The sequence below is a fragment of the Pan paniscus genome, chromosome 11 (genome assembly GCF_029289425.2).
Source record: "Pan paniscus chromosome 11, NHGRI_mPanPan1-v2.0_pri, whole genome shotgun sequence".
Lineage (NCBI taxonomy): Eukaryota > Metazoa > Chordata > Mammalia > Primates > Hominidae > Pan > Pan paniscus.
Genome location: NC_073260.2, coordinates 1073979 through 1142874, shown reverse-complemented (window position 1 = coordinate 1142874; position 68896 = coordinate 1073979). Strand labels below are relative to the sequence as shown.

At 52.1% G+C, this 68896-nt stretch overlaps 1 protein-coding gene and 4 long non-coding RNA genes across 10 annotated transcripts; all 5 read left to right on the top strand.

The window, feature by feature from the left end:
• The first annotated feature begins 16720 nt into the window (after positions 1 to 16720).
• Positions 16721 to 19149, top strand: LOC117978662 (forkhead box protein D4-like 3). Its single transcript, XM_055117375.2, has one exon. The coding sequence runs from the start codon at positions 17199 to 17201 to the stop codon at positions 18450 to 18452; it is 1254 nt and encodes a 417-aa protein (XP_054973350.1). The 5' UTR covers positions 16721 to 17198; the 3' UTR covers positions 18453 to 19149.
• An 18270-nt stretch (positions 19150 to 37419) lies between these two features.
• Positions 37420 to 44503, top strand: LOC129398717 (uncharacterized). 2 transcript variants are annotated; one of them, XR_010109078.1, is made up of 4 exons: positions 37420 to 38042; positions 41833 to 41980; positions 42846 to 43069; positions 44071 to 44503. It is a non-coding gene; the product is annotated as an uncharacterized LOC129398717 (long non-coding RNA). The 2 variants fall into 2 exon arrangements; XR_008626609.2 differs by lacking the exon at positions 37420 to 38042 and having other exon boundaries at positions 40929 to 41980.
• Positions 44504 to 45344: 841 nt separating this feature from the next.
• On the top strand, positions 45345 to 48606 carry LOC129398716 (uncharacterized). Its single transcript, XR_008626608.2, has 3 exons — positions 45345 to 46001; positions 46947 to 47170; positions 48172 to 48606. It is a non-coding gene; the product is annotated as an uncharacterized LOC129398716 (long non-coding RNA).
• Positions 48607 to 49398: 792 nt separating this feature from the next.
• LOC129398699 (uncharacterized) lies at positions 49399 to 60199 on the top strand. Of its 2 annotated transcripts, XR_010109077.1 has the most exons (5): positions 49399 to 50104; positions 53901 to 54048; positions 57758 to 57905; positions 58686 to 58909; positions 59911 to 60199. It is a non-coding gene; the product is annotated as an uncharacterized LOC129398699 (long non-coding RNA). The 2 variants fall into 2 exon arrangements; XR_008626576.3 differs by lacking the exons at positions 57758 to 57905; positions 58686 to 58909; positions 59911 to 60199 and adding exons at positions 54829 to 55052; positions 56054 to 56371 and having other exon boundaries at positions 49412 to 50104.
• A 458-nt stretch (positions 60200 to 60657) lies between these two features.
• LOC117974410 (uncharacterized) lies at positions 60658 to 64174 on the top strand. Of its 4 annotated transcripts, none has more exons than XR_004664448.3 (4): positions 60658 to 61258; positions 62317 to 62427; positions 62627 to 62695; positions 63864 to 64174. It is a non-coding gene; the product is annotated as an uncharacterized LOC117974410 (long non-coding RNA). The 4 variants fall into 4 exon arrangements; XR_004664449.3 differs by lacking the exon at positions 60658 to 61258 and adding an exon at positions 61265 to 61473; XR_010109076.1 differs by lacking the exon at positions 60658 to 61258 and adding an exon at positions 61265 to 61661.
• The last annotated feature ends 4722 nt before the right edge of the window (positions 64175 to 68896 follow it).

Below are 68896 nucleotides of genomic sequence, written 5' to 3'. Positions count from 1 at the left end.
CGCCCTCTCCCACTGCTGCTGAACAGAAACCACAAATCTAGTGGTTTAAAATAGCACAGATTTCTTCTCTTGCAGAGCTGGAAGTCAGAAGTCCGAAATGAGTTTCACTGAGCCAAAGCCAGGGAGTCAGCGGGGCTGGTCCCTCTGGAGGCTGCAGAACACCTGCTCTGCACCTCCTCCGACCTCTGCAGCTACTCGGCACCCAGGACAGCTGTGCGGCCTCTGCTGTGTCTGAGCTGCTGTTGTTCCATGGCCCTCTCTGTGAGCTTGCTGCCTCCCTCTCATAAGGGCCCTCTCATAAGTCATCTGGATGACCCAGAACAACCTCCCAATCTCTAGACACTTATCCCGACTCCATCCATAGAGCCCCTCTTGCATGTAAGGTAACGTGCCCACGGGTTCGTGGGATTAGGATGTGCACACCTTTGGGGGCCTGATGTAGCTGACCATGCCCACATCTGGTGGGAACCCACCTTCAGGGTTTCTTCTCCTTGGACACAGGCTACAGCCCAAGCCAAATGTCCCAGAGCCTGGAGCAGGGCCCCCCTCCCCCACTTTCCCCAAAGAGGCTGGCGTGGGAACAAAGCCCCTGTGTGGTCAGGAGCTGGGAGGGCAAGACAACAGGACAACAGGACAAGAGGACAACAGAACAACAGGGCAACAGGGCTACAGGGCTACAGCCATCCCAGCTGGAGAAGATTCTCAGGGCTGAGGTGGAGGAGGTCGGGCCTCAGCCGGGCTCAGAGTGGACCTGCTGGCCCTCCTGTCACAGGAGGGAGGGGAGGTGGGACGGGAAGAGAGGGCCTTGAGATCAAGCCGTGCCCTGCTGAAGCCTGGCGGAGGGGCTGTGCCTCTGGGCAGCTGGTGTGAGCTGTCGTCTCGTGCAGCTGGTCTAGGATGGGGCAGAGGCTCGGCCTTGACCTCTCCCACCCCTGGTGCCATTTGCCCCTCCACTCCAGGTGAGCACAGCTGGAGCAGCAGCTACCTCGAGGACTGGTGGCCTTTGAGGTTTTCCCGATGGACTTTTCAGGCTTCTACCAGCGGGGCCCCGTGACTGCACTGCCTCCTGGGAGCTGCTACTGGGAGAGGCAGCGGTACAATCCCCCCTGCCTAGAGTCGACAAGGGGCTTCCCCCACTGAGCTGAGACAAGGCCTTCTGTCTGCATCATGAAGCTGCGATCGCAGCTTCCTACAGCTATGAAACTCCCAGCTCAACCCACCCAGACTCAGTTCTGTTCCCTGAGACCTTCGGTCACAATGGCACACCTCGCCTGGGGTGGAACCTCCTGCTGTTTACAGCGATGAGCCCAGGGTGAGCAGAGACAAAGCACCAAGACACGCTCGTCAGAGAAGGGCTGGGCAGGACAGACACAGGCGGACAGGGTGGCCAGAGAGGCCGTGAGAAACGGACAAAACAGAGGGGGTGCATTTATCATCCCTTCCTCAGCACCTGACGCCAGGCAGGCCCTGTGCCTCCCCAGTCCAACTCTTCCAGGCATGGCAGATGCTTGATAATTCCTGCGACTGACCCAAAGGCTTCACAGGTCAGATTCCAGCCAGGCCGAGCCTGTGAAAAGACTTTCTTCAGAAAGTCCAGACCATGGTGATCATGGCCATTACGGCTGGAAATGTTGGAAGACCTGCAGGGCACTGGGCTTGTACCTTGGCCTCTTGGACATGCCCCCTCCTCCCTCGTCTCTCCCCAGGGAGAGTCAGTGATGGTTCACCTGGTGCCAGGCTGTTCCCCATCCAGCAGGAGCCATTAGGGAGGAGCAGGTGGGCTGGGCCCCACAGACTGAGAGAGTCAGGTCCCCAGCCCTGGAGAAGAGGGCACTTTAATGAGTGTATTTGGCCAATGGCCAGTCACTGAGGCTGTGGTCCTCCCCTGTCTCCGAGAAGCCCCAACATGGAAGGCTCAGGATAGAATATCCCCACAACCCTGCTCACCACCCTTCCCATGAGGCTCTGTCATGGGAGGCTGGATGCAGTGTGTCTTTAAAATGGTCTGCCCATCTCAGTCTCAAACTTTGGAAAGGGTTAACATAGCATTCCATGACCAGGATGCTGGGACTTTGAAGTTTCCCCTGCTAAACAGGACAGAGCCTCAAAAGAGCTCTTCCTCAAGCTGATTTAACCAGTCATTGGGTGGCACAGGCCATCAGCACTGAAGGCCGGCAGCAGAGAGATAAAGGGATGCAGCATCATTTATGCAAAAGCAGAATAAGATATTACCCCTTGCAGATGGCTTCTGGCATTTACCTTGTTGGATCTCATGTTAGCAACGACCGCCAACACTTCTGAACGGCAACACTTAACGAGAGTCTTTTCATTCTCCATGAAAAGAGTTGTCACAGAAAAATTTAAAGGGAAAGTGGCTTTAAACTGCCCATATCAAGTAGGAGTCTCTGGGGCTTGGCTGAGCCGGCGTTCCTCCTTTTAACTCTTCCATGTCGTTAGAGAGCCAGAGTTTGAAAGCCCTGGGACAGAAGAGGAGGAAGAAAGGGAAGACGAGGAGGACAAGGGGGAGGGAGAGGACAAGGAGGAGGCAGAGGAGGAGAATTAGGAAGAGGAGGAGGGGGATGAGGAGGAGGAAGAAGAAGACAAGGAGGAGGAGAGGGAGGAGGTGAAGGAGGAGGGGTCGGGGAGAAGGAGGAGGAGTCGGGGAGAAGGAGGAGGAGTCGGGGAGAAGGAGGAGAATGAGGAGGACAAGGAAGAGAATGAGGAGGGGGAGAAGGAGGAGGAGGAGGACTAGGAGGAAGAGGAGAATGACAAGAAGGAGGACAAGGAGGACAATGGATGAGGAGGAGGGAGAGGAGTAGGAGGGGTGGGAGAAGGAGAAGGGGGACAAGGGGGAGAAGAAGGAGTGGGGGAGATGGAGGGGCCAGAGGAGGAGGCAGCCGTGGTGGCTTGGGTGAGGCGTTGGATCCAGGGTGTCCTTGGCTGTTGCCTCCCTCTAGACCTCAGTCTCCTGTCCTGTGAAATGGGCAGGCACTGAGGACCCTGTAGCATCCCCAGCCCATGAGTGCTCACCCCCTTGATGAGCAGCATCACTAGCATGTAGAAATACGTTGGATTTAAGATATTTCCAAGCCATGGTCCTAAGTGGTGGCCACATTCCAGGCTCTCCCCAGAGGCGATGAGGAGCCAGTTGCTTGGCATAAGCCTCACTGTCGTGTTGTCAGCCTTTCCGCCTGCACCCTGGCGGGCGTGCAGGGCGTCCCGCTGAGATTTTCAGTTGCACTTCCTGATCACTACGAGGCTGAGCAGCTTTTCTCAAACTCATCAGCTATTTGTGTATCTTCCAAAGTGTTTGCTCAAGTTTTTGCCCATTTTTTAGCATTGGGCAGTAGTCTGTTGATTGCTGGGTTTCCAGAGTTGCTTACACATTCTTCATGGAGGTCTTTCATCAGGTGTCCCTGTTGTGTGTATTTTCACCCAATGACTTCCATTTTCTTGAGGTCCAATTTATCAATCTCCCTCCTTCCCCTGTGGCTGGTTTTTTTAAATGAAGTTTTTTTTTATTTTAGAGCCATTTTGAGTTTACAGAATTGTTATAAAGATAGTGCCAGGTTCCCATATACTTCACACAGTTTCCTTATTATTAATGCCTTACATTATAATGGTACATTTGTCAGAATTAGCGAACAAACGTTGCTACATAATCATTGACTAAAGCCCACAGTTCATTTGGTTTGTTCTCGGGTGGCCGTTTTGTGGGCCGGGATCCCATCCAGGATCCCGTGTGACATTTGCTTGTCACATCTCCCTAGGGTCCTCTGGGCCGTGACAGTTTCTCAGACCTTCCTTGTTTTCTGTGATCTTGAAAGTTCTGAGAAGCTGGGCTCAGGCATTTAGGGGAGTGTCTGTCTGCCGGGATTCGTGTGAAGTCTTTTTTTCATGATCAGATTCCGGCTGTGGGCTCCTTGGAGGAAGAGCAGAGGTGAGGCGCTTCTCATCCCACCACATCAGGGGTCCTGCCTCGGCCCGGCTCGCTGCTGATGTTGACCTCGGCTACCTGGCAGAGTGTGCTGGCCAGGTTTCTCCAGCATGAAGTCACTCTCATTTCCCTCGTAAGTTATACTCTAGTTTATCAATCTTCTAGTTTATGGCTTGTGTCTTCTCTATGAAACCCTTGCCTAACCTCTCAGTTTCGAAGGTATGAGAAGGAGGAGTCAAGATTCTTTTTTCTTTTCATGTGGATATCCAGTTTTGTTTTATTTATTTATATATTTTATATTTTAGAGACAGGATCTCACTCTATTGCCCAAGCTGCGATCACAGCTTACTGCAGCCTAAAACCCCTGGGCTCAAGGGATCCTCGTGCCTCAGTGTGCACCTCCGTGCCTGGCCTACATCTCTGTGTAGAGACACAGAGTCTTATGACGTTGCCCACACTGGTCTCAAACTTCTGGGCCCAAGCAACCCTCCCACCTTGGCATCCCAAAGTCCTGGGACTACAGGCATGAGCCCCACTACGCCTGGCCTGATATCCAGTTATTTCAGTACCATGTTTCCCCCTGTGGTTTTGGTTTGCTTGTTGAAAATCATGGGATGGTGCCTGTCAGCCTATTTCTGGACTCTCTGCTCTATGCCAGTGAGCTATTTCTTTATGGCCTTACTGGTGCAAGATTTGACAACTCTTCTGATGGTGCTGTTCCTTTCCAGATGGCTGTGGCTGCCCTTAGACCTTCACTTCTCTATGAAATTCTAAATCATCCTGTTAATTTAGAGGAAAAGTCCACAGGGACTCCAACTGAGATTTCATTGAATGATTAGATCAATTTGTGAAGAATTAGACATGGTATATTTAGAGATATATCTCTCAGATAATTTTTGGTGTAGAGTTTTTCACATATATTGTGAAATTTATCCCTAAGTATTTGATTTTACTATTATAGATAGTATTTTTTACTTCATTTTAAATTAGTCATCAGCAGTATATAGAAATACAACCTATCTTTATATGTTGACCTGGTGTCCTGTGATGTTTTAAATTAGTCATCAGTACTATATAGAAATACAACTGATCTTTACATATTGACTTGGTGTCCTGTGATGTTGCAGAATTCACTTATTGGTTCAAGTTGATTTTTTGTGGATCCCTTAGGATTTGCTACCTCATTTCACCTGTAAATGAGGATAGTTTTACTTATTTCTTTCCAATATTTATACTTTTCTTTTCCTCATCTCTTTGCACTGGCTGGAACCTCCCAGCCCAATGCTCACTAGAAGAGATGAAAACAAAAACAGAAACCCTTCCCTTTCTCCCCGTTTTAGGGGGAGTTATTGAGTATTTCATCATTTGTTATGATGTTGGCTATAGAAAAAAAAAGTCTGTTTTAACAGTGCTAGCCACTGGGAGAGTAAGCACCTGCCCTTATCTGAAGGCAGGGACTTCTGAAGGCCTCTGTGCTGAGTTCCGAATGACTTCCAGGTCACAATTAGCTCCTGGATGTTTACAGATAGAGTTGCAGAGACGTTCCTGGGTCCCATGACCCTCGTTGCACCCCAGGCATGCAGAGGAGAAAGCAGCATCCTCAGGCCCAGCCCAGGTGAGTGTCCTGCCTCTCTCACTGTCAGGGACACCAGGAACTTGCAGCAATGGTCCTAACCTCTCCCTGCTCCTTCTCCACTTTATGGTCCTTACGACTAGGTGATCCCCTGCTCCAGGATCTCAACCATAAAGGGTAGAGAAGCATCTGCGTGAGGCAAAGGTGGACCTGAAAGCCAGGCCAGTGTTCGTCCCCACTCGGCCTTGTTGCTCCATCTCCTCCAGGCTAGGACCTGCATGTGTCAGGGAAGCAGCTGGCTGAGCTCATGGGGGCAGAGAACCACCAATGAGGTGGGGGAAGAAGGGCCATGCTTCATTTAGAGGGGCACACAGTGCAGAGGAGGCCAAGCCTAGCCAGGCAAGATGTGCATCCTGAGTGAGGCGGGTGAGACCACCTGCATTCAATGTGCCCTCTGTGTCTCCCCACTTCTCAACTCTTGTCACACACTGGATAAGCAGAGACAGGAGAGAATCACTCCATGTCATTGAATAAACCAGCTTAGAGCTCTGTCTGATAAAACCACAGTGAACAGAGAGGAAAAGAGCCTTCACGTTTTCATGTGTGGCCGGCCTGGGTGCAGCCTTCTGAGGGATCCCTGGAAGCCTCAAAGCTGTTTCATCTCGGGCCAGGTTTGGGGTCCTCTGATATTTGTTGATTCTCTACCATATGGGAGACCTAAAGGCTCAGAACATGAAAAATGTTGGGAGCTTTAAACTACTATCTTCTCTTTTCCTTTGGTATAATGCACGAGAGCAAAATGTACAAACGGATCGCCGTATATTCAAGGTACAGACCAAGGAATGAAACCCAGGGAGCAAAAGGCACGGCAGACAGCAGCAGGGCCAGGGCTGTGTCCAGTCCTCTGAAGACTGTGGGGTCTGCATAAAGGAGGCCCTGTCTCTTCCCCTTGGGCTGCTCGAACCGCACAAGCTGATGTCAGGAGTGACTAAATCTACCCTAATTAATAGACCATTTGACTCAAGTCCGAGCTAGGAAGCAAACACACAAAAGGGGTTCCTATAAAAACACCAGCAGAGGCGTGGAGCCGTTTTGGCGTGCCGTGGAGAGAGCTGACTCCTGGGTGCTGATCTCTTGAGGCCACATGAGGGCTCCATCCCTGGCTTGGCCACCCACACCTCCCGTGGGCCGGCACCTTCTTATCTGGATGAAAACAATTCCCACCTCACGGGAAAGTTTTAGGCAACATTGTTTATTGCCTGCAAATCTCCCTGTGTGGTCTTGCTGAGGGATCAGCAAAAGCAAGTTGCTTCTGCTCTCTGTTGACTTTGGCCAGAGCATCTTTTGATCGAGATTTGACCGAATCACCACCGTCTGACAGTTATGAAGGATTTGATTTATTCTGGACACTGGCCTTCTCCAAGCTGGCGGCTAATAAGGTCCTATAAATGTTGTTAGCTGTTGACTGTGGACCACATAATTTCTCAGAAATTCTGCACCTCTTTGGAGCACTAGCTGGGCGCTGCCTAGAGGAACTTTCTGATGGTGGAAATGTCAACAGATGTTTAGATGTTCAGGGGCACCCCATCCACCAGGCAAGCTCAAAGCAAATGTCCTTCTGGAGTGAGTGCATGAGTCCAGGAAGGCCAGGCGTGTCATTGTGTAGGGCCATGAGTCCACGAGGAAATAAGGTGCCAGTCCCCCTGCTCCTCACAGGGATGGACCGGGACTCACTTCCGACCAGTTAATTCATGGACTAGAGACTTGTGACCCACCTGAGGACGAAGTCCTCGCAGGACACTGGGTAGAATGGTAAAGACAAGCAGTGGCATGACCTCTAATGCCAGAGTAGGAACGTGTGCCCCATGCCCACCCGGGTCGCTAGGCCTTTACTGCAGCCGAGGCACTGCCTCTGTCTGGTCTTGGGTGCTGAGAGGCCGGGACCTGCTGCGGCCTGTTGGATGCAGCTCATGCTCCCTCCCGAGTCCGTGGCAGACAGCAGTAGGGGCTCAGGGCAGCAGAAGGTCCAGGGAGAGGAGGGGGTCCTCCCTGTCCAGGTGAAAGCCTTTGACCATCCCAAGAACCAGGGTGCCCAGTCGCCCTTCAGCACTGGGCCTTCCAGTGGGCCAAGGGAGACACTATCAGAACCTCATCATAGGCTGTTTAAGGCTTAAGTGAGGTTGACAGGTGAAATGCTGAGAACAGTGGCCCCTTGCAAGCGTTTTATAGAGGTAGTGTATTCTCTGTGTGGATGCAGGTGGGGAGAATTGGAAGGAAGGACACACGAGAGCCAGCCTGCGACACCTAAGGACAGAAACACCTCCCTCAGCCCAGCCGGCTGCTGACTCCATGCGAAGAGGGACACCGACCCTTACAATCTCACAGTGTCCTGCCCCTGCCCCTGCCCCTGTGAGGTGGGAATCATTATGCTTATTTCACAGACGCAGAAACTCAGAGGGCTTAAGGGTGATTGAAGGTTGCTCCAGGCCTGGACTCGAATCTGTGTCTTTGCCTCCTAGGGCGATGCTCCTTCCATCAAAACCAGAGTGTCCCAGCTCTAGATTCCCCACCCAATCCCCATGGCCCCCACTCACCACCTCCTGTGGCTGCCTCAGCACCTCCGTCGTGAATCCGTGCATCCCTTCAGACGACTGCCTTCCGATGCGGCCCCTGACCTGCACCCCCTCCCATCACTGAATAGGACTCCTTTTCTCCTGGGTTTCCTGTAGGAAGTTTCAAAATGCTCTCCAGGTTTTCTGTGGGTGGATTCTCTCTCTGGATCTTTCTGAGTCCTGTGTTTCACCACAGCTCCCCCCACACAGTTGAGCAGCTGTACCGTGGGGAGGCTTGGTCCTCTTGCCCCATTTGTGTGATGTCTATTGTAGTCATGCCAGGGTCCTGACGTCAGAGCTCCACCCTGACATGTGCTCATGCCGGTTTACAAACCCTCCCAGGACCAGGCCCCCATCCCTCTTCCAGGACAGGCTCTGGAGCTCCAGCTATTAACAGAAACATTCCAGCCAGCATCCCCAGTGACCCTCAGCCTCCCACGCCGCTGTGTCTTCATGACCACAGCCTGGCCACCACACAGCTCCCCCTTGAGGACTGTGACCACTTCCAGCCATTGTCTCTTTGGGCCATGCGGGATATATTCCCATTTCCCCATTCAGCTGGGAGATTTTACCAAGGGATTTTTCTCTCCTGGCTCCAATGCCAGCAAGACCATGAACAGCTGTGTCATTTTCACTTTCAAGCCTTAGCTTTTGTACATAAAAGAATACAGTTAATAATGATTTCCTCCTCCTGAGTTGCTATCGAATGAAATGAGGTTATGCACACACACGGCAAGGACCTGCGTCTGGCAGGAACAACATCTCGTTCATCATCACGAGTGCTTCCCCTTGTGTCTTCCCTCCTGTGTGTGAGATGGGGGCTCCCAGGCCTCCCCAACAAAATACACTTTTCCAGCTTTTAGAGGCCAGCATTCCTAACTCCTTGCAATAAATCCCTATCACAGTACAAATGTAAACACATCATGGTATAACTCAAATCAACTGCCCCTGATTTTGCCATGTTTCAACCTTTTGTTGCCATCGGCCTCCTAAACAATGGCTTTAATGGAAACACAGGTATGTAAGCTTGGAAGCTGCTCAAACATCTCAGTCATTCAGAAATAAAACACTTGTTGAGCAGCTAGTCTGTGCCAGTTGTATTAGAGTTCTCCATAGAAACAGAACCAATAGGATGTACACAGAGAGAGGGATGAGCAGGGATTTTTCATGTGACTTGGCTCATGTGATTATGGAGGATGAGAAGTCCTGCTGCCATCTACAAGCTGGAGAACCAGGGAAGTTGCTTGTGTACGTCCCGGAGTCCAAAGGCCTGAGAACCCCGAGTTCTGATGTTTGGGGGCAGGAGAAAATGGATGTCTCAGATCCAGAATACGGAAAGAATTCACCCATCCTCTGCCTTTTTGTTCTATCTGGGCCCTCAGCACTTTGGGGAGCGTGGATTTTCCCACTCACTCCCCTGATTCAAATGCTGATCTCTTCTGGAAACGCCCTCTCAGGCGCACTTAGAAAGCATGTTTTATCAGCTATCTGGGTTTTCCTCAGCCTAGTCAAGTTGACACCTAAAATTAACCAACCACTAGGCAATGCACTACCTAGGAATACAGAGCCAAGGAGGGTGGGATCTTCCCAGGCCTCAAGGTCTCTCATCTGCTGAGCAGACAGGCATGAGGCAGACTCTCACAAGTAATGAGGTTGGTGGCAAGGGCTACAAAAGAGAAAGACCTCTGCCGAATGCAAAGTTGCACTAAGTGCAAAGGTAAAGCCAAATCTGAACTGCAGAATTGTGGGCTGTGATGTTCACCCACACCCAAGTGGCTATGTTGCCACATCGGCTGCAAACACATGTGAATTTGGGCTGGGTATCAGGAAATGAAGTCATTCTGGGAATGGAAATGTAAGTTTCTTTAGGGAACTGTGAAAATCTGCATTGGAAAACAGATACTGCGAGAGAACAGGTTCTGCAGACCAGCAAACAGTCCAGACACTGGATTTCTTCCCTGCTCGCTGTCTGGCCGCAGCAGGGGACAGACAGGCAGAGCAGGAGTGTGTCAGAAGGTGTTTTCTAGGGGAAAGAAGGAATAAAAGAAGACCCAGAGGAGATGCAGTGACATTGGGAGGTTCAATAATTTCCCTGCAGTTGAGGGCCCCTGGACCACTGTTTCCCCAGCAGAGACAAGGTGGTGGCTGGCATGGAGGGAGCTTCCTTAGAAGAACCCAGAACCCATGTATTTCCCTGAGAAGCATCATGAAACCTCTCAGATCTCTAATCCCTGCACTGCCCTGGAGCATCAAGGCCCAGCGCTGCTGTTGAATATTGTGAATGTGGTTTTTCCTGACTCACCATAGAGTCAATAATTTCCAGTTTAAACGAGTTTGTTAAATATCCTTCCAGATTATGCCATTATCCAAGAAAGTCTTAGCTGGCTAAACTGGAGCAAGCAATTCTTTTAGGAATTTGGAGAGCAAGTTTATTGTCAGAATCTTGCAGCTGTGACAGACAAATGTCCACAGAGAGAAGAGATGCCTTTGAGAGGTAGTGAGCCTGATAACTGAGCACCAGGAGGGCTGCAGAGCCGGACAGCTCAGCCTCGGGATCCAGCCCAGCCTCTCCTTCCCCACAGTGAGCTCCTGCCAGACCGCAATACCCTCCAGCATTCCTGACATGAATCTGACCTGCGGGGAGGATCCGGGAGAGACCCAGCGCGGTGGAGCATCTCGGATGCCATGAGTTTCCCGGTAAGCAGCACCCAGGGGCAGCACCAGGGGGAGCAGCTTCTCAAGCTTCCAAGGGAGCATGTGGATCGATGAACAGCAGCCTCCTCTGACTTCTTCCTGGTGATCTGGGGAAGGAAGAGGCAGCGTCGGCGCTTGGCCGCATTGATATATGACACCTTGTCCCTCCTTTTCATCGCCCCCTTTTCTCCAAATCAGGATCGTAAGGCCCATTAACTAACTTCTACAGATTGCCACAAGCTCAAAACATAGTAATTGAGGGAAAGAACAGCATTGCTGATGTTATTCCTTCAATCATAACACAAAAATTCTGAGTGTGTGCCAGGAAATGTCCTACCCAATGGAGATTAAAATTTTAGAGGGAGGAGACACGCAATAAACACCTAAATAATTAAAACATGCAGTGTGCAAGGCAATGATAAGGGCTTTGAAGAAAAGTAAAGCAGAAAAGGGGTAGACAATGTGAAAGCAGGAAGCAAGTTCAAAGGTATGGCCAGGGCTTCCCAAGAGGTTGTCACCTGCACAGAGACTGAGACAGGCGAGGGCCAGGCGAGCTGGGCCTGGGAGAAGTGGGAGCACACCCGGATCATTCCAGGAGCAGGGAGGCCAGTGAGAACCATGAGCTGTGGAAGATGGAGTTGAGAGGCAATGGGGCAGGGCCGGCGGGGCCTTGCAGGCCACTTGGAGGCGTGGACAAGTTCCTGGATGTTTGGAGCAGAAAGCTGGCATTCCCCGACCTGTTTTAACAGGAACATTTTGGCCAATGTATTGGCCACAGATCCACGCTGTAGGCCTGATGAACAGAAGTCTGACTCATGTCACCACAATAGAGAGTCACAGCATCTCAATTCTCAGACTTAAACCAGTTTACAGACCCAGAGCCCCTGGAGGAAGGGCCCACCACACTGCCACCTGGTGAAACCATAGAGGCTTCACCTTCCTCCCAGCCTTCCCTGAAGACGCTGTGGCCGCTGTCTCCACTGTGGAAGGGAACTGATCAGACTCTCCAAGCGTTACTGGACACTAGCTCTGAAATGACACCAACTCCTGGAAACCCCAAATGTCACTGTGGTTCACAGTCAGGGTGGGGACTTTTGGGTCAGCAGAGTTTTGGCTCAGGTTTGATGCATAGTGGGGCCCACTGCGCCCACCCTGTGGTTATTTCCCCAGTTCCCAAATTCATGACTTGAACTGACATATTCAACAATGGGCAAAATCCTCACATTGGCTCTCCGGGCCACAGAGCAAGAGCTGTTATTGTCAGAAAGGCCAAACAGAGGCCGCTGGAACTGCGTCTTCCTATGAAAATAGCAAACTAAATGCAATACCATATCCCTGGAGGACTGCAGAGATGAGGGCCACCATCACAGACTTGAGGAGGCAGGGGTGGGATTCCTACCCCATCTCTGTACAGCTCACCTACTCGGCCCACACAGAAGGGAGACAGCTCTTGGAGAAGGACTGAGGATTATCATAAACTTAACCGGGGTCACTCTAGTTGCAGCTGCTGGTCCAGATTCAGTTTTGTTCCTGTTTTAAATCAACCAGTCCTCTGGCTCCTGGTCTGTAATGTGTATTGGTCACCCCAGGGGTGGATGAGCCTTGGCTGTTGGTTCTAATTCAGAAATTCCCAAGGAAGGTTCGTGGTTGGCCCAGTGTGGGGCAGACCCTCCCAAGAACCAATTGTCCTTGGAGAGGGTAGCAGAGCACTTTCCCCGGTTGAGGCCAGTGTGGGGCTCGGAGGATGTTTCAAAGGAGCACTTTGAAAGTCTTGGAAGAGGTGTGTGAAATCAAGAGCAGGGCTTCAGCCCACCGGCCCTCCACTGCTCAGTGCAGCTCATGCCCCATGACCTCCCAGGAAACGAGAAATGCCCATCCCAGGAGATCCCGTGCTCCACCGTAGTCAGAGCAGAGGAAGGCGCCTTCTGTGGCCAGGCCAGTTCACAACCAGCAGATTCCCCGAGTGCACAGGCAGGAGAGGGGCTGGCCGCTGCCTTCGCTCTCTTCTGAGCAGCACTGCCGTCTGAAGAGTCCAGCCCCCACACAGCTGAGGTGAGGGATGGTGCTTATGCGGAATGTCAAGTGAGATGCATTTGTTTTCAGCTTGGAAGACGCTGTTTACTGTTAATTTGACCAAGTGTTAGAGCGCATCTTGGAGAGAAGATAAGACATGGTCAGAGATGTAAAATGATACTCATTGTGCCTGTAGAGGCCGGGCTCAGGGCCCTGGTGCTTCTCCCAGCTCTGGGTGACCGTCTGCAATGGAGGGAGTGTGTGGGCTGGTTTGCCAATGGAGAGATTTGCCTCACGTCACCAGGAGCCTGGCCGAGCACCATGGTGACCGTGGCCGGGTGGAAGGAGATGGACGCCCACTTGTGCAATTTGCTTCCCTTCTTTCTCCAGGGGCCATTTCAGAATAAAATGTAATGGCCCTTTCTTGTTCAGTGTGGTCTCAAATGGAAGTTTCTTGCTTTGGATGCAGTTTCCATGGGAGGAGAGAGTGAAGGGTGCCACCCATGGTTCTTGTGTGGGAACAGGCTCTGTCTGGGCCTGGATCCCTGAGTCTCCCCAGGCCCCTGGATGGCCCCTAGCCTCCCTCAAACAGAGGGCATGAATGATGCTGCTTCCCCAGCAATTTGTCTGTTTTCTGAAAGTTGCTGGTGATTCTGCACAGTGCTTGGAAGTCCTCTCTGTGCTCAGAAGCACTTATGACTCAATGCAGCAGTGACCTGTCTCAGGGCACCAGCACAGCAGGGAGAGAAACTGAGGTGGTCAGGGTGGGGGGACCTCACCAGCGAGTCAGCAGGGTTGGTTCAGGCCAGAGTGTGGGGAAAGGCTCAAGGAATTAGAATTCTCACCTGATTGTGCCCCCAGCTGTGGACAGTGCCCTCAGCTTCCTTTTCTCTATGATGACACAGTTGGGAAAGCTGCTCTCCAGGGTCCCCTGGCAGCTCTGATGGCCGGGAACACCCACAGACTGGCCCCAATCAGAGACAGTCAGCAAGGTCACGCCGGCAGGGCTCAAAGAACCTCAGAGCTGAAGGGTAACACTGCACACTGTAACAGCTGCTTCCCCAGATGGTGACTAACGGCAGCTTCCAAGATCATTGCCTCACTGGTCTCAGCCCCGTAATAGGGAAATCCTCCTGCAAGCATGTGACTGTCCCCACCTGAGGAATGGGGGATGTTTATTAACCCCCATCATATAAGGAAGTGTTCATATTACAGACAGAAATGCCACATCTTGGCTAAAGGACGTGTCCGTTGAATCCCTTAAGTCTCCTGTGTTGCCGTCACTTACTGGGAGGTGTTCAGGTGGGACCTTGGGTTATGGCCCCTTGCTCTTTTGTTGCCACTCTTGATTTTTAAAAGCATCGTCTTGTTCAGTTAGTACACCTGAAATCTGCTTTTATACAAACGAATTAAAGCTCAGCCTTAGCCGTGGTCCAGTGGGGCCTGGGGAGCGCCTCTGCACGAGATGCATGGGGCAGACCCCACAGCACCTGGCAGGCCAGCACCCGGGGCCCAGCGGCCTAGTTTGGCCACAGCAGGGAACATGCTGCCTCCACCCCTTACCCGGCTGGACCACAGAGACCTAGATGGTAACTAAGCAGAGACTCATGTCCTTGCTGTCTTTCATGGCGTGATTAAAGGGCCCTGCCCCACCGGGCGCTGAGAGCTCTGAGAGGAATGTCTGCTCCTGGCTTCTCTGGAAGGTGGGGCCCAAGTGAGGCTGAGCTGTGTGCACCCTGCAGGACAAGCAAGCTCAGAGTGGTGGGGACAAAGCAAGGACAGAGCCTCACGACAACGGAGCAGGTTACAGAGCTGGCTGTGACTTCAGACGAGTCACGTGAGGCTGGCATGGCTCTGCTCCCTTGGGCCTGCAGTCTCCCAAGAAGCAGCAGGAAGAATCCACCCTTCAGAACAGCCTGCAAGGGAGAGCACCCTCCCTGCCTGCTCCTCTGTCCAGAAAGCTGCCTCCCCACCCTTCAGCAGTTCCAGGAGGGGCGACTCCTCCAGGCCTGAACTGAAGGGACTGGGAGTATGGAGCACTGAGCAAGAAGAAGGGAGGGGGGCTGAGAGGAGGGGGCAGTGCACATGTCTGTGCTCTCAGAAATGGTGGAAAGTGACAGCCCTGGCCCCTAGATGTCCAGAATTTAAGAAAGATTCTTGGAATTCACACACACAAGCACAGAAACGCACACCCAACACCCCTTAGCCCCTGCTGGTCATGAGACTTATTATTGGATACCTGGGAGTCTGCATGTGTCAGATCCCAGGGGTGACAAACCCGCTGGGCCCCCTTCCCATCACTCACTGTCCCCAGGACAGAGGCATCACCAGGCCTTTGTCCCTCTGCTGGGGCAGCTGGGTTGGTGGGGAATAGAGGGGCAAGGGAGAGACCTGGGGCTTCTTTTCTCCAGCGTCACTATGGGGGGATGAACATACTATGCATTTCTCCTCCTGTGATAATCAGGCCCCCAGGCCTGCCCCTGCACTGCAGCTCCCACCTGGTGCCTGGCTGCCTCAAGCCAGCAAGATGCCTCAGCCTCTGGAGGTGAAGAGGAAAGCTAGCTGTGCCCCCTCGTGGAGAGCTGCTGGTTTATTCCTTAGTGATGGGTCCTGAGCATTGGCCTGATTATTTTATAACAGACTGATATCTTTCTGGAGCCCCTGAAAACACAATTTGCTGCCATGAAGCATGCTGTTTCCTTGCTAAAACAGTAAGTTGTTTTCCCCAGCAATTCTAACAGGCAGAAAACCCCATGTCAGCACATCAGCATCCCTTCCCTTCCCCAGGAAGGTAAGAGAGGGCTGCAGGAGGAGGAAGGAAATGCTGGAAAGTGGCTCTTCCCCGGGTAGCAGTGGTCAGTCAGTCTGCATCCTCCTGGGAGCCTGGTTCCTGCAGTTCCCACGGCCGCGCTGGGTAAAGCTGGCAGGGAAGACAGACCTCTACCGGGGCAGGGCCCTGCAACTTCTTTCTCCTGTGTTAAACTGTTCTCAATGACAGAGGCTGCCATGATGGTGACACTGAAGAGCACTGGCAAACGCACTAGCTGAGTAACAGACACTGTAACCAGCTGGCTGCAGCATTCGGAGTGGGCAGGTGCTGCCTGACTGCATGGGCAGAGGGCCACCTGTCTTCTCTACACCTTCCTGGCATTTCAGAGCCCTGGCCGGAGCCTGCCTTCCTGGCCATGGTTGTGAGCAGGGAGGCCTGGGTGTACACGTGTCCATGTGTGGATCAGCAGAGGGGTAGAATGGGGCCTGTGTTTTTTTACCCCATCCCACCCGATGGCCTACACCGGAAAGTCATGTAGGAATGAGGAAGGTGACGAGGGTTCTTGCAGCTGACACCAGGCTGCCCAGCTTAGGTTGGGCCTGACCTCAGGACTGAGCCCAGCCCCCAGGGTAGCCCCAGTGCTCACCGTCATACCCCATGATGCCCTACTGTGTTCACAGGGGAATGAGGCAGCTCCCCACACACAGAGGGCTCCCAGGACAGGTCCTGCCAAGGGTGTGACTGATGACCTGCTCCCCGAGTCCAAAGTCCTGGCTGAGGTCCAGGCAGCTGTGTCAGGGAGGGTCGCATGGCACAGGCCAGAAAGCCCCTGCCCATGGGGCTAGCATTTACCATCCACGAACGCGCTCCCTTTCAGGGTGCCTGATAGTGGTGAGGGTCAGATCGGGGATGATGGAAGTCATGGCCAGGGCAGGAGGTAAAGAGGATGCATGGCCTCCTGGCCTCGGAGAGTTTGCAAAGTGCCCCTCGGATCTGACACGGGCTGGAGAGCAGAGCACGCGGTCACTGCACTTGGTGGCTCCTACCTGTGGGGGCTCCTCGCCGCTGGACCAGAGACAGCTTTCTGGGGGGCCTTCTGCTGCTCACTGATATCATAGAATGTTGAGTATCATACTTTCCTACCTCGCTTTTATTTGCGCGGGTTTAAATGCGCCTTAACAGAACCCGTGCAAAGGCTTGCCAACTGTCTGGCTGCACCGGATGAGTAGAGCATCTTCCTTGGTGGCAGGTGGGTGCGAGGAGGAGGGGGCTGGGCTTTTCTCCGGACGGGTGTTTGCCCAGAAGACCATCATCCCTGGACTACGTTAGGAGGAAGTGGCACCGCTCCGAGGTACGGGAAGAAGGGTTATAAAGGGGGGAGTCCACCACACATGGTCTTGAAGAAGCTTTTATAAAAGGCAAAGGCATCTTTGCCGGACGTTGTTGCAAAGGAGTAGAAACAAGCAGACGAAAACATCCCAAAGGGTAACCACTAGCGTTCCTGCTTCTTGCAACATTCATCCCAGGCTTCCAGCTCAGCCCGCCCCAGGCCAGGTGATCGGCCGCCACATCCCCTGCGACTGAAGCACCTGCTCCGCCATGAACTTGCCAAGAGCTGAGCGCCTTCGCTCCACACCGCAGCGCAGCCTCCGGGACTCCGATGGGGAAGACGGTAAAATCGATGTCCTGGGAGAGGAGGAAGATGAAGACGAGGTGGAAGACGAGGAGGAGGAGGCGAGCCAGCAGTTTCTAGAGCAGTCGCTCCAGCCGGGGCTGCAGGTGGCCCGGTGGGGCGGGGTTGCGCTTCCCCGAGAGCACATCGAGGGCGGCGGCGGCCCGAGCGACCCCTCAGAGTTTGGCACCAAGTTCAGGGCACCCCCAAGGTCTGCGGCGGCCTCTGAAGATGCCCGGCAGCCGGCAAAGCCTCCCTACTCGTACATCGCGCTCATCACCATGGCCATCCTGCAAAACCCGCACAAGCGCCTCACGCTCAGCGGCATCTGCGCCTTCATTAGCGGCCGCTTCCCCTACTACCGCCGCAAGTTCCCCGCCTGGCAGAACAGCATCCGCCACAACCTCTCGCTGAACGACTGCTTCGTTAAGATCCCCCGCGAGCCGGGCCACCCAGGCAAGGGCAACTACTGGAGCCTGGACCCCGCCTCCCAGGACATGTTCGACAATGGCAGCTTTCTCCGGCGTAGGAAGCGTTTCAAGCGCCACCAACTGACCCCGGGAGCCCACCTGCCCCACCCCTTCCCTCTATCTGCTGCACACGCCGCCCTGCACAACCCCCGCCCAGGCCCTCTGCTTGGGGCCCCTGCCCCGCCGCAGCCAGTCCTGGGGGCCTACCCCAACACCGCCCCCGGGAGACGCCCTTACGCTCTGCTGCACCCGCATCCTCTTCGCTACCTACTGCTCTCGGCCCCCGTCTATGCCGGGGCACCGAAGAAAGCAGAAGGCGCGGACCTGGCGACCCCGGCACCCTTCCCGTGCTGCAGCCCTCACTTGGTCCTCAGCCTTGGGAGGAGGGCAAGGGTCTGGCGTCGCCACCGGGAGGCGGATGCATCTCTTTCAGCATTGAGAGTATTATGCAAGGGGTCAGGGGAGCGGGTACAGGGGCTGCGCAGAGTTTGTCCCCGACCGTGTGGAGCTACTGCCACCTGCTCCAGCGACCATCAAGCCTGTTGCATCCCCAAACCGCTGCCCCTTTGCTGCAAGTGTCCGCCGCCGCCGCTGCTCGGACAATTTTGCAGCAATAGCAGCAGCATCAGGAGGAGGACTGCGCCAACGGCTGCGCTCCCACCAAGGGCGCGGTGCTGGGCGGGCACCTGTCGGCCGCGTCGGCGCTGCTGAGGTATCAGGCAGTGGCAGAGGGCTCTAGGCTGACATCGCTGGCTGCCCCTTTGGGCGGAGAGGGGACCTCACCAGTTTTTTTAGTATCGCCCACGCCCAGTTCCCTGGCCAACTCCGCAGGGCCCTCCTAGAGCCAGGTGGGAGTGGGGAGCGACCCGCAGCTGCTCACTCCACCTTGCGCGGCCCATACTGGGCGTGTGCATCTGAATCCCGCTGGAGAGCAAACACGAACTTCTGTTCGCTGCAAAATGGTTAGAAAGAAACAGCTGGATTACGTTCCTCTAAAAACCACCTGAACGTAACCTTCGCAGGGCGTCAAGTCATCTTTTCTTGCCTTCGGTTGTGGCTTCTATGGCTTTCCCGATTTGCACATTTCCTGGGGTACTATGAACGTGAGTGGGGTATTTTGTTCTGGCATTAAAAGAAAAACAAGCAAGCAAACAAAAACACAGCCTCCGATGCCAAACATGTTCCCCCTTCTTCACTTCCTTGGAACTGGAAGTATTATTCCTAAGTCTAGTGCAAAATGCTTCTACTCTCTGTGTCTTCCTGATAGGGATGTTTAATGTAAGTAGGATATTAATTTCAGAACATTGATTTCTTATCTGTGTGTCTGACGTGCCATCTTTAATGTTAAAATTAAGGTGTTAAAATTAAGCCTAGTTATATAGACGAAATAAAATGCTAAGTCACTACACTACATCGTTTATTTTCTATTATGTCTCATTCTTCCCTTTCTAAATGGAACTTTTTAAAACCTACATTATTTCCCCTCAAACAATTTATTTTCACAATTCATATTTATTATAGATAGCAGAAGTAATCAATTTTAATATGGCCTTTAAAAATTCCAAATATTTGAGGTTGAAAATGTCCTGGCTTTTAAAATAGGAAATTTACTATTTATGAGACTTCTAAAAGAAAAGAATAGGAGGGCATGTAAATATATTCTCCATTTATTTTTCATCACCCCCCAACAAGCTGGAAAACCATTTGAGATCAATTTGGAATGTAGTGGCCAACATGTACTCAGGGAAAATAAAAGGCTATATATATATATATATATATATGTATATATATATATGTATATATATATTTTAAGCACTAGAATTTTCAAAACTTATTTCTTAAAAAAAAAAAAACTCTGAAAAGACTTTGCAACTAGAAAGGTTTAAGTGTTACTCGGCGTCAGGGGACGGAGTGGGGGGAAACCAGACAAGAACGCCCATCATGAATTGCTCCCCACAAAGAAAACAAATTTCTAGGAACTTGGCCGTTTTCCCCTGTCCTGAGTGGGGTTCCCGATTCCGTGCCGCTTTGAGGGAAGCTGCTCTGTGAATGTGAGAAAGTTTTTCCCCCAGCCCCCATCTACTCCCCACCCCCAGCTATGAATTTCTTATTTCAGGAGGGAGGACAAACATGGAGACACACATTTTTACAGTAGTCTAATTGGCCGATTTTTCTCCGGCTTCTCTTCTCCATCCCGTCTCTTGGAATTTCTTGGCATGCCCTACCTGAGATCCCCTACGGGAGATTTCCTCTTGGCTCCTGCGGTTCTGAGGACGTTCTGAAAAGTTCCCAAGCCCCACCTTTGGTAGCTGCCCAGACCCCAGCTTCCAATTCTTCCCTCTTCTTTGCATGGGTAGCCGTCAGCCCCATAGCACCACCAGCGTCCAAAATAGACCACTTTTAGCAAATCCGGCAGCGCTGGGGCAGTCTAAGAGTTTGGAAACAAACTGAGAATAGAGGGGTCCTATTTCATGCCAGGTTCTCGCTGGTTTACGTTCCAACTCCCCTCTGTCCGTTGTGCGAAAACGTCTCCAGGCCGACCTTCCTTCATTTATTGTCAACAAACGTCCTGGGAGAGCGGCTACAGCCGGCCGCTGAACCCAGAAGGGACTTTCTCTAGGCTTTCTTGGCACCCTCCCAATTATCTTCCTTCTCTTGCCCGAGGGCAGACCAACACAGCTACGAACAGGGGTGACTGAGGGTCAGACCCCTTCCCGGAACCGCCTCCAAGCTCCTAATTTTTGCCTAATGTTAAACCATATCCAAAGATGAATATTTAAACCATCAATTCAGTGGCGGAGTAAATTAAACGTTATTCTCCGATCAAACAGGAGCTTCGGGTCCACCTGTTTGGAAGCACCCAGGCGGCTTGGAGAGGTCCGGCCTTCGGGTGCGACCCGCAGGGGTTGCCTTGCCCGGCTCGCGGAACGGACGTTTACCTGTCGCAGCTACGAACCCACCAACGACACCAAGCACTTGCCGGGCAGACCAGGCGTCGTGGAGGCGCCCCAGCCCCCCCACCGCCCCGCAACGACGCGTCCCAGAGGTGCGTAGTGCTTGGCGCGGTGACCAGACCTGGCCGCCTTCCTGACTGCACAGAGCGAGAGGCCACACTCTGGATCCCAGGCCGGGTCCCTGCGGTTCTGGGAGGGAGGTCCCGGACGCCTCCCAGATCTCGGGCTTCCGTAACCCTGAGGCTGGGTTTTAAAATCACGGCTCTTCCAAGTTACACGAAGAGTCCATGGTCAAGGGTCAGGGGTGGTCTTCGACCCTCGGGATCGTCTTCTTGAGAAATGGCTGAGAGCTAAGCCTAGAGCTGCCCAGGGAAGGAAGCCAAAGAGCTGGAGCCGAGCGCGAAGGGCTGGGAGGCGCGGGGAGGCCCCTTACCCCCGACCCCCCACCACACACACTGTCCTGCCCGCTAATAACGCTGATAATAGTAACAGTATCGGCCAACTCTTTCCCCCCTGCTCCTGGTCTGCCAGGCACCGGATCCTCCTTCAGCACTCCCAGCACTCCCTGAAGAAGACACTATGGAATTCTCCGTTTTCCAGACTAGAAATAAGGAACTCGGGGAAATGAAGAAACTCGCCCGACGACCCTCAGGCAGCAGCACCTGGCCAGGTTTGCTTTCTGAACCACTAACTCCACTCGCGCGCGCCACCTTTCCTGCCTGGGCCTCTTGCGGGTCACAGGGGTGGAAGCCTGACCTGGGCCAGGGCCCGGATTTCTTCCTCCTGGCCTCTGTGCCACCGCCCCCGGTGCCAGGAAGCGCTTTTCTCTCCCCGAGACCCAGACGCGCCGAAAGACTCGCGCGGTCAGTTCCCCGCCCCACGCCCTGGGCTGTGCGTTTTCTTGTCGCGCGGTCAGTTCCCCGCCCCACGCCCTGGGCTGTGCGTGTTCTTGTCGCGCGGTCAGTTCCCCGCCCCGCGCCCTGGGCTGTGCGTGTTCTTGTCGCGCGGTCAGTTCCCCGCCCCGCGCCCTGGGCTGTGCGTTTTCTTGTCGCGCGGTCCGTTCCCCGCCCCACGCCCTGGGCTGTGCGTTTTCTTGTCGCGCGGTCCGTTCCCCGCCCCACGCCCTGGGCTGTGCGTTTTCTTGTCGCGCGGTCCGTTCCCCGCCCCACGCCCTGGGCTGTGCGTTTTCTTGTCGCGCGGTCCGTTCCCCTCCCCACGCCCTGGGCTGTGCGTTTTCTTGCCAGCCTCTGCCGCGTGCGGGCAACGGCGCCGCCAGACTCCCCCAGACCGCGCTCCGGCCCACGCCTGACCAGAGCACCTGCTCCACATGTGGGCGTTCTGCGCGTCCTTCCTCCCTGGTGTGATTTTCGTTCTTTTTCCTCTCGTGGTCCCCAAGAACCCAGGCACCCCTCGACGTCGGTGCCGGCGGTACCGGGAATCCCTCCCCCGGACTCCCTGCGGGCCCGAAGCCACCTTCTAATCCCAGCCGCCTTCCCCGGGCGGCGGAGGTGGGCGGCTCCGGGCTCCGCGCCGCCCCGCGAAGCCGGAATCTCTCTTCGGAGTCTCGCTGCAGCTCTCCACTTCGTCGCCCCGCACTGGATCCTGGTAGCGTGAACCTTGCCCGGGACGCGGGCTGCGCTGGCCTGGGGGAAAGGTCCAAGAGACGAGGGGGCCGGGACGCGGGGCTGTCGCAACGACTGGCCCTCTGCGAACCCTCGGGCCGGCAGGCTCGGGACTATCGGGGTGGGAGTGGAGGCGGTGGCCGCTGGAGAGTAGAGAGAACGTCCAGGAACCGGTGGACTAGGGGTCCCCGGCGGCCGGCCGAGGGTCGCAAGCAGAGGGGACTGTCGGTTGCCAGCAAGTCCCGAGCAGGTGCCTTCTGGCAGGGCAGTCACATCCTACAGTGCCGATTCTGTGTACATTGAGTATCCAGAATGAATAAAGTCTGTTTATACATTGGAAGGTAGCTTATGATTCCAAAATCTCATCTCCAGGCTGCCTAGATCACACGGCCCCGTTTCATTCATTTTTACTTAATAACGGTCGTTAGACAATTGAGAGAAACAGCAGAAACCACGAGAAAAATAATGGAATCCAACGGCGGTAAGGACTGACAAGGCTGGCGGGGAGATTTAGCAAATGGTGGCTTCTGAGAGTTTGCACCAGTGCTTCACCACGTTTTATTGGAAGTGTGGAGAGTCATGATTCTCATTCCTCCCCAGCCTTCCGGAAAAACGCTCAGAAATTTCTTTCCACATTGACATCTGATTACAGTCTAAATAGTAACCTTATTCTGATTGTTAATGTAACCTTCTCATAATCTCTACAAAAATACTTTAGTTTTTCTAGCTGTGTTTTCATGTAATCACTGAAATTATTTTTAATTGGTTTTAAGCATTCATTGATTCCATATACACCACCTGCAAAAAAGTTACATAGGTGATCGCTAACAATACTAGAATTCGCCCCATCCAAAGGAAACATTAGAGTAGAAAAAGAAAAAGGATTTGAGAATCCAGTATGAAATTCAGTTAATCATTACTTCCCTGTTACTCAACTACCTTAACATTGTCAGGTTTACCTGAACATAAACTTCATTTTCTTAATTGTTCTTAGAACGAAGGGATATGTTTATTGAAATCAGTAATTAAGAATATTTTGGGACAATTATGATTTACTTAGCCAGTGAAGCAGTTTCTATTCCCAAATCCAGGCAAAGAGAACAATAAGATTAAACGTAGCCTAAGAGATTTCCTTTTTGTCAAATAATGTGATTTTGCTATGTATAGAGGAGATGTCTATATGTAAGGGCATATTTATGACCAGTAGTTCCTAAAATTAAGGGGACTATTATTGTGTTACTCAAGGTATCAGTTGTATAGGATGCATTATGTCATATTTCAAACAATGTTTATAAAGAGTTTAGTATAATTAACCTGTATGTACTTCTCCTCTGGGCCAACCTTGTGTCTTCTTTATCTGCTGACAGTCCTCTCCCCACTGAATTATTTTGAATCAAATCCCAGATAGTCTATCATTGTATTGTATTTTTGAATATTTCTCTAAAAGATAATAATTCCATCAATGAGACTGAGTGCAGTGGCTCCTCCCTGTAATCCCAGCTCTTTGGGAGGCAGAGGTTGGAGGATCACTTTAGGCCAGGAGTTCAAGACCACCCTGAGCAACATAGCAAGACCCCATTTATAAAAAAGAAGATTCCCATCAATGTAACCACAATACCATTATCACACCTAAATAATCCATTAATAGCATCGGTTTATCCAGGCAATATTTAAATATCTTCAATTGTGTAAAAACTTTTTGTTTAGTTGGTTGGTTTGAATTAGAATGCTAATAAGGGTTACGTATTGTGTTTGGTTGATATGGGCTATTATATCTCTTTTAGATTTCCTCAATCCTCTTTTTTTGTTTCCCTTGCATTTTTTATGGGAGAAACTGAACTGTTTGTTCTGAAGAAGTTGACATTCTGGACTTTGTAGCTGCAGGTAATAGTTTTTTGGCAAGATATTCCCAGGGATAAGGTCGTTTATTCAGACTTTTGAATATTGGCAAATAATAATATTGTTTGTAGAGGGAGAAGGATTAGTCAAGATATTTTGAAGAATCAACTATTGGAAAAACAAATTTTTATCAGAGTAAGCATGGATCTGGTAAAGATCATATGAAATTTTCCTAAATGCAAATACAATCTAAAATTGTAATGTCTTACAATTAAAAAATAGATTATTTTCCATATATTTATAGAAATATAAATGATCAATCAACTATTTCATTGACAATTTTAAATCTAGTTTTATCTTGAGGGGAATAAAGTTTTTTATATCTTTAGTATTTTAGTTGAAGATCCAAAGACATTTTTGTTAAAACTTTAGGTTTTATATTGTTTTGTGTTTTAAAACATAAAATCTAAAATGTGGTAATATCCATGAGGTGCAGATAGAATAATAGCACAAATTCTATGTTCATGAAAATTCATTTTAGGATAACTTAATTAAAAGGACTCAGGATTTGAATGATATTAGATTAGACAGAAAAAAGTTCACTTGAGTGTAAGACATAAGTAATAAAAACCAAAGGTAGCTAACTTTTTTAGGCTTCTTCTTTCTTTAAAGAGTATGTATATGAAATAAAATTTCCATGTCCATGTCCAATTTTCCATGGTACATAGGGCTTCTATAATTTCATCTATTTCATCCTGCAGTTATTTTCACGGGTTTCTGTGTCCACCACTATCTGGAATCTCTGAGATGGTGAAAACGAAATCTTATTCTTCTTTATATTTCAAACAATTCCTAGCACATTATCAAAAATACCTGATAAAATTTATTGTGTCTGTAATACTGGTAAGCATGTAAAAGGGTGGTAAATATATAGGCTTTAAGTTTAGATAGATCTAAATATTATTAAAATTACCAAATTATTGTTTTTAAAAAGTATTAGTTTCCTAGGACAAATAGAGATTTTTAGATAAGGCTGGATTTGTAATACTTTAAGCAACAGGTCACAGTGCTTAAGTATTTAATGCCGATTTGGCAAGCAGCTGATGTTTTACATAATGCTGTCGGGTATTTTATATTTGCGTGTATTTTCTGGTGCACTGGATCCAGCACTTCATGTCACGTCATATATCTGTTTATAATGTATACAAATGTATTTTCATATATATTTGATGTTTGATGGCTTTGAAACTTTAATCTTGAAATAGATTTTAAATTTTTATTAAAACTATTTAAATAATTACCGTAAGGAAAGAGCTCTTATTAGTTGAAAGAAAATGTAGATTCATGTTTCCTTGGAGACTAGTCTAGTTTCCAAGGATAGACGGCAGTGGGGAGTTGGGTATCTAGATGGAATTTCTGTTGGTTTGGATTCCAGCTCTGCTGCTTACCAGCTTTGTGACCTCAGGCAAACAACTTAACCTCTCCAAGCCTCAATTTCCCCATCTATATAATGGTGATATTTATAAGTTTCACCTTATAGGGCCATGGTGGGGATCCCATGAAATAGTGAATGTGAAGTGCTTAGCACAGTGCCTGGCACATACTCAATGCTCTATGCATGTCAGCTAGTACTTAATGATGCTAATAAACATGTTATGTCCCAAAGCACGGGCGGGATCTTGCCTGACGTCCTTCTCTCTGCGTCCTGGTCAGTCTCCACATGGTGGGCATCCTTTATTTCTGGTCACACACGGGTAGTACACAGAGCATGCTGTTTCTTTCCTGCCAGAAGGTTCCTGCTGCAGCTCTCCTGCTAGTTTAGCTTAGCCTTCTGGTTTGAGGGATGAGTCACATGTACCATCACTTCCCAGGACTAACAGGACCTTTCAGGAAAGCTATCCCTGCTTACACAGAGAATTGCCCTTGCCTAACACTGAAGCCTGGCAGAGTAACATGAAATAACCACAGCAATTCTAAAATTAGAATTAGCATGCCTAGAATAACAGGTATAACCTTCTCTTGTACTTTACCACTTGCTTCATTTCTGCTCAGCCTAATTTTCACTTGATGTGTAGATTTATTTTTTGTTCACCCATCCAGAAAATGTTGACTGAGGAATTACTCTGTGTTAGGTGCTGTTGTAGGAGCAAGGGATACAATGATGATCAAGGCAGATGCAGCCGTTACCTTCAGGTTGTGGAGTCCGGATACAGACTGGAGGCAGGCAGCTGTAAGATGTGCGACAAATGCTGCGCTGGATCAGCCCATGGTATTAGGAGAGCAGGTAAGGAAGGGTGGGGACGGGAGCGGACAACCTGGAGGAAGAGGCACCTAAGCAGAGTCCGGAAGGCTGAGGAGGAGTCAGCAAGTAAAAGAGAGGGGAATCATGACATGCCATCTCAACTGTAGGGCACGGCTAGCTGGCTGACTTAGCTGCTGTAACACCGGATTTTTGCAAGACTCCCTGAGTATTTCTCGTGGACTTGCGAACAAATCTGAGCAAGAAAACCACGTAATTTCTTTTATGCCCTGCCCAAGAAAGCCACCTGGAGGGGCAAGGGGACCTTAGCAGAAAGAAGCTGGAGGTGGGGGGAGAGCAGGGTGATATTACTCTCCATATGGTGGGGGGTGGACACCTCCCTGTCATATGGCTCGTAATATCCAGCGGGGGAGAGGGGGTTGACTTTCCCCTACGCTATTGGTAATATCACCCCCCTCTCTCCCGCTAAATATTAAGTACAATATCACAGGTGGGGTGTACACCCCCGGCGATGTTTGAAGTAATATCAACTTCTCCCCCTCTGGATGTTAGAAACAATATCACGGGGGTGTACACCCCCCTGCGATCCTGGGAGTAACATCATCCTCTTTCCCCCGGATATTAGGAACAATATCACGGGGAGGGGGGTGCACACCCCCCTGCGATCCTGGGAGTAACATCATCCTCTTTCCCCCGGATATTAGGAACAATATCACGGGGAGGGAGGTGCACACCCCCTGCGACATTGAAAGTCATATCATCTTCTTTCTCCCCGGATATTAGGAACAATATCACAGAAGGTGTTTACAACTTTTGCAATGTTGGGAGTAATATCATCCTCTCTCACCCTAGATATTCAGAACAACATCACATGGGAATTGTACCCTTCTGTTTATTGAGAGTAATATCATCCTCTCCCTTTCTGTATATTAGTAACAATATCACAGAGGGCTGTGTACACCCCCAGGAATGCTTTGAGTAATATTATCCTCTCTCTGCCTGGATATTTGGAACAATATGACAGGAGTTGTGTACACCCACTGTGATATTCGGTTTAATATCAACTTCTATCCCCTGGATATTGGGAGTAATATCTATCTTTAGCCCCCGGATACTAGGGACAATATCACAGGAGGGCTGTATACACACGGCGCTATTGGGAGTAATATCATTTTCTCCACCCCTTGATATTAGGTACAATATAACAGTGGGGATGTGTACCCCCTGGGATATTGGGAGTAATATTAATCTCTTCCCCTGTGGATATTTAGAACAATATCACAGGGGCAGTGTACACCCTCTGAGATATTGCGAGTAATATCGTTCTCACCCCGCCGCCCCCACCCCAGATATTAGGAACAATATAACAGGCAGATAATACACCTGCCGCAACATTGAAAGTAATATCATCCTTTTCCCCCTGGATATTAGGAACAATATCTTATGGGGGGTTTACAGCCCATTCCATTTTGGGAGTAATATCAACTTCTTCATTGCTGGAAATAAGAAACAATATAGCAGTTCTGGTGTACACACCCTGTGATATGGGCAGTAATATCATAGACTCTCCCCCGGCGTATTAGGAACAATATCAAAAAGGGGTGTATACCCACAGCGATTTTGGGATTAATATCATACTCTCCCCCCTGGATATTAGGAACCATATCAAAGAAGGAGTGTCTACCCCTTGCGATAATGACAGTAATATCATCCTCTCCCTCCCTGGATATTAAGAACAATAAAACAGAATTGGTGTACACCCACTACGATCATGGGAGTAATGTCATCCTCTAACCCCTGGATATTAAAAACAATATCACAGAGGAGGTGTACACCCCTCGCGATATGGCCAGTAATATCATCGTCTCCTCCACTGCGTATTAGGAACAATATCAAAGGGGTGTGTACACCTCCTGCGCTATTGGGAGTAATGTCATTCTCTTTTCCCCTGAATATGAGGAATAATATCACTGATGGGGTGTACAACTCCTACGATATAGGCAGTAATATCATCCTCTCCCAACCTGGATATTAGGAACAAAATAACAGGACATGTACACCCCCTGCGATCCTGGGAATAATATCATCCTCTCTCCCACTTAATATTAGAAACCATATCCCAGGAAGAGTGTAAACCCTCTGAGATATTGAGAGTAATATCATCCACTCCCTACCTAAATATTAAAAACAATGTCACGGGAGGGATGTACACCCCTACAATATTGGGAGTAATATCATCCTCTCCCTCCCTAGTTATTAGAAACAATATAAAAGGGGTCACGTACACCCCCTGTGATATTGGGAGTAATATCATTCTAATCCCCCCTGGATATTAGGAAGAATATTATACAGGGGCTGTACACCCCTTGACATATTGTGAGTCATATCATTTCTCTTCCCTTGGACATTAGGGACAACATCACGGGGGGGGGTGTCCCCTGTTATATTGAAATTATTATCATCCTCTCCCAAACTGAATATTAAAAACAATGTCACGGGGGTGTTGTGACCCCAGCAATATGGACAGTACTATCATTGTCTCCCTCCCTAAATATTAAGAACAGTATCACAAGAGGGGTGTACACCCCCTGCGATATGGCCAGTAATATCATCGTCTCTACCTTTGGATACTAGGAACAACATCACAGAGGGTGTGTACACCCCCTGCGATATTGGGCGTAATGTTAGCCTCTCTCCCCCTGGATATGAGGAACAATATCCCTGGTCGGGGGAGGTGGAGTACATTAAGAACAATATCTGAAGGAGGTGGGTGTACACCCCCTGAGATATTGGGTGTAGTATCATCCTCTCTTTCCTAGGATATTAAGAACAATATCACAGGAGGGGTGTACAGCCCCTGCGATATTGGGAGTAATATCATCCCCTCCCCCTCTCTATATAAGGAACAATATCCCAGGGTGGGTGTACATCCCCTGCGATATTGGGTGTAATGTCATCATCTCCCAACGTGGATATTGGGAATAATGCCACAGGGGGGTGTACACCTTCTTCGATATTGGGAGTAGTATCGTCCTCTCCCCTCGGGATTGTAGGCAAAATATGGAAGGGGTTTTACAACTCATGCGATATGGGCAGTAATATCATCCTCTCCACCTAGATATTAGGAACTATATCACAGGCAGCTGTACACTTGTTACGATATTTGGAGTAATATCATCCTCTCCCATCATGGATATTAAGAACAATATTCCAAAGGAGGTGTACACCCCCTGCAATATTGACAGTAATATTATGCTCTCCCCTTCGGGATATTAGGAACAATATCGCAGGAGGTGTGTACAACCCCTGTGATATTGGGAGTCATATTGTCTTCTCCCCCTGAATATAAGGAACAATGTCACAGGAGGATGTACACCCCCTGGGATATTGGGAGTAATATCATTTTCTCCCCCTCGAGATATTTGGAACAATATCACAGTGGGTGTGTACAGCCGCTGCGACATTGCCACTAGTATCATCCTCTCCCTCCCAGGATATAAGGAACAATGTCACAAGGGGTGTACACCCCCTGCGATATTGGGGGTAATATCTTCCTCTCCCCCGCTGGCTATTAGGAACAGTGTCACAGAAGGGGTGTCCACTCCCTGCTATATTGGGAGTGAGATCATCCTCTCTGTCCCTGGATATTAGGAACAATATCCCTAGGGAGTGTACACCTCCTGCAATATTGAGACTAACATCATCCTCTCGCCCCCTGGATATTAGGATCAATATCACAGGGGTGGTGTACATCCCCTGCGAAACTGGAAGAAATATCATCCTCTCCACCTTTGGATGATAGGGACAATATCACGGGGGAAGTCTACGCCCCCTGCGATATTGGGAGTCATATCATCCTCTCCCACCCAGGATATTAGGAAAAAAGATGACCGAAGGGATGTATACCCACTGCGATATTTTTCATAATGTCATCCTCTACTCCCTGGCAATTAGGAATAACATCATAGAGGGGTGTACACGTTCTGTGATATTGGGAGTAACATCCTCTACCCCTCGGATATCGGGAACAATTATATTAAGTATTAATATTCATAAATATAACAATTAATAGAAATCATCGATATAAATAATTACTATAAAGATAGTAAAAGTTAATACGGATTAAAAATATTAACGGTTACTATTAATAATTAATAGCAACCTCACTATTAATAATAACATAATGATATCGGTAATTAATGTTACTTAATTAAATCAATAAGTGATGTTGGTAATAAAACAATAATTAATATTAAGATTAATAACTAATATTGAAAAATGACAATACTAATAATTAATTTTAATCATGCATAATCATATTTAAAATAATCATTAATGATTAATAACGTTATACTATTATTTAATATTACCATTGATAATTATTAAGACTGATGTTTAATAATTAGTAATATTATTAAGACTGATGCTTAATAATTAATCATATTATTTCTCCTAATACCGTAGGGGGTGTACACCTACCCGTGATATTGTTCCTAATATCCAGGGATGGAGAGCATGATATTAGTTTTAATATCTCAGTAGGTGTACACTCACCCTGTGACACTGATCCTAATATCCAGGGGATAGAGTATGACATGACTCCCAACATAGCAATGAATGTACAGCCACCCAGTGATATTGCTCCTAATATTCACGGAAGAAGAGTATGATATTACTCCCAATATCGCAGGGAGTGTACACCTCTTCTGTGACATTGTTCCTGGTATCCCGCGGGGGAGAGGATGATAATAATTAAAGTATCGCAGGCTGTGTTCACTCACCCTGTGATATTGTTATAAATATCCTGAAAGGGAGAGGACGATATTACTTCCTATAACAGATAGATATTACTCCCCATAACAGAGCAGGAGGTGTACACCCACCGTGTGATACTGTTCCTAATATTCAGAGGCAGAGAGGTCGATATTACTCTCAATATCGCAGGAAGTGTACACCCCCGTGTGAGGTGGTCCTTAATAATATTCCAAGGCAGAGGGGTGATATTACTACATTTATCGCAGAAAGTGTACACCCCCCCAGGGATGTTGTTCCCATGATCCTGGAGAGAAGAGGATGATATTAGTTTAAATATGACAGAAGGTGTACACGCCTCCACTGATATTGTTTCTAATTTCAGTGTGGGAGAGGAGGATATGACACCCAATATCGCAGGGAGTAGAAACACACCTGTGATACAGTTCTTAATATTCAGGGTGGAAGAGGATGATATTACTCCCAATACAGACGGGTGTACAACCTCTGCACACCGAGGGTGTACACCCATCTGTCAAACAGCACATAATTTCCAGAGGGGGAGATATTACCCGCAATATAGTAAACAGGCTGTGAGTCCACCGTGGATCGTAATAACTCGGGAGGGAGAGGAGGTGGCTCTTACTCCCCATATCGCGGGGGGTGCCTCACCCCACTGCGAGGTGGATCATAATAGCGAGGGGGGGAGAAGGGGTGGCTGTTACTCCCCATATCGCGGAGGGTGCCTCACCCCCCTGACATGTGGATCGTAATAAATAGCCAGGGGGGGGAAAGGGGGTGGCTTTTACTCCCCATATCTCAGGGGGTGCCTCACACCCGTGCAATGTGGATCATAATAAATAGCTGGGGGGGAAAGGGGGTGGCCCTTACTCCCCATACCGCGGGGGGTGCCTCACCCCCTGCGATGTGACCTGTGTCCGTTGTGAGCATTCTCTTTTTTCCTGCTATTAGGAACAACTTCACAGAGTGTGTGTACACAGCCTGCGATATGAAAACTAATATCCTCTGCACCTCCGCATGTACGGACCATATCACACAATGGGTGCACACTTTTTGCGGGATTTGGGGTCATGTCATCCTGTGTTTCCCTAAATAGTCGGGGAAATATCACAGGCCTATTCGGAGGCACATCCTACTTTTGCTACTGGAAATTAGAAGTAATATCACAGATGGGGTGTAAAGCCGCTGTCATATTTGAAGTAATATCATGCTCTCCCCCACTAGTTGTGACGCACAGTATCACAGGGGGTATATACCTTCTGCGGTATTGGGAGTAATATCATCATCTCTTCCTTTACATGATAGGAACAACATCAGAGACGGGGTGTACACCCCGTGTGTTTTTGAAAGCAATGTCATTCACTCTTCTTCTAGATTTTACGATTCATATCACAGGCGGGGTGTGCACCCCTTCTTATATTGGGAGTCATCGGATCCTTTTTCAAGCTGTAGATTTAGAACAATATCCCATGGGGCTGTACATGTCTTCGATACTGGTCGTAATATCATCTTGTCCTTTCCTGGATACAAGAAAAAATATCACAGACGAGGTGTACACCCCTTGTAATATTGGGAGTAATATCACCTCTCCCCATGTGGTTATTAAGGACAAAATCACAGGGTGGTGTACAGTTCCTACTTTATTGAGAGTAATATCATCCACTCACCCCCTGGATATCAGGAGCCACATCACAGAAGATTTGTACAACCCCTTCGATATTGTTAGCAATATCACCATCTTCCCACCTAGATATTAGGAACAATACCCCGGGGGGCTTGGGGGTGTACACCCACTGCGAGATCCAGAGTAATATCAGCCTTTTCCCGCTGGATATTAGGAAGTATATCACAGGTGTGTGTGCACCTTCTGCGATATTGGGAGTAATATCAGCCTCTACCCCGCTGCATATTAGGAACAATATACGGGGGGCGTGGGGGTTACGCTCCCTGCGATATTGAGAGTAATGTTATTCTCTTCTCCCTGTACATTAGGAACCATATACAGGGGACGTGGGGGTTACGCTCCCTGCGATATTGAGAGTAATGTTATTCTCTTCTCCCTGTACATTAGGAACTATATCACGGGGTCTGTACACCTTCTGCCATGTTGGGATTAACGTAATCCTCTCCCCCCATTGAATATCATAAACAATATCACAGGAGGGGGTACACCCTCTGCGATATGGCCAGTAATATCATCGTCTCTACCTTTGGATACTAGGAACAACATCACAGAGGGTGTGTACACCCCCTGCGATATTGGGCGTAATGTGAGCCTCTCTGCCCCTGGATATGAGGAACAACATCCCTGGTCGGGGGAGGTGGAGTACATTAAGAACAATATCTGAAGGAGGTGGGTGTACACCCCCTGAGATATTGGGTGTAAAATCATCCTCTCTTTCCTAGGATATTAAGAACAATATCACAGGAGGGGTGTACAGCCCCTGCGATATTGGGAGTAATATCATCCCCTCCCCCTCTCTATATAAGGAACAATATCCCGGGGTGGGTGTACATCCCCTGCCATATTGGGCTTAATGTCATCATCTCCCAACGTGGATATTGGGAATAATGTCCCAGGGGGGTGTACACCTTCTTCGATATTGGGAGTAGTATCGTCCTCTCCCCTCGGGATTGTAGGCAAAATATGGAAGGGGTTTTACAGCTCATGCGATATGGGCAGTAATATCATCCTCTCTCCACCTAGATATTAGGAACTATATCACAGGTGGCTGTACACTTCTTGCGATATTGGGAGTAATATCATCCTCTCCCATCATGGATATTAAGAACAATATTACCAAAGAGGTGTACACCCCCTGCGATATTGACAGTAATATTTGGCTCTCCCCTTCGGGTTATTAGGAACAATGTCGCAGGAGGTGTGCACAACCCCTGCGATATTGGGAGTCATATCATCTTCTCCCCCTGAATATAAGAAACAATATCACAGTGGGTGCGTACAGCCGCTGCGACGTTGCCACCAGTATCATCCTCTCCCTCCCAGGATATAAGGAACAATGTCACAAGGGGGCGCACACCCCCTGCGATATTGGGGGTAATATCTTCCTCTGCCCCGCTGGCTATTAGGAACAATGTCACAGAAGGGGTGTCCACTCCCTGCTATATTGGGAGTGAGATCTTCCTCTCCATCCCTGAATATTAGGAACAATATCCCTAGGGAGTGTACACCTCCTGCAATAGTGAGACTAAGATCATCCTCTCGCCCCCTGGATATTAGGATCAATATCATAGGGGTGGTGTACACCCCCTGTGAAATTGGAAGAAATATCATCCTCTCCACCTTTGGACGTTAGGGACAGTATCACGGGGGAGGTCTACGCCCCCTGCGATATTGGGAGTCATATCATCCGCTCCCACCCAGGACATTAGGAACAAGATGACTGAACGGAGGTACACCCGCAGCGATATTTTCAATCATGTCATCCTCTACGCCCTGGCAATTAGGAGAAACATCATAGAGGGGTATACACTTTCAGCGACATCGGGAGTAATATCCTCTCCCCCACAGATATCGGGAACAGTTATATTAATTATTAATATTAATAAATATATTAATAATTAATAGTAATCATCGATATTAATAATTGCAATAGAGATAGTAAAAGTTAATACGGATTAAAAATATTAACAATTACTATTAATAATAACAATATCACTATTAATAATAAAATAATGATATTATTAATCAATGTTACATAAATCAGTCATAAGTGATGGTAATAAAACAATAATTAATATTAAGATTAATAACTAATATTATTGAAAAATGACATTAATACAGATAATTTTAATCATGCATAATCGTACATTTAAAATAATCATTAATGATTAATAACGTTATACTATTAATTAATATTACCATTGATAATTATTAAGACTGATGTTTAACAATTAATAATATTATTAAGATTGATGCTTAATAATTAATCGTATTATTTCTCCTAATACCGCAGGGGGTGTACACCTACCCGTGATATTGTTCCTAATATCCAGGGATGGAGAGCATGATATTAGTTTTAATATCTCAGTAGGTGTACACTCACCCTGTGACACTGATCCTAATATCCAGGGAGTAGAGTATGACATGACTCCCAACATAGCAATGAATGTACAGCCACCCGGTGATATTGCTCCTAATATTCACGGAAGAAGCGTAGGTTATTACTTCCAAAATCGCAGGGAGTGTACACCTCTTCTGTGATATTGTTCCTGGTATCCCGAGGGGGAGAGGATGATAATAATTCCAGTATCGCAGGCTGTGATCACCCACCCTGTGATATTGTTATTAACATCCTGAAAGGGAGAGGATGATATTACTCCCCGTAATAGATAGATATTACTCCCCATAACAGAGCAGGAGGTGTACACCCACCCTGTGATATTGTTCCTAATATTCAGAGGCCGAGAGGTCGATATTACTCCCAATATGGCAGGAAGTGTACACCCCCGTGTGAGATGTTCCTTAATAATATTTCAAGGCGGAGGGGGAGATATTGCTCCCAATATCGCAGAAAGTGTACCCCCCAGGGATATTGTTCTCATGATCCTGGAGGGAAGAGGATGATGTCACTTTAAATATCACAGAAGGTGTGCACGCCCTCACTGATATCGGTTCTAATTTCCACGTGGGAGAGGAGGATGTGACGCCCAATCACACCTGCAGTAGAAACACAGCTATGATACTGTTCTTCATATTCAGGGAGGAGGACGATGATATTACTCCCAAAACAGACGGCTGTACACCCTCTGCACACCGAGGGTGTACCCCCATCTGTGAAATAGTTTATAATTTCCAGAGGGGGAGATGATATCACTCCGAATACCGTAAACAGGCTGTGAGTCCACCGCGGATCCTAAAAACCAGGGAGGGAAGAGGGGCTGGCACTTACTCCCTGCATCGCGGGGGGTGTCTCACCCCCTTGCGATGGGGGTCCTAAGAGCCAGTGGGGGATGAGGGGCTGGCTCTCAGTCCCTGCCTCGCGGGTGGTCCTTCCCCCCGCTGCGATGGGGGTCCTAAGAGCAAGGGGGGTAAGTGGGGCTGGCTCTCTGTCCCCGCCTCGCCAGGGGTACCTTGCACCCTTGCGATGGGGGTCCTAGGAGCCAGGGGGGGAAGAGGGGCTGGCTCTTACACCCCGCATCAAGGGGGGTCCCGGCGATGGGGGTCCTAAGAGCCATGGGGGAAGAGGGGCTGCCTCTCAGTCCCCGCCTCGCGGGGGGTGCCTCCTCCCCCTGCGATGGGGTCCTAAGAGCCAGTGGGGGAAAGGAGCTGGCTGTCAGTCCCTGTCTCGCGGGGGTGCCTCCCCCCTCCGGGATGGGGGTCCTAAGAGCCAGTGGGGGATGAGGGGCTGGCTCTCAGTCCCAGCCTCGCAGGGGTGCCTCCCCCCCAGGCTATGGGGATCCTAAGAGCCAGGGGGGTAAGAGGGGCAGGCTCTCATTCCCCGCCTCGTGGGGTGTGGCTACCTCCCATGCGATGAGGGTCCTTAGAGCCAGGAGGGGAAGAGGGGCTGGTTCTCAGTCCCCACCTCGCGGGGGATGCCTCCCCGTGCTGCAATGGGGGGGGGTCCTAAAAGCCAGGGGGTGAAGAGGGGCTGGCTCTCAGTCCCCACCTCGTGAGGGGTGCCTCCCCCCCTGCGATGGGGGTCCTAAGGGCCAGTGGGGGAAGAGGGGCTGGCTCTGAGACCCCGCCTCACTGGGGGTGCCTCCCCCCCCGCGATGGGGGTCCTAAGGGCCAGTGGGGGAAGAGGGGCTGGCTCTGAGACCCCGCCTCGCTGGGGGTGCCTCCCCCCCTGCGATGGGGGTCCTAAGGGCCAGTGGGGGAAGAGGGGCTGGCTCTGAGAACCCGCCTCACGGGGGGTGCCTTCCCCCCCTGCGATGGGGGTCCTAAGGGCCAGTGGGGGAAGAGGGGCTGGCTCTCTGTACCCGCCTTGCGGGGGGTGCCTCCCCCCCTGTGATGGGGGTCCTAAGAGCCAGGAGCAGAAGAGGGGCTGGCTCTCTATACCCGCCTCGCGGGGGGTGCCTCCCCCCCTGCGATGGGGGTCCTAAGGGCCAGTGGGGGAAGAGGGGCTGGCTCTGAGACCCCGCCTCGCTGGAGGTGCCTCCTCCCCCTGCGATGTGGGTCCTAAGAGCCAGGGGGGGATGAGGGGCTGGCTCTCAGTGCCCGCCTCTCGGGGAGTGCCTCCCCTTCCTGTGATGGGGGTCCTAAGAGCCAGGAGGGGAAGAGGGGCTGGCTTTCAGTCACCACAGCTTGGGGGGCCTTTATGTTCTGGTTTTTCCCAAGAGTCAGCTGATTTGCTTCTTGTACTAGCAGGGCAGTTGCTGCCAAGGCCCTCAAACAGGGGGGCCATCCTTTAGAAACCCTGTCTAGCTGTTTAGAGAGGTAGGCCACCGGCCTCAGCCATGGCCCCACAGTTTGGGTTTAAAGTCCAGCTGCCATCTTTTCTCTGACGCATACAGTGGAAAAGGCTTTGTGAGATCCGCTAGCCCCTGGGCTGGGGCTTTCAGAAGTTTTTCCTTTAAGTCATGAAAGACTTGCTGTTGTTGGAATCCCCATTCCAAATGTTCCCGGTCCCCGCCCCCTTTGTGACGTCATACAAAGGCGTGGCTAATACTGCAAAGTTGGGCTCCGCAGTCTACAAAACCCCACAGCTCCTAGGAATTCTCTCACCAGCCTTCTGCCCTTAGGCTCCGGAAGATTGCAAATGACCTGCTTTCTTTCGGATCCCGGGCTGCTTTCGGACACCTGTCGAATAGTAAATCCCAAGTAAGCTACCTGCGGTCGTCGGCAGATCTGAGTTTTCTTCTTGGACACCTAATACCCACAGCCCTCCAGGTTGGTCCTAAGGGTCTTAGAATCCTCGATGGGGGTCATAAGCCAGGGGGGGAAGAGGGACTGGCTCTCAGTCCCCGCCTCGCGGGGTGTGCCTCCCCCGTGTGATGGGGATCCTCAGAGTTGGGCGAGGAAGAAGGGCTGGCTCTCAGTCCCCGCCTCGCGGGGCGTGCCTCCCCCGTGTGATGGGGATCCTCAGAGTTGGGCGAGGAAGAAGGGCTGGCTCTCAGCCACCGCCTCGCGGGGGGTGCCTCCCCTCCCTGCGATGGGGGTCCTAAGAGCCAGGGGGGAAAGAGCGGCTGACTCTCAGTCCCCTCCTCGCGGGGGGTGCCTCCCCCCCTGCGATGGGGGTCCTAAGAGAAATGGAGGGAAGAGGGGCTGGCTCTCAGTGCCTGCCATGAGGGGGTGCCTCCCCCCCTGCGATGGGGGTCCCAAGAGCCAGGGGGGGAAGAGCGGCTGGCTCTAAGTCCGCGCCTCGCCAGGGGTGCATCCCCCCACTGCGATGGGGGTCCTAAGAGCCAGGGGGGAAGAGGGGCTGGCTCAGTCCCCGCCTCGCGGGGGGTGGCTCGCTCCGCTGAGATGGGCATCCTAAGAGCCAGGGGAGAAAGAGGGGCAGAGGATGATAATTTCAGCATCGCAGGCTGTGTTCACCCAGCCTGTTAAATTGTTATTAGTATCCTGAAAGGGAGAGGATGATATTACTCCCCATAACAGACAGATATGACTCCCCATCATAGAGCACGAGGTGTACACCCGCCCTGTGATTTTCTTCCTCATATTCAGAGACCGAGAGGTTGATGTCACTCCCAATATCGGAGGAAGTATACAGCCCCGTGTGAGATGTTCCTTAATGATATTCCACGGCGGAGGGGGTGATATGAGTACATACATGGCAGAAAGTGGAAACCCCCCAGGGATATTATTCCCACGATCCTGGAGGGAAGAAGATGATGTTACTTTCAATATGACAGAAGGTGGATGAAGTGGTGGACTGCCCCTCCACACCTGTGAGTATTTCTAGTTGGGTGGGACGAGAGACTGAGAAAAGAAATAAGACACAGAGAGAAAGTGTAAAGATACAACAGTGGGTCCAGGGGACCGGCGCTCAGCACACCAAGGACCTGCACCGGCACCAGCCTCTGAGTTCCCTCAGTTGTTATTGATTATGATTTTCATGATTTTAGCAGAAAGGAATGTAGTAGGAGAGCAGGGTGATGATAAGGAGAGAGTCAGCAGAAGACATGTGAGCAAAAGAATCTATGTCATAATTAGGTTCAAGGGAAGGTACTATGACTGGACGTGCACGTAAGCCAGATTTGTTTCTCTGCACCCAAACATCTCAGTGGAGTAAAGAAGAACAAGGCAGTGTTACTGCAAACATGTCTCGCCTCCCGCCACAGGGCAGCTTTTCTCCTATCTCAGAGTTGAACGAATGTACAATCGGGTTGTACACCGAGACATTCAGTTCCCAGGGGCAAGCAGGAGACAGTGGCCTTCCTCCATCTCAGCTGCAAGAGGCTTTCCTCTTTTACTAATCCACCTCAGCACAGACCCATTACGGGTGTCGGGCTGGGGGACAGTCAGGTCTTTCTCATCCCATGAGGCTATATTTCAGACTATCAGATGGGGAGAGAGCTTGGACCATACCCTGCTTTCAAGGGCAGAGGTCCCTGCGGCTTTCCACAGTGCATTGTGTCCCCGGTTTATTGAGACTAGAGAATGGCGATGACTTTTACCAAGTATACTGCTGGTAAACATTTCGTTAACAAGGCACGTCCTGCACAGCCCTGCATCCCTTGAACTTTGATTTTATACAACACATGTTTTTGTGAGCTCCAGGTTGGGTCAAAGTGGCTGGGGCCAAGCGGCTAGGGCAAAGCTACAAATTAACAACATCTCAGCAAAGCAATTGTTTAAAGGACAGGTCTTTTTCAAAATGGAGTCTCTTATGTCTTTCCTTTCTACATGGACACAGTGACAGTCTGATCTCTCTTTCTTTTCCCTACAGGTGGACACGCCCCCACTGATATTCCTTCTAATTGCAACGTGGGAGAGGAGGATATGACACGCGATATCGCAGGGAGTAGAAACACCCCTGTGATACTGTTCTTCATATTCAGGGAGGAAGAGGATGATATTACTCCCAATACAGACGGGTGTACACCCTCTGTACACCGAGGGTGTACACCCGTCTGTGAAAGAGTTCTTAATCTCCAGAGGGGGAGATGATATTACTCACAATATGGTAAAGAGGCTGTGAGTCCACGGAGGATCCTCAGAGCCAGCGGGGGAAGAGGGGCTGGCTCTCAGTCCCAGCCTCGCGGGGGTGCCTCCCCCCACTGCGATGGGGGTCCTAAGAGCCAGTGGGGGAAGAGGGGCTGGCTCTGAGACCCCGCCTCGCGGGGGGTGCCTCCCCCCCCTGCGATGGGGGTCCTAAGGGCCAGTGGGGGAAGAGGGGCTGGCTCTGAGACCCCGCCTCGCGGGGGGTGCCTCCCCCCCCTGCGACGGGGGTCCTAAGGGCCAGCGGGGGAAGAGGGGCTGGCTCTGAGACCCCGCCTCACGGGGGGTGCCTCCCCCCCCTGCGACGGGGGTCCTAAGGGCCAGCGGGGGAAGAGGGGCTGGCTCTGAGACCCCGCCTCACGGGGGGTGCCTCCCCCCCCTGCGACGGGGGTCCTAAGGGCCAGTGGGGGAAGAGGGGCTGGCTCTGAGACCCCGCCTCACGGGGGGTGCCTCCCCCCCTGCGATGGGGGTCCTAAGGGCCAGTGGGGGAAGAGGGGCTGGCTCTGAGACCCCGCCTCGTGGGGGTTGCCTCCCCCCCCTGCGATGGGGGTCCTAAGGGCCAGTGGGGTAGAGGGGCTGGCTCTCTGTACCCGCCTCGCGGGGGGTGCCTCCCCCCCCTGTGATGGAGGTCCTTAGAGCCAGGAGCAGAAGAGGGCCTGGCTCTCTGTACCCGCCTCGCGGGGGGTGCCTCCCCCCCCGCGATGGGGGTCCGAAGAGCCAGAAGGCTTAGAGGGGCTGGCTCTGAGTCCCCGCCTCGTGGGGGGTGCCTCCTCTCCCTGCGACGGGGTTCCTAAAGGCCAGTGGGGGAAGAGGGTCTGGCTCTGAGACCACGCCTCGCTGGGGTGCCTCCCCCCACTGCGATGGGGGTCCTAAGGGCCAGTGGTTGAAGAGGGGCTGGCTCTGAGACCCCGCCTCGCTGGGGGTGCCTCCTCCCCCTGCGACGGGGGTCCTAAGAGCCAGGGGGGGGAGAGGGGCTGGCTCTCAGTCCCCGCCTCGCGGGGAGTGCCTCCCCTTCCTGCGATGGGGGTCCTAAGAGCCAGGTGGGGAAGAGGGGCTGGCTTTCAGTCACCACAGCTTGGGGGGCCTTTATGTTCTGGTTTTACCCAAGAGTCAGCTGATTTGCTTCTTGTACTAGCAGGGCAGTTGCTGCCAAGGCCCTCAAACAGGGGGGCCATCCTTTAGAAACCCTGTCTAGCTGTTTAGAGAGGTAGGCCACCGGCCTCAGCCAGGGCCCCACAGTTTGGGTTTAAAGTCCAGCTGCCATCTTTTCTCTGACGCATACAGTGGAAAAGGCTTTGTGAGATCCGCTAGCCCCTGGGCTGGGGCTTTCAGAAGTTTTTCCTTTAAGTCATGAAAGACTTGCTGTTGTTGGAATCCCCATTCCAAAAGTTGCCGGTCCCCGCCCCCCTTTGTGACGTCATACAAAGGCGTGGCTAAGACTGCAAAGTTGGGCTCCGCAGTCTACAAAACCCCACAGCTCCTAGGAATTCTCTCACCAGCCTTCTGCCCTTAGGCTCCGGAAGATTGCAAATGACCTGCTTTCTTTCGGATCCCGGGCTGCTTTCGGACACCTGTCGAATAGTAAATCCCAAGTAAGCTACCTGCGGTCGTCGGCAGATCTGAGTTTTCTTCTTGGACACCTAATACCCACAGCCCTCCAGGTCAGTCCTAAGGATCTTAGAATCCTCGATGGGGGTCATAAGCCGGGGGGGAAGAGGGACTGGCTCTCAGTCCCCGCCTCACGGGGTGTGCCTCCCCCGTGTGATGGGGATCCTGAGAGTTGGGCGAGGAAGAAGGGCTGGCTGTCAGTCACCGCCTCGCGGGGGGTGCCTCCCCTCCCTGCGATGGGGGTCCTAAGAGCCAGGGGGGAAAGAGCGGCTGGCTCTCAGTCCCCGCCTCGCGGGGGGTGCCTCCCCCCCTGCGATGGGGGTCCTAAGAGAAATGGAGGGAAGAGGGGCTGGCTCTCAGTCCCCGCCACGAGGGGGTGCCTCCCCCCCTGCGATGGGGGTCCCAAGAGCCAGGGGGGGCAGAGCGGCTGGCTCTAAGTCCGCGCCTCGCCAAGGGTGCATCCCCCCACTGCGATGGGGTTCCTAAGAGCCAGGGGGGGAAGAAGGGCTGACTCTCAGTCCCCGCCTCGCGGGGCGTGCCTTGCTACCCTGCGATGGGGGTCCTAAGAGCCAGGCAGGGAAGAGGGGTTGGCTCCCAGTCCCCGCCGCGCGGGGGGTGCCTCCCCCCCACAGCGATGGGGGTCCTAAGAGCCAGGCAGGGAAGAGGGGCTGGCTCTCAGTCCCCGCCTCGCGGGGGGTGGCTCGCTCCGCTGAGATGGGCATCCTAAGAGCCAGGGGAGAAAGAGGGGCAGAGGATGATAATTTCAGCATCGCAGGCTGTGTTCACCCAGCCTGTTAAATTGTTATTAGTATCCTGAAAGGGAGAGGATGATATTACTCCCCATAACAGACAGATATGACTCCCCATCATAGAGCACGAGGTGTACACCCGCCCTGTGATTTTCTTCCTCATATTCAGAGACCGAGAGGTTGATGTCACTCCCAATATCGGAGGAAGTATACAGCCCCGTGTGAGATGTTCCTTAATGATATTCCACGGCGGAGGGGGTGATATGAGTACATACATGGCAGAAAGTGGAAACCCCCCAGGGATATTATTCCCACGATCCTGGAGGGAAGAAGATGATGTTACTTTCAATATGACAGAAGGTGGATGAAGTGGTGGACTGCCCCTCCACACCTGTGAGTATTTCTAGTTGGGTGGGACGAGAGACTGAGAAAAGAAATAAGACACAGAGAGAAAGTGTAAAGATACAACAGTGGGTCCAGGGGACCGGCGCTCAGCACACCAAGGACCTGCACCGGCACCAGCCTCTGAGTTCCCTCAGTTGTTATTGATTATGATTTTCATGATTTTAGCAGAAAGGAATGTAGTAGGAGAGCAGGGTGATGATAAGGAGAGAGTCAGCAGAAGACATGTGAGCAAAAGAATCTATGTCATAATTAGGTTCAAGGGAAGGTACTATGACTGGACGTGCACGTAAGCCAGATTTGTTTCTCTGCACCCAAACATCTCAGTGGAGTAAAGAAGAACAAGGCAGTGTTACTGCAAACATGTCTCGCCTCCCGCCACAGGGCAGCTTTTCTCCTATCTCAGAGTTGAACGAATGTACAATCGGGTTTTACACCGAGACATTCAGTTCCCAGGGGCAAGCAGGAGATAGTGGCCTTCCTCCATCTCAGCTGCAAGAGGCTTTCCTCTTTTACTAATCCACCTCAGCACGGACCCATTATGGGTGTCGGGCTGGGGGACAGTCAGGTCTTTCACATCCCATGAGGCTATATTTCAGACTATCAGATGGGGAGAGAGCTTGGACCATACCCTGCTTTCAAGGGCAGAGGTCCCTGCGGCTTTCCACAGTGCATTGTGTCCCCGGTTTATTGAGACTAGAGAATGGCGATGACTTTTACCAAGTATACTGCTGGTAAACATTTCGTTAACAAGGCACGTCCTGCACAGCCCTACATCCCTTGAACTTTGATTTTATACAACACATGTTTTTGTGAGCTCCAGGTTGGGTCAAAGTGGCTGGGGCCAAGCGGCTAGGGCAAAGCTACAAATTAACAACATCTCAGCAAAGCAATTGTTTAAAGGACAGGTCTTTTTCAAAATGGAGTCTCTTATGTCTTTCCTTTCTACATGGACACAGTGACAGTCTGATCTCTCTTTCTTTTCCCTACAGGTGGACACGCCCCCACTGATATTCCTTCTAATTGCAACGTGGGAGAGGAGGATATGACACGCGATATCGCAGGGAGTAGAAACACCCCTGTGATACTGTTCTTCATATTCAGGGAGGAAGAGGATGATATTACTCCCAATACAGACGGGTGTACACCCTCTGTACACCGAGGGTGTACACCCGTCTGTGAAAGAGTTCTTAATCTCCAGAGGGGGAGATGATATTACTCACAATATGGTAAAGAGGCTGTGAGTCCACGGAGGATCCTCAGAGCCAGCGGGGGAAGAGGGGCTGGCTCTCAGTCCCCGCCTCGCGGGGGTGCCTCCCCCCACTGCGATGGGGGTCCTAAGAGCCAGTGGGGGAAGAGGGGCTGGCTCTGAGACCCCGCCTCGCGGGGGGTGCCTCCCCCCCCTGCGATGGGGGTCCTAAGGGCCAGTGGGGGAAGAGGGGCTGGCTCTGAGACCCCGCCTCACGGGGGGTGCCTCCCCCCCCTGCGACGGGGGTCCTAAGAGCCAGCGGGGGAAGAGGGGCTGGCTCTGAGACCCCGCCTCGCGGGGGGTGCCTCCCCCCCCTGCGACGGGGGTCCTAAGAGCCAGCGGGGGAAGAGGGGCTGGCTCTGAGACCCCGCCTCGCGGGGGGTGCCTCCCCCCCTGCGACGGGGGTCCTAAGGGCCAGCGGGGGAAGAGGGGCTGGCTCTGAGACCCCGCCTCACGGGGGGTGCCTCCCCCCCCTGCGACGGGGGTCCTAAGGGCCAGTGGGGGAAGAGGGGCTGGCTCTGAGACCCCGCCTCACGGGGGGTGCCTCCCCCCCTGCGATGGGGGTCCTAAGGGCCAGTGGGGAAGAGGGGCTGGCTCTCTGTACCCGCCTCGCGGGGGGTGCCTCCCCCCCCTGTGATGGGGGTCCTTAGAGCCAGGAGCAGAAGAGGGCCTGGCTCTCTGTACCCGCCTCGCGGGGGGTGCCTCCCCCCCCGCGATGGGGGTCTGAAGAGCCAGAAGGCTTAGAGGGGCTGGCTCTGAGTCCCCGCCTCGTGGGGGGTGCCTCCTCTCCCTGCGACGGGGGTCCTAAAGGCCAGTGGGGGTAGAGGGTCTGGCTCTGAGACCACGCCTCGCTGGGGTGCCTCCCCCCACTGCGATTGGGGTCCTAAGGGCCAGTGGGGGAAGAGGGGCTGGCTCTGAGACCCCGCCTCGCTGGGGGTGCCTCCTCCCCCTGCGACGGGGGTCCTAAGAGCCAGGGGGGGAAGAGGGGCTGGCTCTCAGTCCCCGCCTCGCTGGGAGTGCCTCCCCTTCCTGCGATGGGGGTCCTAAGAGCCAGGAGGGGAAGAGGGGCTGGCTTTCAGTCACCACAGCTTGGGGGGCCTTTATGTTCTGGTTTTACCCAAGAGTCAGCTGATTTGCTTCTTGTACTAGCAGGGCAGTTGCTGCCAAGGCCCTCAAACGGGGGGCCATCCTTTAGAAACCCTGTCTAGCTGTTTAGAGAGGTAGGCCACCGGCCTCAGCCAGGGCCCCACAGTTTGGGTTTAAAGTCCAGCTGCCATCTTTTCTCTGACGCATACAGTGGAAAAGGCTTTGTGAGATCCGCTAGCCCCTGGGCTGGGGCTTTCAGAAGTTTTTCCTTTAAGTCATGAAAGACTTGCTGTTGTTGGAATCCCCATTCCAAAAGTTGCCGGTCCCCGCCCCCCTTTGTGACGTCATACAAAGGCGTGGCTAAGACTGCAAAGTTGGGCTCCGCAGTCTACAAAACCCCACAGCTCCTAGGAATTCTCTCACCAGCCTTCTGCCCTTAGGCTCTGGAAGATTGCAAATGACCTGCTTTCTTTCGGATCCCGGGCTGCTTTCGGACACCTGTCGAATAGTAAATCCCAAGTAAGCTACCTGCGGTCGTCGGCAGATCTGAGTTTTCTTCTTGGACACCTAATACCCACAGCCCTCCAGGTCAGTCCTAAGGATCTTAGAATCCTCGATGGGGGTCATAAGCCGGGGGGGAAGAGGGACTGGCTCTCAGTCCCCGCCTCACGGGGTGTGCCTCCCCCGTGTGATGGGGATCCTGAGAGTTGGGCGAGGAAGAAGGGCTGGCTGTCAGTCACCGCCTCGCGGGGGGTGCCTCCCCTCCCTGCGATGGGGGTCCTAAGAGCCAGGGGGGAAAGAGCGGCTGGCTCTCAGTCCCCGCCTCGCGGGGGGTGCCTCCCCCCCTGCGATGGGGGTCCTAAGAGAAATGGAGGGAAGAGGGGCTGGCTCTCAGTCCCCGCCACGAGGGGGTGCCTCCCCCCCTGCGATGGGGGTCCCAAGAGCCAGGGGGGGCAGAGCGGCTGGCTCTAAGTCCGCGCCTCGCCAAGGGTGCATCCCCCCACTGCGATGGGGTTCCTAAGAGCCAGGGGGGGAAGAAGGGCTGACTCTCAGTCCCCGCCTCGCGGGGCGTGCCTTGCTACCCTGCGATGGGGGTCCTAAGAGCCAGGCAGGGAAGAGGGGTTGGCTCCCAGTCCCCGCCGCGCGGGGGGTGCCTCCCCCCCACAGCGATGGGGGTCCTAAGAGCCGTGGGGGGAAGAGGGGCTGGCTCTCAGTCCCCGCCGCGCGGGGGGTGCCTCCCCCCCTCGCGATACGGATCCTAAGGGCCAGGGGGGGAACAGGGGCTGGCTCAGTCCCCGCCTCGCGGGGGTGGCTCGCTCCGCTGAGATGGGCATCCTAAGAGCCAGGGGAGGAAGAGGGGGAGAGGATGATAATAATTTCAGCATCGCAGGCTGTGTTCACCCAGCCTGTTAAACTGTTATTAGTATCCTGAAAGGGAGAGGATGATATTACTCCCCATAACAGACAGATATGACTCCCCATCGTAGAGCACGAGGTGTACACCCGCCCTGTGATTTTCTTCCTCATATTCAGAGACCGAGAGGTTGATGTCACTCCCAATATCGGAGGAAGTATACACCCCCGTGTGAGATGTTCCTTAATGATATTCCACGGCGGAGGGGGTGATATGAGTACATACATGGCAGAAAGTGGAAACCCCCCAGGGATATTATTCCCACGATCCTGGAGGGAAGAAGATGATGTTACTTTCAATATGACAGAAGGTGGATGAAGTGGTGGACTGCCCCTCCACACCTGTGAGTATTTCTAGTTGGGTGGGACGAGAGACTGAGAAAAGAAATAAGACACAGAGAGAAAGTGTAAAGATACAACAGTGGGTCCAGGGGACCGGCGCTCAGCACACCAAGGACCTGCACCGGCACCAGCCTCTGAGTTCCCTCAGTTGTTATTGATTATGATTTTCATGATTTTAGCAGAAAGGAATGTAGTAGGAGAGCAGGGTGATGATAAGGAGAGAGTCAGCAGAAGACATGTGAGCAAAAGAATCTATGTCATAATTAGGTTCAAGGGAAGGTACTATGACTGGACGTGCACGTAAGCCAGATTTGTTTCTCTGCACCCAAACATCTCAGTGGAGTAAAGAAGAACAAGGCAGTGTTACTGCAAACATGTCTCGCCTCCCGCCACAGGGCAGCTTTTCTCCTATCTCAGAGTTGAACGAATGTACAATCGGGTTGTACACCGAGACATTCAGTTCCCAGGGGCAAGCAGGAGACAGTGGCCTTCCTCCATCTCAGCTGCAAGAGGCTTTCCTCTTTTACTAATCCACCTCAGCACAGACCCATTACGGGTGTCGGGCTGGGGGACAGTCAGGTCTTTCTCATCCCATGAGGCTATATTTCAGACTATCAGATGGGGAGAGAGCTTGGACCATACCCTGCTTTCAAGGGCAGAGGTCCCTGCGGCTTTCCACAGTGCATTGTGTCCCCGGTTTATTGAGACTAGAGAATGGCGATGACTTTTACCAAGTATACTGCTGGTAAACATTTCGTTAACAACGCACGTCCTGCACAGCCCTACATCCCTTGAACTTTGATTTTATACAACACATGTTTTTGTGAGCTCCAGGTTGGGTCAAAGTGGCTGGGGCCAAGCGGCTAGGGCAAAGCTACAAATTAACAACATCTCAGCAAAGCAATTGTTTAAAGGACAGGTCTTTTTCAAAATGGAGTCTCTTATGTCTTTCCTTTCTACATGGACACAGTGACAGTCTGATCTCTCTTTCTTTTCCCTACAGGTGGACACGCCCCCACTGATATTCCTTCTAATTGCAACGTGGGAGAGGAGGATATGACACGCGATATCGCAGGGAGTAGAAACACCCCTGTGATACTGTTCTTCATATTCAGGGAGGAAGAGGATGATATTACTCCCAATACAGACGGGTGTACACCCTCTGTACACCGAGGGTGTACACCCGTCTGTGAAAGAGTTCTTAATCTCCAGAGGGGGAGATGATATTACTCACAATATGGTAAAGAGGCTGTGAGTCCACGGAGGATCCTCAGAGCCAGCGGGGGAAGAGGGGCTGGCTCTCAGTCCCCGCCTCGCGGGGGTGCCTCCCCCCACTGCGATGGGGGTCCTAAGAGCCAGTGGGGGAAGAGGGGCTGGCTCTGAGACCCCGCCTCGCGGGGGGTGCCTCCCCCCCCTGCGATGGGGGTCCTAAGGGCCAGTGGGGGAAGAGGGGCTGGCTCTGAGACCCCGCCTCACGGGGGGTGCCTCCCCCCCCTGCGACGGGGGTCCTAAGAGCCAGCGGGGGAAGAGGGGCTGGCTCTGAGACCCCGCCTCGCGGGGGGTGCCTCCCCCCCCTGCGACGGGGGTCCTAAGGGCCAGCGGGGGAAGAGGGGCTGGCTCTGAGACCCCGCCTCACGGGGGGTGCCTCCCCCCCCTGCGACGGGGGTCCTAAGGGCCAGTGGGGGAAGAGGGGCTGGCTCTGAGACCCCGCCTCACGGGGGGTGCCTCCCCCCCTGCGATGGGGGTCCTAAGGGCCAGTGGGGGAAGAGGGGCTGGCTCTGAGACCCCGCCTCGTGGGGGTTGCCTCCCCCACCTGCGATGGGGGTCCTAAGGGCCAGTGGGGAAGAGGGGCTGGCTCTCTGTACCCGCCTCGCGGGGGGTGCCTCCCCCCCCTGTGATGGGGGTCCTTAGAGCCAGGAGCAGAAGAGGGCCTGGCTCTCTGTACCCGCCTCGCGGGGGGTGCCTCCCCCACCGCGATGGGGGTCCGAAGAGCCAGAAGGCTTAGAGGGGCTGGCTCTGAGTCCCCGCCTCGTGGGGGGTGCCTCCTCTCCCTGCGACGGGGTTCCTAAAGGCCAGTGGGGGAAGAGGGTCTGGCTCTGAGACCACGCCTCGCTGGGCTGCCTCCCCCCACTGCGATGGGGGTCCTAAGGGCCAGTGGTTGAAGAGGGGCTGGCTCTGAGACCCCGCCTCGCTGGGGGTGCCTCCTCCCCCTGCGACGGGGGTCCTAAGAGCCAGTGGGGGAAGAGGGGCTGGCTCTCAGTCCCCGCCTCGCGGGGAGTGCCTCCCCTTCCTGCGATGGGGGTCCTAAGAGCCAGGTGGGGAAGAGGGGCTGGCTTTCAGTCACCACAGCTTGGGGGGCCTTTATGTTCTGGTTTTACCCAAGAGTCAGCTGATTTGCTTCTTGAACTAGCAGGGCAGTTGCTGCCAAGGCCCTCAAACAGGGGGGCCATCCTTTAGAAACCCTGTCTAGCTGTTTAGAGAGGTAGGCCACCGGCCTCAGCCAGGGCCCCACAGTTTGGGTTTAAAGTCCAGCTGCCATCTTTTCTCTGACGCATACAGTGGTAAAGGCTTTGTGAGATCCGCTAGCCCCTGGGCTGGGGCTTTCAGAAGTTTTTCCTTTAAGTCATGAAAGACTTGCTGTTGTTGGAATCCCCATTCCAAAAGTTGCCGGTCCCCGCCCCCCTTTGTGACGTCATACAAAGGCGTGGCTAAGACTGCAAAGTTGGGCTCCGCAGTCTACAAAACCCCACAGCTCCTAGGAATTCTCTCACCAGCCTTCTGCCCTTAGGCTCCGGAAGATTGCAAATGACCTGCTTTCTTTCGGATCCCGGGCTGCTTTCGGACACCTGTCGAATAGTAAATCCCAAGTAAGCTACCTGCGGTCGTCGGCAGATCTGAGTTTTCTTCTTGGACACCTAATACCCACAGCCCTCCAGGTCAGTCCTAAGGATCTTAGAATCCTCGATGGGGGTCATAAGCCGGGGGGGAAGAGGGACTGGCTCTCAGTCCCCGCCTCACGGGGTGTGCCTCCCCCGTGTGATGGGGATCCTGAGAGTTGGGCGAGGAAGAAGGGCTGGCTGTCAGTCACCGCCTCGCGGGGGGTGCCTCCCCTCCCTGCGATGGGGGTCCTAAGAGCCAGGGGGGAAAGAGCGGCTGGCTCTCAGTCCCCGCCTCGCGGGGGGTGCCTCCCCCCCTGCGATGGGGGTCCTAAGAGAAATGGAGGGAAGAGGGGCTGGCTCTCAGTCCCCGCCACGAGGGGGTGCCTCCCCCCCTGCGATGGGGGTCCCAAGAGCCAGGGGGGGCAGAGCGGCTGGCTCTAAGTCCGCGCCTCGCCAAGGGTGCATCCCCCCACTGCGATGGGGTTCCTAAGAGCCAGGGGGGGAAGAAGGGCTGACTCTCAGTCCCCGCCTCGCGGGGCGTGCCTTGCTACCCTGCGATGGGGGTCCTAAGAGCCAGGCAGGGAAGAGGGGTTGGCTCCCAGTCCCCGCCGCGCGGGGGGTGCCTCCCCCCCTCGCGATACGGATCCTAAGGGCCAGGGGGGGAACAGGGGCTGGCTCTCAGTCCCCGCCGCGCGGGGGGTGCCTCCCCCACTCGCGATACGGATCCTAAGAGCCAGGGGGGGAACAGGGGCTGGCTCAGTCCCCGCCTCGCGGGGGGTGGCTCGCTCCGCTGAGATGGGCATCCTAAGAGCCAGGGGAGGAAGAGGGGGAGAGGATGATAATAATTTCAGCATCGCAGGCTGTGTTCACCCAGCCTGTTAAACTGTTATTAGTATCCTGAAAGGGAGAGGATGATATTACTCCCCATAACAGACAGATATGACTCCCCATCGTAGAGCACGAGGTGTACACCCGCCCTGTGATTTTCTTCCTCATATTCAGAGACCGAGAGGTTGATGTCACTCCCAATATCGGAGGAAGTATACAGCCCCGTGTGAGATGTTCCTTAATGATATTCCACGGCGGAGGGGGTGATATGACTACATACATGGCAGAAAGTGGAAACCCCCCAGGGATATTATTCCCACGATCCTGGAGGGAAGAAGATGATGTTACTTTCAATATGACAGAAGGTGGATGAAGTGGTGGACTGCCCCTCCACACCTGTGAGTATTTCTAGTTGGGTGGGACGAGAGACTGAGAAAAGAAATAAGACACAGAGAGAAAGTGTAAAGATACAACAGTGGGTCCAGGGGACCGGCGCTCAGCACACCAAGGACCTGCACCGGCACCAGCCTCTGAGTTCCCTCAGTTGTTATTGATTATGATTTTCATGATTTTAGCAGAAAGGAATGTAGTAGGAGAGCAGGGTGATGATAAGGAGAGAGTCAGCAGAAGACATGTGAGCAAAAGAATCCATGTCATAATTAGGTTCAAGGGAAGGTACTATGACTGGACGTGCACGTAAGCCAGATTTGTTTCTCTGCACCCAAACATCTCAGTGGAGTAAAGAAGAACAAGGCAGTGTTACTGCAAACATGTCTCGCCTCCCGCCACAGGGCAGCTTTTCTCCTATCTCAGAGTTGAACGAATGTACAATCGGGTTTTACACCGAGACATTCAGTTCCCAGGGGCAAGCAGGAGACAGTGGCCTTCCTCCATCTCAGCTGCAAGAGGCTTTCCTCTTTTACTAATCCACCTCAGCACAGACCCATTACGGGTGTCGGGCTGGGGGACAGTCAGGTCTTTCTCATCCCATGAGGCTATATTTCAGACTATCAGATGGGGAGAGAGCTTGGACAATACCCTGCTTTCAAGGGCAGAGGTCCCTGCGGCTTTCCACAGTGCATTGTGTCCCCGGTTTATTGAGACTAGAGAATGGCGATGACTTTTACCAAGTATACTGCTGGTAAACATTTCGTTAACAAGGCACGTCCTGCACAGCCCTGCATCCCTTGAACTTTGATTTTATACAACACATGTTTTTGTGAGCTCCAGGTTGGGTCAAAGTGGCTGGGGCCAAGCGGCTAGGGCAAAGCTACAAATTAACAACATCTCAGCAAAGCAATTGTTTAAAGGACAGGTCTTTTTCAAAATGGAGTCTCTTATGTCTTTCCTTTCTACATGGACACAGTGACAGTCTGATCTCTCTTTCTTTTCCCTACAGGTGGACACGCCCCCACTGATATTCCTTCTAATTGCAACGTGGGAGAGGAGGATATGACACGCGATATCGCAGGGAGTAGAAACACCCCTGTGATACTGTTCTTCATATTCAGGGAGGAAGAGGATGATATTACTCCCAATACAGACGGGTGTACACCCTCTGTACACCGAGGGTGTACACCCGTCTGTGAAAGAGTTCGTAATCTCCAGAGGGGGAGATGATATTACTCACAATATGGTAAAGAGGCTGTGAGTCCACGGAGGATCCTCAGAGCCAGCGGGGGAAGAGGGGCTGGCTCTCAGTCCCCGCCTCGCGGGGGTGCCTCCCCCCCCTGCGATGGGGGTCCTAAGAGCCAGTGGTGGAAGAGGGGCTGGCTCTGAGACCCCGCCTCGCGGGGGGTGCCTCCCCCCCCTGCGATGGGGTTCCTAAGAGCCAGTGGTGGAAGAGGGGCTGGCTCTGAGACCCCGCCTCGCGGGGGGTGCCTCCCCCCACTGCGATGGGGTTCCTAAGAGCCAGTGGGGGAAGAGGGGCTGGCTCTGAGACCCCGCCTCGCGGGGGGTGCCTCCCCCCCCTGCGAAGGGGTTCCTAAGAGCCAGTGGGGGAAGAGGGGCTGGCTCTGAGACCCCGCCTCGCTGGGGGTGCCTCCCCCCCCTTCGATGGGGGTCCTAAGAGCCAGTGGGGGAAGAGGGGCTGGCTCTGAGACCCCGCCTCACGGGGGGTGCCTCCCCCCCCTGCGATGGGGGTCCTAAGGGCCAGTGGGGGAAGAGGGGCTGGCTCTGAGACCCCACCTCGCGGGGGGTGCCTCCCCCCCCTGCGATGGGGTTCCTAAGGGCCAGTGGGGGAAGAGGGGCTGGCTCTCTGTACCCGCCTCGCGGGGGGTGCCTCCCCCCCTGTGATGGGGGTCCTTAGAGCCAGGAGCAGAAGAGGGGCTGGCTCTCTATACCCGCCTCGCGGAGGGTGCCTCCCCCCCTGCGATGGGGGTCCTAAGGGCCAGTGGGGGAAGAGGGGCTGGCTCTGAGACCCCGCCTCGCTGGAGGTGCCTCCTCCCCCTGCGATGTGGGTCCTAAGAGCCAGGGGGGGATGAGGGGCTGGCTCTCAGTGCCCGCCTCTCGGGGAGTGCCTCCCCTTCCTGTGATGGGGGTCCTAAGAGCCAGGAGGGGAAGAGGGGCTGGCTTTCAGTCACCACAGCTTGGGGGGCCTTTATGTTCTGGTTTTTCCCAAGAGTCAGCTGATTTGCTTCTTGTACTAGCAGGGCAGTTGCTGCCAAGGCCCTCAAACAGGGGGGCCATCCTTTAGAAACCCTGTCTAGCTGTTTAGAGAGGTAGGCCACCGGCCTCAGCCATGGCCCCACAGTTTGGGTTTAATGTCCAGCTGCCATCTTTTCTCTGACGCATACAGTGGAAAAGGCTTTGTGAGATCCGCTAGCCCCTGGGCTGGGGCTTTCAGAAGTTTTTCCTTTAAGTCATGAAAGACTTGCTGTTGTTGGAATCCCCATTCCAAATGTTCCCGGTCCCCGCCCCCTTTGTGATGTCATACAAAGGCGTGGCTAATACTGCAAAGTTGGGCTCCGCAGTCTACAAAACCTCACAGCTCCTAGGAATTCTCTCACCAGCCTTCTGCCCTTAGGCTCCGGAAGATTGCAAATGACCTGCTTTCTTTCGGATCCCGGGCTGCTTTCGGACACCTGTCGAATAGTAAATCCCAAGTAAGCTACCTGCGGTCGTCGGCAGATCTGAGTTTTCTTCTTGGACACCTAATACCCACAGCCCTCCAGGTTGGTCCTAAGGGTCTTAGAATCCTCGATGGGGGTCATAAGCCAGGGGGGGAAGAGGGACTGGCTCTCAGTCCCCGCCTCGCGGGGTGTGCCTCCCCCGTGTGATGGGGATCCTCAGAGTTGGGCGAGGAAGAAGGGCTGGCTCTCAGTCCCCGCCTCGCGGGGCGTGCCTCCCCCGTGTGATGGGGATCCTCAGAGTTGGGCGAGGAAGAAGGGCTGGCTCTCAGCCACCGCCTCGCGGGGGGTGCCTCCCCTCCCTGCGATGGGGGTCCTAAGAGCCAGGGGGGAAAGAGCGGCTGGCTCTCAGTCCCCTCCTCGCGGGGGGTGCCTCCCCCCCTGCGATGGGGGTCCTAAGAGAAATGGAGGGAAGAGGGGCTGGCTCTCAGTGCCTGCCATGAGGGGGTGCCTCCCCCCCTGCGATGGGGGTCCCAAGAGCCAGGGGGGGAAGAGCGGCTGGCTCTAAGTCCGCGCCTCGCCAGGGGTGCATCCCCCCACTGCGATGGGGGTCCTAAGAGCCAGGGGGGAAGAGGGGCTGGCTCAGTCCCCGCCTCGCGGGGGGTGGCTCGCTCCGCTGAGCTGGGCATCCTAAGAGCCAGGGGAGAAAGAGGGGCAGAGGATGATAATTTCAGCATCGCAGGCTGTGTTCACCCAGCCTGTCAAATTGTTATTAGTATCCTGAAAGGGAGAGGATGATATTACTCCCCATAACAGACAGATATGACTCCCCATCATAGAGCACGAGGTGTACACCCGCCCTGTGATTTTCTTCCTCATATTCAGAGACCGAGAGGTTGATGTCACTCCCAATATCGGAGGAAGTATACAGCCCCGTGTGAGATGTTCCTTAATGATATTCCACGGCGGAGGGGGTGATATGAGTACATACATGGCAGAAAGTGGAAACCCCCCAGGGATATTATTCCCACGATCCTGGAGGGAAGAAGATGATGTTACTTTCAATATGACAGAAGGTGGATGAAGTGGTGGACTGCCCCTCCACACCTGTGAGTATTTCTAGTTGGGTGGGACGAGAGACTGAGAAAAGAAATAAGACACAGAGAGAAAGTGTAAAGATACAACAGTGGGTCCAGGGGACCGGCGCTCAGCACACCAAGGACCTGCACCGGCACCAGCCTCTGAGTTCCCTCAGTTGTTATTGATTATGATTTTCATGATTTTAGCAGAAAGGAATGTAGTAGGAGAGCAGGGTGATGATAAGGAGAGAGTCAGCAGAAGACATGTGAGCAAAAGAATCCATGTCATAATTAGGTTCAAGGGAAGGTACTATGACTGGACATGCACGTAAGCCAGATTTGTTTCTCTCCACCCAAACATCTCAGTGGAGTAAAGAAGAACAAGGCAGTGTTACTGCAAACATGTCTCGCCTCCCGCCACAGGGCAGCTTTTCTCCTATCTCAGAGTTGAACGAATGTACAATCGGGTTTTACACCGAGACATTCAGTTCCCAGGGGCAAGCAGGAGATAGTGGCCTTCCTCCATCTCAGCTGCAAGAGGCTTTCCTCTTTTACTAATCCACCTCAGCACAGACCCATTACGGGTGTCGGGCTGGGGGACAGTCAGGTCTTTCTCATCCCATGAGGCTATATTTCAGACTATCAGATGGGGAGAGAGCTTGGACAATACCCTGCTTTCAAGGGCAGAGGTCCCTGCGGCTTTCCACAGTGCATTGTGTCCCCGGTTTATTGAGACTAGAGAATGGCGATGACTTTTACCAAGTATACTGCTGGTAAACATTTCGTTAACAAGGCACGTCCTGCACAGCCCTGCATCCCTTGAACTTTGATTTTATACAACACATGTTTTTGTGAGCTCCAGGTTGGGTCAAAGTGGCTGGGGCCAAGCGGCTAGGGCAAAGCTACAAATTAACAACATCTCAGCAAAGCAATTGTTTAAAGGACAGGTCTTTTTCAAAATGGAGTCTCTTATGTCTTTCCTTTCTACATGGACACAGTGACAGTCTGATCTCTCTTTCTTTTCCCTACAGGTGGACACGCCCCCACTGATATTCCTTCTAATTGCAACGTGGGAGAGGAGGATATGACACGCGATATCGCAGGGAGTAGAAACACCCCTGTGATACTGTTCTTCATATTCAGGGAGGAAGAGGATGATATTACTCCCAATACAGACGGGTGTACACCCTCTGTACACCGAGGGTGTACACCCGTCTGTGAAAGAGTTCGTAATCTCCAGAGGGGGAGATGATATTACTCACAATATGGTAAAGAGGCTGTGAGTCCACGGAGGATCCTCAGAGCCAGCGGGGGAAGAGGGGCTGGCTCTCAGTCCCCGCCTCACGGGGGTGCCTCCCCCCCCTGCGATGGGGTTCCTAAGAGCCAGTGGTGGAAGAGGGGCTGGCTCTGAGACCCCGCCTCGCGGGGGGTGCCTCCCCCCACTGCGATGGGGTTCCTAAGAGCCAGTGGGGGAAGAGGGGCTGGCTCTGAGACCCCGCCTCGCGGGGGGTGCCTCCCCCCCCTGCGAAGGGGTTCCTAAGAGCCAGTGGGGGAAGAGGGGCTGGCTCTGAGACCCCGCCTCGCTGGGGGTGCCTCCCCCCCCTTCGATGGGGGTCCTAAGAGCCAGTGGGGGAAGAGGGGCTGGCTCTGAGACCCCGCCTCACGGGGGGTGCCTCCCCCCCCTGCGATGGGGGTCCTAAGGGCCAGTGGGGGAAGAGGGGCTGGCTCTGAGACCCCGCCTCGCGGGGGGTGCCTCCCCCCCCTGCGATGGGGGTCCTAAGGGCCAGTGGGGGAAGAGGGGCTGGCTCTCTGTACCCGCCTCGCGGGGGGTGCCTCCCCCCCTGTGATGGGGGTCCTTAGAGCCAGGAGCAGAAGAGGGGCTGGCTCTCTGTACCCGCCTCGCGGGGGGTGCCTCCCCCCCTGCGATGGGGGTCCTAAGGGCCAGTGGGGGAAGAGGGGCTGGCTCTCTGTACCCGCCTTGCGGGGGGTGCCTCCCCCCCTGTGATGGGGGTCCTAAGAGCCAGGAGCAGAAGAGGGGCTGGCTCTCTATACCCGCCTCGCGGAGGGTGCCTCCCCCCCTGCGATGGGGGTCCTAAGGGCCAGTGGGGGAAGAGGGGCTGGCTCTGAGACCCCGCCTCGCTGGAGGTGCCTCCTCCCCCTGCGATGTGGGTCCTAAGAGCCAGGGGGGGATGAGGGGCTGGCTCTCAGTGCCCGCCTCTCGGGGAGTGCCTCCCCTTCCTGTGATGGGGGTCCTAAGAGCCAGGAGGGGAAGAGGGGCTGGCTTTCAGTCACCACAGCTTGGGGGGCCTTTATGTTCTGGTTTTTCCCAAGAGTCAGCTGATTTGCTTCTTGTACTAGCAGGGCAGTTGCTGCCAAGGCCCTCAAACAGGGGGGCCATCCTTTAGAAACCCTGTCTAGCTGTTTAGAGAGGTAGGCCACCGGCCTCAGCCATGGCCCCACAGTTTGGGTTTAAAGTCCAGCTGCCATCTTTTCTCTGACGCATACAGTGGAAAAGGCTTTGTGAGATCCGCTAGCCCCTGGGCTGGGGCTTTCAGAAGTTTTTCCTTTAAGTCATGAAAGACTTGCTGTTGTTGGAATCCCCATTCCAAATGTTCCCGGTCCCCGCCCCCTTTGTGATGTCATACAAAGGCGTGGCTAATACTGCAAAGTTGGGCTCCGCAGTCTACAAAACCCCACAGCTCCTAGGAATTCTCTCACCAGCCTTCTGCCCTTAGGCTCCGGAAGATTGCAAATGACCTGCTTTCTTTCGGATCCCGGGCTGCTTTCGGACACCTGTCGAATAGTAAATCCCAAGTAAGCTACCTGCGGTCGTCGGCAGATCTGAGTTTTCTTCTTGGACACCTAATACCCACAGCCCTCCAGGTTGGTCCTAAGGGTCTTAGAATCCTCGATGGGGGTCATAAGCCAGGGGGGGAAGAGGGACTGGCTCTCAGTCCCCGCCTCGCGGGGTGTGCCTCCCCCGTGTGATGGGGATCCTCAGAGTTGGGCGAGGAAGAAGGGATGGCTCTCAGTCCCCGCCTCGCGGGGCGTGCCTCCCCCGTGTGATGGGGATCCTCAGAGTTGGGCGAGGAAGAAGGGCTGGCTCTCAGCCACCGCCTCGCGGGGGGTGCCTCCCCTCCCTGCGATGGGGGTCCTAAGAGCCAGGGGGGAAAGAGCGGCTGGCTCTCAGTCCCCTCCTCGCGGGGGGTGCCTCCCCCCCTGCGATGGGGGTCCTAAGAGAAATGGAGGGAAGAGGGGCTGGCTCTCAGTGCCTGCCATGAGGGGGTGCCTCCCCCCCTGCGATGGGGGTCCCAAGAGCCAGGGGGGGAAGAGCGGCTGGCTCTAAGTCCGCGCCTCGCCAGGGGTGCATCCCCCCACTGCGATGGGGGTCCTAAGAGCCAGGGGGGAAGAGGGGCTGGCTCAGTCCCCGCCTCGCGGGGGGTGGCTCGCTCCGCTGAGCTGGGCATCCTAAGAGCCAGGGGAGAAAGAGGGGCAGAGGATGATAATTTCAGCATCGCAGGCTGTGTTCACCCAGCCTGTTAAATTGTTATTAGTATCCTGAAAGGGAGAGGATGATATTACTCCCCATAACAGACAGATATGACTCCCCATCATAGAGCACGAGGTGTACACCCGCCCTGTGATTTTCTTCCTCATATTCAGAGACCGAGAGGTTGATGTCACTCCCAATATCGGAGGAAGTATACAGCCCCGTGTGAGATGTTCCTTAATGATATTCCACGGCGGAGGGGGTGATATGACTACATACATGGCAGAAAGTGGAAACCCCCCAGGGATATTATTCCCACGATCCTGGAGGGAAGAAGATGATGTTACTTTCAATATGACAGAAGGTGGATGAAGTGGTGGACTGCCCCTCCACACCTGTGAGTATTTCTAGTTGGGTGGGATGAGAGACTGAGAAAAGAAATAAGACACAGAGAGAAAGTGTAAAGATACAACAGTGGGTCCAGGGGACCGGCGCTCAGCACACCAAGGACCTGCACCGGCACCAGCCTCTGAGTTCCCTCAGTTGTTATTGATTATGATTTTCATGATTTTAGCAGAAAGGAATGTAGTAGGAGAGCAGGGTGATGATAAGGAGAGAGTCAGCAGAAGACATGTGAGCAAAAGAATCTATGTCATAATTAGGTTCAAGGGAAGGTACTATGACTGGACATGCACGTAAGCCAGATTTGTTTCTCTGCACCCAAACATCTCAGTGGAGTAAAGAAGAACAAGGCAGTGTTACTGCAAACATGTCTCGCCTCCCGCCACAGGGCAGCTTTTCTCCTATCTCAGAGTTGAACGAATGTACAATCGGGTTTTACACCGAGACATTCAGTTCCCAGGGGCAAGCAGGAGATAGTGGCCTTCCTCCATCTCAGCTGCAAGAGGCTTTCCTCTTTTACTAATCCACCTCAGCACAGACCCATTACGGGTGTCGGGCTGGGGGACAGTCAGGTCTTTCTCATCCCATGAGGCTATATTTCAGACTATCAGATGGGGAGAGAGCTTGGACAATACCCTGCTTTCAAGGGCAGAGGTCCCTGCGGCTTTCCACAGTGCATTGTGTCCCCGGTTTATTGAGACTAGAGAATGGCGATGACTTTTACCAAGTATACTGCTGGTAAACATTTCGTTAACAAGGCACGTCCTGCACAGCCCTGCATCCCTTGAACTTTGATTTTATACAACACATGTTTTTGTGAGCTCCAGGTTGGGTCAAAGTGGCTGGGGCCAAGCGGCTAGGGCAAAGCTACAAATTAACAACATCTCAGCAAAGCAATTGTTTAAAGGACAGGTCTTTTTCAAAATGGAGTCTCTTAGGTCTTTCCTTTCTACATGGACACAGTGACAGTCTGATCTCTCTTTCTTTTCCCTACAGGTGGACACGCCCCCACTGATATTCCTTCTAATTGCAACGTGGGAGAGGAGGATATGACACGCGATATCGCAGGGAGTAGAAACACCCCTGTGATACTGTTCTTCATATTCAGGGAGGAAGAGGATGATATTACTCCCAATACAGACGGGTGTACACCCTCTGTACACCGAGGGTGTACACCCGTCTGTGAAAGAGTTCGTAATCTCCAGAGGGGGAGATGATATTAGTCACAATATGGTAAAGAGGCTGTGAGTCCACGGAGGATCCTCAGAGCCAGCGGGGGAAGAGGGGCTGGCTCTCAGTCCCCGCCTCGCGGGGGTGCCTCCCCCCACTGCGATGGGGGACCTAAGAGCCAGTGGGGGAAGAGGGGCTGGCTCTGAGACCCCGCCTCGCGGGGGATGCCTCCCCCCCCTGCGATGGGGTTCCTAAGAGCCAGTGGGGGAAGAGGGGCTGGCTCTGAGACCCCGCCTCGCGGGGGGTGCCTCCCCCCCCTGCGATGGGGTTCCTAAGAGCCAGTGGGGGAAGAGGGGCTGGCTCTGAGACCCCGCCTCGCTGGGGGTGCCTCCCCCCGCTTCGATGGGGGTCCTAAGAGCCAGTGGGGGAAGAGGGGCTGGCTCTGAGACCCCGCCTCGCGGGGGATGCCTCCCCCCCCTGCGATGGGGTTCCTAAGGGCCAGTGGGGGAAGAGGGGCTGGCTCTCTGTACCCGCCTCGCGGGGGGTGCCTCCCCCCCCATGATGGGGGTCCTTAGAGCCAGGAGCAGAAGAGGGGCTGGCTCTCTGTACCCGCCTCGCGGGGGGTGCCTCCCCCCCCGCGATGGGGGTCCTAAGAGCCAGAAGGTTTAGAGGGGCTGGCTCTCAGTCCCCGCCTCGTGGGGGGTGCCTCCTCTCCCTGCGACGGGGGTCCTAAAGGCCAGTGGGGGAAGAGGGGCTGGCTCTGAGACCCCGCCTCACTGGGGCTGCCTCCCCCCCCTGCGATGGGGTTCCTAAGGGCCAGTGGGGGAAGAGGGGCTGGCTCTGAGACCCCGCCTCACTTGGGTTCCTCCCCCCACTGCGATGGGGGTCCTAAGAGCCAGTGGGGAAGAGGGGCTGGCTCTGAGACCACGCCTCGCGAGGTGCCTCCCCACCTTGCGATCGGGGTCCCAAGAGCCATGCGGGAATAGGGGCTGGCTCTCTTTGTGGATGATTCTTTTTCCATTCTCATGCAGTTTTCTTTTTTCTTTCTTTTTTTTTTTGAGACTGAGTCTTGCTCTGTTGCCCATGCTTTGCTGGATCTCGGGTGACTGCAACCACTGCCTCCCAGGTTCCAGAGATCCTCCTGCCTCATCCTCCTGTGTAGCTGGGACTAGAGGTGTGTGTCACCACACCCAGCTAATTTTTGTATTTTTAGTAGAGATGGGGTTTCACCATGTTTGCCAGGATGGTCTCTGTCTCTTGACCTCGTTATCCACCCACCTCACCCTCCCAAAGTGCTGGGATTGCAGGTACGAGCCACTGGGTCCACCCTCTCAGGTGATTTTCATACCTGCATACTCTGATCACTACTCTGTTAAACAGTCAAGGAGGGTAAGTATTATCTTCAGATTTCCAGAGCTCTGTCTCTGTACAGCCCTCTCCTCCTCAATATTCTGCCCTATGAATTCTAGCCACATTGGCCTTCCCAGACTCATAGTTCTGTCCTCTCAACTCAGGAAGATCTCTGAGCTCCATCTGCATTCTTTCTTCCTGTGCTGTGGCCTGGAAAGTTTTCTAAGGTGTTTGGGAAGTCAGTTGTGGGGCTAGCCTCATTCGTTTCTCATTTCTTGAGGATCACTGCCTTTTGATGCTTGATTCCAGTGATTGATTCCCTTTGTTGCTTGAGGGCCATAGTTTCATATATTTTGTCCAGTATTTTTGTTGTCTTAGGTCAGAAAGTAATTTTGGTCTCTGTTACTCCATCTTGGCCAGAAGTGTAAGACCTAAGCATTTACACATCCAAATACTGCACACATAATTTTAGTTTAAGCTACTTTTTAAAAAATCTCCTTCATTTTCCATTTAGCATTGTATTTAGGGTATTACATTGGTTTTTTTGAAATTCTGTTATTGGCAGTTTCTATTGCCTATCAATCCCATTTGAAGATAGTGCATAGGGTATTCTAAAATAGCTGTTAAGCAAAGAGAAAATTGGGCCTGATGGGGTGAGAATCACAGCTCTAATACCTAGAGTGACCTTATAATGTATTGTCCAAAGGAGTTATTTTTGACAGTGAAAGAAGGTGTTGTTAGTAATTATATCAGGACTATGGCCTAAACCAGGACTATCCCAGGCAGCCTGGGACATATTTGTACCCCATCTTTATTTAATGCCTTTATACAATTCTTTACTTAATTCTACCTGCCTTTATTGAGCCTGCTTTCTTTGTCTAGCTGAGTGCCACGTGCTGACATCACTAAGTTCAATACAGCAAACTCTGAAAGATGGACAGAGAGACAGGAGATGGTCCTTTATAATGCAGTGTGATCTGTGCTGCAATAGAGGTGAGCACAAGGGCCTTACGAAGGCTCAATGAAGAGCATGCTTGACTACAGGGGAGGGTACTTAGGTTAGAAAAGATGAATCAAAGTATGTTCATAGGGAGCATGGGAGGAGAGGTGGTGGGAAAGGTGTTCCAGACAGTGTGTGTCAAGGCCAAGAGCCAGGGGAACACAGGTGGGGCTTCTTTTTTTTTCTTCTAAGATGGAAGAGTGTTCTCATCGGCTGGAAAACAACGCACATGGGAAGCTGTACAGAAATGAGTGGGGAAAGGTAATACTTAACAGCAATAGCAGTTAATATTTAGTGCCCACTTACGACATGCTGGACACAGTTCCGGGTACTCTGAACATATTCACTCATTTAATCTTTACAACAACCCTATGAGGTAGGTACTATTATTATCCCCATTTTCAGGTGAGGAATCTGAGGCACAGAGAGAGTAAGTATGTTGTCCAGGGCCACGCACCAAGTATGTGGTAGGTCCTGGAGTTGAATGCAGAGCCCCTCCACTCTAAACTCCTGAAAGCCAGATGCTACGAGGCGTTGTTATTCCAAGTGGAGGAATGCTAAGGACAGCATCCTGCAGGTGGCCAGGAAACCCTGAAGCATTCAAAGCAGGGGAATGGCTTAAAACAAGGTGGTATAAGAAAGTGCTCCCAGAGCAGCATGAAAGTCTGGTGTAATGGAGGTCTCTGCTAGCCACAAGAGGTGGTAAGAGGCTGAGCTGAAGCAGCTGCAGCAGGGATGCAGAGGATACATTCCCCAAACCCTTATGGGCAGAATCCTTTGGCTTCAGTGACCACGGCCAAGGGTGCAGAGGAGAAGCCCAAGAAGATGCCAGGTGTCTGGCTTATGCCCCTGTGTGAACGTGAAGCCTCTCATTGACATGCAGGTTACAGGAGGAAAAGCAGGTTTATTTGGGAAGGAGGCTTCTAGACCATGACTTCCATTTTAGCCATGTAGTTTTTGAAGTGCTTGTACAAGTTCTAGGTGGAAATGTCCAGGAGCCAGTGGGGAACTCAAAGTAGATCTCAGGAGAGAGGCTTAGGCCAGAGGGCTTGGGGAATCATCAGCATGGGGGTGGGAGGAGAGCTGGTATTTGGATGAGATTGCAGTGGAGCATGAACAGAGTGGGAAAAGGTGGTGATGAATCCAGGGACTCCAGTATGCGGTAGCTGGCTGTGAGATTAGGAAGCAATGAAGGAGGCCGAGAAGGATGTGGGGGAGAAGCATCAATAAGGAATAAATGAGTTGCACGTGCTCCAGAGAGGCCAAATAAAGACTGGATTTGGCTCTCGCAGGTCATACACGAAAGAATCTTGGAACCAAAAGGAAGACGGTGGTGGTTTAAAGGGTATATTCAGTTTCTAGGTCTGCTGTCACAAAATACCAGAAACTGGGTGTCTTGTTAAAACAACAGAAATTTTTTCTCTCACAGTTTTGGAAGCTAGAAGTTCAAAATGAGGTGTTGGCAGCACCATGCTCTCTCTGAAGATGCTAGGAAGAATCTGCTCCATGCCTTTCCATTCGCTTCTGGGGTTTCCTGCAAGCCCTGACATTCCTTGGCTTGTAGATGCATCACCCCAGTTTCCGCCCCCATCATCACATGGCCTCCTCTCTGTGTGTGCCTCTGCGTTCCCTCTGTTCTTCTTCTAAGGACACCGACACCAGTCATAGTGGATTAAGGGTCCACTCCTAACTAATTACATCTGCAACAACCCTATTTCCAAATAAAGTCACATTCTAAGATTCCTAGGGAGAACATGAATTTTTGGGGGTGTGTGGATACTGTTCAACCTGGGCCATGGAGTAAATAAATGGCAAGGAAGATTACAGATGACTTTAAGCTAAAGAGGGAGATAGGGTTAAACGTAGGACTTTTTTTTTTTTTCCAGGACGGGAGAGGTTTAAACATGTTACTACATTGAATAAATGAAATAACCATGAACATGGAGTGGCTAAAGATTCTGAACTAAGTGCAAGTAATTGATAGCGCAAGCTCCCAAGGGGCTGGGGCCTGGAGCGCAGATGGATGGATCCACTGTGGGCAGAACTGGGGCGTGGGAGGGGTGTGCCGATGCAGATGTGTTTGAGTGTGGGGGGCCAGAAGCTGATTGGGGTGAAGCGTGACAGTGCAGCTCCAAGCCCGCTGGAGGCGTTCACCAAGCAACTCAAGAGCAGATGGCAGAACGAGCAGCTGAAATAACAGCTTGTGAAATCAACCCTACTTTGTGGGGAGAGGATTGGTTAAGGATTCTAGCCATGAGAACCAAGAAGAGGAGGATAATCTGTTCATGCCTATTATGGGGCTTTGGGGGAGCAGTTTCAGCCTCAACCTGGAGAATGTTTTAGAAGGCCAGAGAAAGGAACCCTGCAAATCACGTGAGCTGGCCCCTCACTTTGAGATGAAGTGTCCATACAGCAGTAACGCCACCCTCTGTAGTGGTTCTAGAGTGTGGCAATCTGGAGGGGTCATTATGGAAAAGGGCTGAAGCATAAGAATGTAGGCCCAATACTGAGATAGAGGATTCTCTGAGATGACTTAGGCAGGGTGATGGTGGTGGAGGTGGGTGTAAGAAGCCCTCTGCTGCCTCAGCCCGAGCATGGAATTCAATTGGTCAAGAGCAGAGCCAATCACCATTTAGGCCCCCTTGTTAGCCTTAATTTATTCCTCAGGTATGGAGAATACTCCTCAAGATGCATTCAGAGTGTAAGCTACCTCTTCCTCAGCAGAGGACTGCCCTGCAGGTTTGCAGTTCTGTCATTTGGAAACTCCCTGATGTGTCCCTTGGCTCTTCCCATTCTTTTGCTTCAACACATTTCAAGACCAGGCACCTTAACTGCAGAAACAGCATGAAAAACAAGTAGGTTTCAGGAAAAATTATCCCAAGTGGAGTCTCTACTGTGCTCTGTTTATCAGATGTAAAGCTTAAAACAGTGTAAGAGTTTTTACAGAGTGTATTCATATCACACCAGCTTTGGGTCCATAGACAGGGGCTTTTTCTAGATCAAACCGTTCAATTGTCCTGTTGATCCTGGCCTAAAATCTGAGTGGATAAAAAATATTTTAGGAGAGATGAGATTCTAACCCTCAATGGCAAAAAGCAGGGCTGAGCCCTAAGCCCACGTTTTTACACATATTTTACAATTGAATGTGTTGCACTACCGCTAGAACACTAGTTCTCAACCAGGGGCGATTTTGCTTTCCAGGGGACATTGGCAATGTCTGGAGACATTTTTTTTTCCATTTTCAAAAATTGTGGCAAAGCACAAACATAAAATTAGCCATTTGAACCATTTTCATGTGTATAGTTCAGTGGCACTAAGCACCTTCACACTGATGTGCAACCATCACCATCATCCATCCATAGAACTCTTTTCATTTTGCAAAACTGCAACTCTGTACCCATTAAACACTAACTCGCCATTTCCCTCTTCTCCCAGCCCCTGACAACCATCATTTGACTTTCTGTCTCCATGATTTTGACTACTCTAGGTACCTCAAATAAGTAGAATCATACTGTTGAGGGATTTTTGATGGTCACAACTTGGGATGGGGTGCTGCTGGTGTCTAGTGGGTAAAGGCTAGGGAGGCCACTTAACATCCTGCAATGCACAGGATGGTCCCCACAAGAAAGCAATAACTAACCCCAAACGTCAATCCTACCAAAATTGAGAAACTCTGAGCTAGAAAAATCCCATGAGTAATCTTACACCATGGAGTATCAGTCAATAGAGACTAGTTATGTTGCAATAAGAAACCACCTCCAAATTTCTGTGGTTTAAAACAACTTATATTTTTGCTCTAACATGGAGCATCCTTAATCAGCAATCCAGGCTGGTGGGAGTTCCATCCTGACCTGGGCTTCTACGATGACTGAAGCAGAACAAGGATCAGTGATAAATTGTGCACTGGCTTTTAAAGCTCCCATTGGAAGTGTCCAGGTCGTTTTCGGTCACACTTTCTTGGCCAGATCAAATCACAGGTCCACATCTCACTTCAAAGGGAGGAAGGAAGTGCATTTTTACTCTGAGGAAATACAACCACCACACCTAGCAATTAAAAATAAACCTCATAGTGTTATCACCTGCTTGAAGTGCTGATATCAGAGCAAGCCTACCAGTAGGAGTGGTGCAGGCTGCAGGTTTTTGGTTTTGTCTTGTTTTGTTTTGTTTTGTTTTTGGAGACTGCACTCCAGCCTTAGTCTGTCATGCAGGCTGGAGTACAGTGGTGTCATCACAGCTTATTGCAGCCTTGACCTCCCCACACAAGCGATCCTCCCACTTCAGCCTCCTGAATAGTTGAGACTACAGGCCTGTGCCACCACGCCCGGTGAATTTTTTGTATTTTTTTGTAGAGATGGGGTTTCACTATGTCGCCTAGACTGGTCTTGAACTCCTGGATGCAAGTGATCCACTTGCCTCGGCCTCCCAAAGTGCTGGGATTACAGGCGTGAGCCGCCATGCCTGGCCTAGAAGCTCATTCTTATTGGCCAGAAGCTAGAGAGTGATCTAAAGGCTCCAAGCCAGGCCAGACTGGTTTCAAGCCTTAGGGCTAGTGTATTAATGAATGAGGTTCGAGCTTCTATGGCATGGGAACTGAGGGGCACCACAACACTCAGCTTACTCAAGGGACCAATTCTAGCAGCCTTCGAAGGAGTCTGAAAAAGGTAGACTTGAATTAGTTTCCGGATGAAAAATATTTGTCCCAATTGAAGCAAGTACTACTAGTGACTGCCTCTGCTATGGAAGCAGGGGTTACCTGCTTACCTGTGAGCAATAGGATTTCTTGGGGTTGATTTTGCAGGAACATGTACCTCCATGTGGCCAAACAAGCAGGCTTGCTTAGATTTGCACCACAGGATATTAAAGTGGAAAGGAATCTTAAACATCTAATTGAGGGATGGCAAATTGGGTTCATTGTAAGGGTCACCTCTGACCCTTTGGTTGTGGCTGCTAGGAGCACTGGGTGGGAAGAATTCTGTAGTTTTTTCCAGAGAGAGACAGCCACGCTTCATTAGAGAGTCTAGTGGGCATGGAAGGGAGGAGGTGAGTTGTTGTGCCTGTAACAGGATTTTGCCATCCCTAGTTCTAATCTAACACTTTGAGAGCTGAGGCTCAGCTCCACGAGTGATTTATAGAGGTCCTTCCTTTATTGCTTTTATGTCACCACATCTAGAATTAGGTCTTCTGCTTCCAAGAAAGTCAGCTGCCTCATTACCATGTAGCATAGTTAGATTCCCCATTTCACCTAGAAAATAAATATTTATTGAGGGCTGGCCAAGAGCGGTGGCTCACGCCTGTAATCCCCGCATTTTGGGAGGCCAAGGTGGATGGATCATTTGAGGTCAGGAGTTCGAGACCAGCCTGGCCAACATGGTGAAACCCTGTTTCTACTAAAAATACAAAAATTAGCCAGAAATCCCTTGAACCCAGGAGACGGAGGTTGCAGCGAGCCAAGATCGCACCACTGCACTCCAGCCTGGGCGGAAGAAAGAGATTCCGTCTCAAAAAATAAATAAATAAATAAATAAATTCACAAAAATATTTATTGAGGGCCCACTTGGTTTTTAGCACTGAAATAGGAGCCGAACATAGAGCAGTGAATGAATAGGCCAAGTCCCTGCTCTTCTTGGCCTTACATTTTGGGGGAGGAGACAGATTAGTAATTATTAGGAGAATTATTAGTAATTATTAGGAGAAAGCAGGAAATTTCTGCTTTCATGGGTGGGATACCAGAAGGTAAATCATTATGCAAGGATATTTTGGGACAAGTTTCTATAGCATAGATGTATTTTAGGATGACTGGGGCTGTGTGTTGTGAGCACGGGATCTCTGAGGCAGTCAAAGGGCACCAGGAACCTCATCTCTTAAGACATGCATGCACCGTAGGCTGCCGTTTGTGTCCCTCACTCTGGCCAAGCTCCCTTCTTCATCATGGCCTTTGCACTTGCTGTTCTCTGTCTGGGGAAGAATGCTCTTTCCCTAGAGATCCAAATGGCTCACTCCTTCAGTGTCTTCAAATCTCTGTCAAATATCACCTAAACAGAGAGGCTTTCCCTGGCCTCTAGAGGACAAAGTAGCACATTTTCTCACCCACGTACCCTGCTCATCCTTCTTTATAGCACCTCTCACCACCTGCTGTATTATTTGTTTATCGTTCAGCTTTCTCTCTAAAATGGAAGATCTATGAGAACAAGAATCTGTCTGCTCATTGAGGTGTTACTCTAGAAAAATGTCTGGCCCATAGCAGGTGCTTAATCAACAATTTTTGAAGGAAAAGTGGAGGAAAAAAGATAGGAGAAAGCAAACTCATGAAGAAGAGTGCTTGGGTGGGGTGGGAGGAGAAGAGGGCAATGGATCCAGGCCCTACAGGGATTCACTGTTCAAGCAGAAAGTCCAGGGAAAGCCACATGGCCTCCTTCAATCGGATGAGCTGGAGCTGCTGACATCCCCTGCAACCTGGGAGCC

Excerpts from the sequence above, each read along its gene's own strand:
- LOC117978662 (XM_055117375.2), top strand. The coding sequence starts at position 17,199 with ATGAACTTGCCAAGAGCTGAGCGCCTTCGCTCCACACCGCAGCGCAGC.